Raw genomic sequence first — 64,630 nt, forward strand, 5'->3', positions numbered from 1 at the left:
TGGGCCTGGGTGATACAATGAATTAGATTAGTAATACTATTGCAAATGAATTGTTTTATTATAAATAAAATAAAACAATTGCAAATAAATGCACAGATCATTTGTCTCGATCTGTAGCTTCGAGATCCGCCAAGGAAGAAAAGAGAGGGGAAAACGAAAGTTTAAAAAGTACATTTGTGTTGATTTCTTTCGCTGGTTCAACTTCTGCCTCTTCTGAGTTGGAGCGCATGCATGCAGAAGCAGCGCACGTGCGCGCAAACGCGTGCATGTGCGCTCAAGAGCGAGCTTGCGCAATGCATTATGGGGCAGATTTGCTTCGCTGTGTTTTTGTAGTGACCATCGGATGGTCCCTACAATTCCCGGTGCATTGTGGGATACTTCAGTCCACTACATTAGGGTGCAAAAATGCTCACTACATATTCGGACACTATAACAAAATGGCGGAACCCCAAAGTAGTGCACTATATGTGGCATAGGGAATGAATTCGAACGCAGCATAGTTTGGCTCCCATGAAAGCATCCATGAAGGTGTCATGGCGCAGCCCAGTCACGTGACCTGACCATGTCCTTTCCTTCTCAAAGCTTCCTTGAACCTGACTAGAGGTAATCACTAATCAGCAAGAGTATTGAAAACACCTGTGTAAAACTATATGCCTAAAAGCTAGCTGGTTCTTAATTACTGGAAATCACAAGGGAGAGGAGCACAGTTTGTTTTTTCCCCACACATGAAAGTTGAGCCTGACCTGATCAGACCATGTTGTTTGCACTGTTGCAAGAAGAGAGAGTCATGGGCGTCCTGCTGTCGATCCTGTTTGCTTTGCTGGCCTGTCTACTCGGAGGGTTGTATTATCTAGGGGCATTCCGTCAGCGGCGCCCCGGAGAGCCACCTTTGGCTAGGGGACCTATTCCCTGGCTGGGCCATGCCCTAGAGTTTCACAGGGACATGGCAACTTTTCTGGAGAGGATGAAGCAGGAGTATGGGGACATTTTCACGGTACAGCTGCGAGGGTCTTACTACACGTTTCTCATGGACCCCCTGTCCTTTGGGGCTGTTTTTAAGGAGGCCCGCACAAAACTAGACTTTGAAATATTTATTGGCCGGGAGTTATACAGAATCTTTGGATATGAAGCAACTGAGTATGATCGGACCTTTCACCCCAGCAAGTACATAATGGGGGATGAATTGTTGTTGGTAATCACACAAGCCATGATGAGTATGCAGGACATTGTCTTTAGGGCCGGATACCTTGCTCTGTTTTATGAGTTTCGCAAATATGACCAGCTCTTTCCCAAACTGATCTTTGGCGGGCTGTCACCTTATGAGAAGAGGGAGGAAGAGAGGCTGTTGGAACTGTTCAGGAGTACTCTGTCTGTGCAGAAGCTCGAGGCTAAGGACTATATGAGCGACTGGGTGCGGGTACAGCAACGACGGGGTTTTAAAGAGTTTATGCATGACAGGTACATGGCCGTCCTCTTGTGGTTATCCCAGGTCAACGCAGGACCCAGTGCCTTTTGGCTGCTCCTCTACCTCATGAAGCATCCCGAAGCCATGAAGGCCGTCAAGGCAGAAGTAGAGGAGGTTCTGCGAGAAACTGGGCAAGAAGTAAAGCACGGTGGTCCTCTCATCGACCTGACCCAAGACATGCTGATGAGCACACCAGTCCTGGACAGTGCCGTGGAGGAGACCCTCCGACTGTCTGGTACACCTCTACTACACAGAGCTGTGCTTCAGGACATGACCCTGAAGATGGCGGATGGACGTGAGTACGCCATTCGTGAGGGTGACATAGTGGCTCTTTTCCCTTACACAGCTGTTCAGACAGACCCAGAGGTATACCCCGAGCCCCTTTCATTCAAATATGACCGCTTTCTAAACCGAGATGGGAGCAGGAAAAAATATTTTTACAAAGCAGGGAAGAAGCTGAAGTATTATAACATGCCGTGGGGAGGTGGGGTCAACATGTGTCCTGGGCGATTATTTGCCACCAACGAGCTGAAGCAGTTAATTTTCCTCATGTTGATATACTTTGACTTGGAGCTGGAAAAGCCAGATGAGGAGATGCCTGATATTGACATCAAACATCTGGGTTTTGGAGCCGTTCACCCTAGCAGAGACATTCAGTTCAGGTGCAGGCTCAGATTCTAATCCTATAAATCACAAAAGTGCCATATCTCTCATTGTTCACTTTTGCTTGATAAAATGAATCATGTGAGAATTTCTGTACTGGCTTTTCTTATAACTGTAATCTGTCTTTTGATAAACAACATTGTTTGTACATTTTAATATGAATAAACTTTTCTACTGGAAGCTATAGACTGTGTACCTTCATCATTGTACATGGATTTCTTTTCCTCGAGATCCGAGTGCTTATCCCTCTTGGACTTTATTTCTAATATTTATCGACTCCATTTTTGTACAATGATGTATGTGGATTTATTTTCCTCGAGATGCAAGCGCTTATCCCTCTTGGACTTTATTTATTATTATTTATCAACTCCATTTTTGTTTATACAGTATTATGCTCATTTCCAATATTTATTTGACAGGGACAATTAATGCTCATTAATCAACATGTCAGTTTTCACATCCATGTAAATGTGCCAGAGTTAGCCATAAGCTAATTTACATCTGTAGTCCCTGAGCAGGCTCTTAAAAATGATATAACTATACATACATACTGGAAGGAGTGCCGATGATGAACAGAGCTATTCTCATTTTTGTACGTTTATTTCTATTTTTTTTGTTCAAATAAGTGTCACTGTCAGGCGGAGGGAGGGGGGGGGGGGGGGGGGGAGGCAGGAGGTCGTCCTCTAGGGAAAAACCAAAATGTTTGTACCCCCTAATTTCTATTTTCTGTGTGTGTGTGTGTGTGTGTGTGTGTGTGTGTGTGTGTGTGTGTGTATATAGGTGAGATATTGTATGTTGTGACCAACTGCTGCTGGTATGAACAATAAAAAAACATAAATACAAAAAAGAAAAAAAAAACTATACATACAAAAACGCATACAATACAAGAACAATAAAACATTGCACAGGGGACAGAACAACCACAGAGTAAAGTGAGAAATGACACCAGTGATAAATAGGGCTGATAATTACTCAAGATTACAGATTTGATTTGTTTTTAGCCACCTTCAGGTTGAAGGTCAAATAGTTGGAGGTCTCTCTTACTTCTGTAGGGAGACTGTTCCGGTGATGGGAGGCTCTAACGGAGAAGACTGTTTTACAAAACACACTACGTCTATTTGGCACTTTGCGGTCCCCTCTGGTAGTTGCCCTTGTTGCTCTATCACCACTGTCCCTTCTATCTATGAACTGTTTCAGTGGTGGAGGTGCAAGTCCATTTAAGATCTGAAAAATTAGACAAGCATCTGTTAAATGTTTGAAGCTGTCAAAATTAAATAAGTTGTACTTTTGAACTATATGGCAATGGTGGCAAATAATGGTTGGGCTTTTGGTCAAGTGTTTTTAATGTCTGTGATTCTATGGTTTAAAGTTATGCTGCTCTTTTTCACAGTTATTGCACTTTGCACTTGCCATATACAATCATACAATGCTGTAAATGGTACAAAATAGTTATCATGCTGTTTCATTTATGGTATTCTGTTTTTACAATTCCTAAATCTGTAAATCTGCAACAGTAATCATTCAAGGTTTTGTCATTGGGGTTAGTGCATGTTAACTCTTTTTCTAACTTTTTGTGTATTTTTATTTTTGTGCTTTACAGTGAGTGTGAATGAAGTGTGACTGTGCGCTCGTTTGGTGGCGGTGAAACTATTACATTTCCCCTCACCTCCCTCACTCCCTGGCTTCCTCCTGTGTGGACACCACTGCACCCCTGACTGTACCGGTAATATTATGAAGCTATAGTGACTGATAGTGACATTTTAACCTCGTTTCTGATACATTTTGTAGTCATCGCCTTTAAAATAGGTTGTTCAAATACATTTCTAACCTGATGACCCTTCCTTTTTTAAGTGATTAAAGTATAAGTATTCTACCCTGAGCCTAAATAAAATGTATATTTGTACTGGAAAAACATGTCTCTCCTCCTCTTTATTTAAACCTGTGGCTGGGTATTCAGCTGTATTGTGCATTATATTATATTCTCTGGGTGAAAGTCCCAGGGTGGCGTATAGTCTGGTATTCTGTTTCAGGGCCTAAGTGCCCTGCCGGCTGCTCCCCTGGTCACACAAGCAACACCATAAATCAAGCTTGAGAATCCGGGTTAGATCCAACATACTATATTCAGGGGGTTTTCAACTGGTGATCCCTGGACCACTGGAGGGTAGTCCGGCAGCCAACAGGCTTATTTTGTTTAAAGTGCTTTTTTTTTTTTTTTTTGGCCTAAAATATTGTCTATATACATACATTCATGAATCCACATGCTACTTAAAGCATAAGGAAAGTTTGAAATGTTTTGCCTAATATAGGATGTTAATGGTAGGTTCACACCCCTATAAAAATTTGCTTAATACCAACAGCCGGTCAGCAAGTGGATTCATGAATATGTGTAGACAATATTTAGACCAATAAAAAGACTATACCAAATTTCCCACTCCACAACCCCGACTGCCGGACTATGGTAAAAGTTCAAGTAGGCCACGGGAATGGAATATGTTCATGAAGGAAAATCCTGCACACTGCTATTTTCATGAATCGGTACCACCTAAGGTGACCGTAAAATGTTTGTATTTTTGAGGGGCGCAGGTTTAATGTTTGTCTTTAGTTCAATGTTTGTTTTGTAAACACCTTTGACAACGAAGGGAAAATATATGCCATAATGTGCCTCATTGTCATTGTCTCTTTATTGTTAATGGCGTTTAATGTTTGTGTTGGCACCGTTTGTTTTACATCCCATTACATCACCTATTCAACATGAGTTAGACTTTAATATATTAGCGGCGGCGCCCCTCACTTCACACGGGTGAGATTTTTCTATTCCTACATGTCTAGTTTATATTTTGGGATGATGACTCTTCCAAATCAGCATGTGTCCTGGGCGATTATTTGCCACCAACGAGCTGAAGCAGTTCATTTTCCTCATGTTGATATACTTTGACTTGGAGCTAAAAAAAAAGCCAGGTGAGGAGATGCCTGACAACAAACATCAGGGTTTTGGAGCCGCTCACCCTAGCAGAGACATTCAGTTCAGGCACAGGCTCAGATTCTAATCCTATAAATCACAAAAGTGCCATATCTCTCATTGTTCACTTTTGCTTGATAAAATTAATCATGTGAGAATGATGATCTGTACTGGCTTTTCTTAGAACTGTGATCTGTCTTTTGATAAACAACATTGTTTGTACATTTTAATATTAATAAACTTTTCTACTGGAAGCTATAGACCGTGTACCTTCTTCATCATTGTATGTGGATTTATTTTCCTCGAGATGCAAGCGATTATCCCTCTTGGACTTTATTTATTATTATTTATCAACTCCATTTTTGTTTATACAGTATTATGCTCATTGCCAATATAAATGTATTTATTTCCAAAGCCAAACTATCACGAATTTATCCCAACGTAGCAGATAGCTGTGACAAATGCCACTCCTCACCCTGTAATTTAACACACATGTTTTATTCATGTCCACTTCTGATTAACCTCTGGAAGAATTACTTCGACACAATGTCCAAAATATTCACATTTCCTGTAAACATTTCTCCACACATTGCAATTTTTGGGGTCCCAGAAGACTACGATCTATACACTCCCAGACAGCTGGAGGTTTTGGCTTTTACCTCCCTAATAGTAAGACGCCATCTACTTCTCCAGTGGAAATCTACTAGACCACCCTCTAGTACCCAATGGCTGAGAGAAGTAATGTCCTTTTTGAAATTGGAGAAAATCAGATATTCTACCAGAGGTAATCTCAATACATTCCAAGAGAAATGGGATCCTTTATTGTTATTCTTTAATAGCCAACTAGTCCCTACTCATTGAGTGATCGCCACCCCCCCCCCCCCCCCCTTCTCTCTTTCCCCTCTTTCTATCCTTCCTTCTATACTTTATTCTTCTCTCTGTCTGCTTATGATTATTATTTTTACATGTTTTTAATGTTTATTGTATTCATTTAAAAAATGTGATATATTGTACCATGTTCTTTATGCACTTTTTATTTTATTACTTTCTGATGTCTGTTATGTTTTTTGTGTATGGGTTTTGAAATGAAAAATGGAGTGGGCAAAGCAATTTAATCAGAAGTATTGTAAAAGGTTGTCATTCCATGTGCAGTATGCCTAAACAACTAGTGTATATATGATGTGACTGAAATGACACCATATACTGTTGCCTAACCTCTAATAAAAATATCAATGAAAAAAATAAAAATAAATGTATTTATTTGACAGGGACAATATTGTCCCCTGTGCAATAAAACATTGCACAGGGGACAGAACAACCACAGAGTAAAGTGAGAAATGACACCAGTGATAAATAGGGCTGATAATTACTCAAGATTACAGATTTGATTTGTTTTTAGCCACCTTCAGGTTGAAGGTCAAATAGTTGGAGGTCTCTCTTACTTCTGTAGGGAGACTGTTCCGGTGATGGGAGGCTCTAACGGAGAAGACTGTTTTACAAAACACACTACGTCTATTTGGCACTTTGCGGTCCCCTCTGGTAGTTGCCCTTGTTGCTCTATCACCACTGTCCCTTCTATCTATGAACTGTTTCAGTGGTGGAGGTGCAAGTCCATTTAAGATCTTAAAAATTAGACAAGCATCTGTTAAATGTTTGAAGCTGTCAAAATTAAATAAGTTGTACTTTTGAACTATATGGCAATGGTGGCAAATAATGGTTGGGCTTTTGGTCAAGTGTTTTTAATGTCTGTGATTCTATGGTTTAAAGTTATGCTGCTCTTTTTCACAGTTATTGCACTTTGCACTTGCCATATACAATCATACAATGCTGTAAATGGTACAAAATAGTTATCATGCTGTTTCATTTATGGTATTCTGTTTTTACAATTCCTAAATCTGTAAATCTGCAACAGTAATCATTCAAGGTTTTGTCATTGGGGTTAGTGCATGTTAACTCTTTTTCTAACTTTTTGTGTATTTTTATTTTTGTGCTTTACAGTGAGTGTGAATGAAGTGTGACTGTGCGCTCGTTTGGTGGCGGTGAAACTATTACATTTCCCCTCACCTCCCTCACTCCCTGGCTTCCTCCTGTGTGGACACCACTGCACCCCTGACTGTACCGGTAATATTATGAAGCTATAGTGACTGATAGTGACATTTTAACCTCGTTTCTGATACATTTTGTAGTCATCGCCTTTAAAATAGGTTGTTCAAATACATTTCTAACCTGATGACCCTTCCTTTTTTAAGTGATTAAAGTATAAGTATTCTACCCTGAGCCTAAATAAAATGTATATTTGTACTGGAAAAACATGTCTCTCCTCCTCTTTATTTAAACCTGTGGCTGGGTATTCAGCTGTATTGTGCATTATATTATATTCTCTGGGTGAAAGTCCCAGGGTGGCGTATAGTCTGGTATTCTGTTTCAGGGCCTAAGTGCCCTGCCGGCTGCTCCCCTGGTCACACAAGCAACACCATAAATCAAGCTTGAGAATCCGGGTTAGATCCAACATACTATATTCAGGGGGTTTTCAACTGGTGATCCCTGGACCACTGGAGGGTAGTCCGGCAGCCAACAGGCTTATTTTGTTTAAAGTGCTTTTTTTTTTTTTTTTTGGCCTAAAATATTGTCTATATACATACATTCATGAATCCACATGCTACTTAAAGCATAAGGAAAGTTTGAAATGTTTTGCCTAATATAGGATGTTAATGGTAGGTTCACACCCCTATAAAAATTTGCTTAATACCAACAGCCGGTCAGCAAGTGGATTCATGAATATGTGTAGACAATATTTAGACCAATAAAAAGACTATACCAAATTTCCCACTCCACAACCCCGACTGCCGGACTATGGTAAAAGTTCAAGTAGGCCACGGGAATGGAATATGTTCATGAAGGAAAATCCTGCACACTGCTATTTTCATGAATCGGTACCACCTAAGGTGACCGTAAAATGTTTGTATTTTTGAGGGGCGCAGGTTTAATGTTTGTCTTTAGTTCAATGTTTGTTTTGTAAACACCTTTGACAACGAAGGGAAAATATACGCCATAATGTGCCTCATTGTCATTGTCTCTTTATTGTTAATGGCGTTTAATGTTTGTGTTGGCACCGTTTGTTTTACATCCCATTACATCACCTATTCAACATGAGTTAGACTTTAATATATTAGCGGCGGCGCCCCTCACTTCACACGGGTGAGATTTTTCTATTCCTACATGTCTAGTTTATATTTTGGGATGATGACTCTTCCAAATCAGCATGTGTCCTGGGCGATTATTTGCCACCAACGAGCTGAAGCAGTTCATTTTCCTCATGTTGATATACTTTGACTTGGAGCTAAAAAAAAAGCCAGGTGAGGAGATGCCTGACAACAAACATCAGGGTTTTGGAGCCGCTCACCCTAGCAGAGACATTCAGTTCAGGCACAGGCTCAGATTCTAATCCTATAAATCACAAAAGTGCCATATCTCTCATTGTTCACTTTTGCTTGATAAAATTAATCATGTGAGAATGATGATCTGTACTGGCTTTTCTTAGAACTGTGATCTGTCTTTTGATAAACAACATTGTTTGTACATTTTAATATTAATAAACTTTTCTACTGGAAGCTATAGACCGTGTACCTTCTTCATCATTGTATGTGGATTTATTTTCCTCGAGATGCAAGCGATTATCCCTCTTGGACTTTATTTATTATTATTTATCAACTCCATTTTTGTTTATACAGTATTATGCTCATTGCCAATATAAATGTATTTATTTCCAAAGCCAAACTATCACGAATTTATCCCAACGTAGCAGATAGCTGTGACAAATGCCACTCCTCACCCTGTAATTTAACACACATGTTTTATTCATGTCCACTTCTGATTAACCTCTGGAAGAATTACTTCGACACAATGTCCAAAATATTCACATTTCCTGTAAACATTTCTCCACACATTGCAATTTTTGGGGTCCCAGAAGACTACGATCTATACACTCCCAGACAGCTGGAGGTTTTGGCTTTTACCTCCCTAATAGTAAGACGCCATCTACTTCTCCAGTGGAAATCTACTAGACCACCCTCTAGTACCCAATGGCTGAGAGAAGTAATGTCCTTTTTGAAATTGGAGAAAATCAGATATTCTACCAGAGGTAATCTCAATACATTCCAAGAGGAATGGGATCCTTTATTGTTATTCTTTAATAGCCAACTAGTCCCTACTCATTGAGTGATCGCCCTCCCCCCTTCTCTCTTTCCCCTCTTTCTATCCTTCCTTCTATACTTTATTCTTCTCTCTGTCTGCTTATGATTATTATTTTTACATGTTTTTAATGTTTATTGTATTCATTTAAAAAATGTGATATATTGTACCATGTTCTTTATGCACTTTTTATTTTATTACTTTCTGATGTCTGTTATGTTTTTTGTGTATGGGTTTTGAAATGAAAAATGGAGTGGGCAAAGCAATTTAATCAGAAGTATTGTAAAAGGTTGTCATTCCATGTGCAGGATGCCTAAACAACTAGTGTATATATGATGTGACTGAAATGACACCATATACTGTTGCCTAACCTCTAATAAAAATATCAATGAAAAAAATAAAAATAAATGTATTTATTTGACAGGGACAATATTGTCCCCTGTGCAATAAAACATTGCACAGGGGACAGAACAACCGCAGAGTGAAGTGAGAAATGACACCAGTGATGAATAGGGCTGATAATTACTCATGATTACAGGTTTGATTTGTTTTTAGCCACCTCTTCAGGTTAAATTTGAAGGTCAAATAGTTGGAGGTCTCTCTTACTTCTGTAGGGAGACTGTTCCAGTGATGGGAGGCTCTTACAGAGAAGACTGTTTTACAAAACACACTACGTCTATTTGGCACTTTGCGGTCCCCTCTGGTAGTTGCCCTTGTTGCTCTATCACCACTGTCCCTTCGATCTATGAACTGTTTCAGTGGTGGAGGTGCAAGTCCATTTAAGATCTTAAAAATTAGACAAGCATCTGTTAAATGTTTGAAGCTGTCAAAATTAAATAAGTTGTACTTTTGAACTATATGGCAATGGTGGCAAATAATGGTTGGGCTTTTGGTCAAGTGTTTTTAATGTGATTCTATGGGTTTTAAAGTTATGATGCTCTTCTTTTTACAATTTACAATTTAGGCATTTAGCAGACGCTCTTAATCCAGAGCGACTTACATTAAGCAATAACAAAAGCATGGCATACATCACATATATAAAAAGTAGTTATCATGAATCATAAACTAAGAACGTAACAGTGGAGTATCTATGTTAACTATACATACTATACTATATAATATATTATACATGTGTACTATAAAGTGCTATGACTACATAAAGTGCAATTCTAGAGCTGTTTACGTAACAAGCTATAGGTCTGTTTAAAATACTATCTAAGTCTACATAATGTGCTATCTAAGGGGCTAGGCTAGGGCAAGTGCTACGGGCCATGGTGGAGTCTGAAGAGGTGGGTTTTCAGACTACGGTGGAAGATTGGGAGTGAGGCTGCAGTTCTGACTGTGATGGGAAGTGCATTCCATAGTTTTGGAGCCAGAAGGGAGAAGAGTTTGGGACGTGTGGAGCATTGTCCCGGCGTTTTTAGTGAAGGTACCTCCAGCTTCCCTGCGTTGGCTGATCTGAGTGCGCGGGAGGGTTTGTAGGGTACGATCATACTTGTGAGATATGGGGGGGCCATGCCTTTGGTTGCTTTGAATGCCAGCATCAGAGTTTTGTATTCTGTGCGGGCAGCGACCGGGAGCCAATGGAGGGAGCGGAGAAGGGGGGTGACGTGTGAGAATTTTGGCTGGTTGAAGACCAAGCGGGCTGCGGCATTTTGGATCAGTTGGAGGGGCTTAAGTGCACATGCCGGTAGGCCAGTAAGGAGGGAGTTACAATAGTCAAGTTTTGACAAGACTGTTGTCTGGATTAGGAGCTGGGCTGACTCCTGGGTGAGGAACGGTCTAATTCGTCGTATGTTGTAGAGTGTAAACCTACAGGATCTAGTGACAGCTGTGATGTGTGTTTTGAACGAGAGCTGACTGTCCAGGACAACACCAAGGTTCCTGGCTGTCGGGACAGACTTTACCAGGGCGTTGTCTACGGAGATAGTTAGCTCCCGCATAGGGCAGGACTTAGCTGGGAAGAACAGAAGCTCAGTCTTGTCTGGGTTCAGCTTGAGGTGGTTGGAAGACATCCACTGTGAGATGTCAGCCAGGCATGCAGTGATGCGCTCTTCTACCTGGGTGGCAGAGTGGGGGAAGGATAGAAACAGTTGTGTGTCATCGGCATAGCAGTGATAGGATATATTGTGAGCAGAGATGATGGTGCCAAGGGATTTAGTGTACAGTGAGAAGAGGAGGGGACCAAGTACAGATCCCTGTGGGACCCCAGTTTGGAGGGTGCGGGGGGATGATAGCAAACCTTTCCAAGAAACCTGGTAAGTCCGGTCAGAGAGGTAGGAGGAGAACCGTCCCGCCGATGCCTAGATCAGCTAGGGTGCCTAGGAGCAGCTGGTGGTTCACTGTGTCAAATGCCGCCGATAGGTCTAGGAGAATCAGGACTGCAGAGTGGGAAGCAGCCTGGGCAGCATGTAGTGCTTCTGTGACTGCGAGGAGTGCAGTTTCCGTGGAGTGTGCCTTCTTGAATCCTGACTGGTTGGGATCCAGCAGGTTGTTCTGTGAGAGATGGAGAGAAAGCTGGTTAGAGACAACACGTTCAAGGGTTTTGGAAAGAAAGGAAAGGAGTGATACCGGTCTGTAGTTCTTGACATCTGAGGGGTCAAGAGTTGGTTTTTTGAGGAGTGGTGATACCCTGGCTGACTTGAAGGCAGATGGGACGCAGCCTGAGGTTACTGAGGTGTTGATAATGGAGGTGATGAAGGGGAGCAGGTCAGGTGCGATGGTCTGGAAGATTGGAGACGGGGCGGGGTCGAGAGGACAGGTGGTAAGTCTAGTGGATGTGACTAGTTTCAGGACCTCGTCTGGGGATAGAGGAGAGAAGGAGGACATGCATGGTATGTTATGGTTAGCATTGGTTGAGTCGAGTGCTTCTTTATGGGGGAGGGGGCTAAAGGAGCTACTGATATCATCAACCTTCTTTTCGAAGTAGGTGGCAAAGGCCTCCGCGGTGAGGGTTGAGTGGGGGGAGGGGGTTTAAGGAGGGAGGAGAAAGTGGAGAAGAGTTTCCTTGGGTTAGAGGTGCAGGATTGGATTTTGGTGTGGTAGAAGGAGGTTTTAGCAGTGGTTAGTGAGAGGGAGAAGGCAGAGAGGAGTGAGTGAAAGTGGGAGAGATCATCTGGTAGCTTTGTCTTGTGCCACTTCCTTTCAGCTGCCCTGAGAGGTGTTCGTTCAGATCTGAGGGTTTCAGATAACCAGGGGGCCGGTGGGGATGAGCGAGCTGGCCTGGTCGAGAGAGGGCAGTGTTGGTCAAATGCAGATGAGATAGAGGAGAGGAAGGATGTGGTTGCAGAGTCGGGTGAGAGAGAGAGGAAGGACTCCAGGGAGGGTAGAGAGGAGAGAATAGAGGATGAGAGGGAGGAGGGGTTTAGGGACTTGAGATTGCGTCGGGTGGTGACGGTCGGAGGGTGAGTAGGTTTAGGTGGGAGAGTAGAGAGAGAGAGGGAGAAGGTTATGAAGTGGTGGTCAGACCTAATTAAGGGAGTAACAGAGAGCGTTTTTCACAGTTATTGCACTTTGCACTTGCCATATACAATCATACAATGCTGTAAATGGTACAAAATAGTTATCATGCTGTTTCATTTATGGTATTCTGTTTTTACAACTCCTAAATCTGTAAATCTGCAACAGTAATCATTCAAGGTTTTGTCATTGCGGTTAGTGCATGTTAACTCTTTTTCTAACTTTTTGTGTATTTTTATTTTTGTGCTTTACAGTGAGTGTGAATGAAGTGTGACTGTGCGCTCGTTTGGTGGCGGTGAAATTATTACATTTCCCCTCACTCCCTGGCTTCCTCCTGTGTAGACACCACTGCACCCCGGCCCTGACTGTACCGGTAATATTATGAAGCTATAGTGACTGATGACATTTTAACCTTGTTTCTGATACATTTTGTAGTCATCGCCTTTAAAATAGGTTGTTCAAATACATTTCTAACCTCGACCCTTCCTTTTTTAAGTGATTAAAGTATAAGTATTCTACCCTGAGCCTAAATCAAATATTATATTTTTGTACTGGGAAAAACACGTCTCTGCTCCTCTTTATTTAAACCTGTGGCTGGATATTCAGCTGTATTGTGCATTATATTATATTCTCTGGGTGAAAGTCCCAGGGTGGCGTATAGTCTGGTATTCTGTTTCAGGGCCTAAGTGCCCTGCCGGCTGCTGCCCTGGTCACACAAGCAACACCATAAATCAAGCTTGAGTATCCGGGTTAGATCCAACATACTATATTCAGGGGGTTTTCAACTGGTGATCCCTGGACCACTGGAGGGTAGTCCGGCAGCCAACAGGCTTCTTTTGTTTAAAGTGCAAAATTTTGAATATATACTTTTTTTATTGGCCTAAAATATTGTCTATATACATACATTCATGAATCCACATGCTACTTAAAGCATAAGGAAAGTTTGAATTTTTTTGCCTAATATAGGATGTTAATGGTAGGTTCACACCCCTATAAAAATTTGCTTAATACCAACAGCCGGTCAGCAAGTGGATTCATGAATATGTGTAGGCAATATTTTAGACCAATAAAAAGACTATATACCAAATTTCCCACTCCACAACCCCGACTGCCGGACTATGGTAAAAGTTCAAGTAGGCCACGGGAATGGAATATGTTCATGAAGAAAAATCCTGCACAGTGCTATTTTCATGAATCGGTACCACCTAAGGTGACCGTAAAATGTTTGTATTTTTGAGGGGCGCAGGTTTAATGTTTGTCTTTAGTTCAATGTTTGTTTTGTAAACACCTTTGACAACGAAGGGAAAATATACGCCATAATGTGCCTCATTATGTCATTGTCTCTTTATTGTTAATGGTGTTTAATGTTTGTGTTGGCACCGTTTGTTTTACATCACCATTACATCACCTATTCAACATGAGTTAGACTTTAATATATTAGCGGCGGCGCCCCTCACTTCACACGGGTGAGATTTTTCTATTCCTACATGTCTAGTTTATATTTTGGGATGATGACTCTTCCAAATCAGCATGTGTCCTGGGCGATTATTTGCCACCAACGAGCTGAAGCAGTTCATTTTCCTCATGTTGATATACTTTGACTTGGAGCTGAAAAAGCCAGGTGAGGAGATGCCTGACAACAAACATCAGGGTTTTGGAGCCGCTCACTCTAGCAGAGACATTCAGTTCAGGCACAGGCTCAGATTCTAATCCTATAAATCACAAAAGTGCCATATCTCTCATTGTTCACTTTTGCTTGATAAAATTAATCATGTGAGAATGATGATCTGTACTGGCTTTTCTTATAACTGTGATCTGTCTTTTGATAAGCAACATTGTTTGTACATTTTAATATTAATAAACTTTTCTACTGGAAGCTATAGACCGTGTACCTTCTTCATCATTGTATGTGGATTTATTTTCCTCGAGATGCAAGCGATTATCCCTCTTGGACTTTATTTATTATTATTTATCAACTCCATTTTTGTTTATACAGTATTATGCTCATTGCCAATATAAATGTATTTATTTCCAAAGCCAAACTATCACGAATTTATCCCAACGTAGCAGATAGCTGTGACAAATGCCACTCCTCACCCTGTAATTTAACACACATGTTTTATTCATGTCCACTTCTGATTAACCTCTGGAAGAATTACTTCGACACAATGTCCAAAATATTCACATTTCCTGTAAACATTTCTCCACACATTGCAATTTTTGGGGTCCCAGAAGACTACGATCTATACACTCCCAGACAGCTGGAGGTTTTGGCTTTTACCTCCCTAATAGTAAGACGCCATCTACTTCTCCAGTGGAAATCTACTAGACCACCCTCTAGTACCCAATGGCTGAGAGAAGTAATGTCCTTTTTGAAATTGGAGAAAATCAGATATTCTACCAGAGGTAATCTCAATACATTCCAAGAGAAATGGGATCCTTTATTGTTATTCTTTAATAGCCAACTAGTCCCTACTCATTGAGTGATCGCCACCCCCCCCCCCTTCTCTCTTTCCCCTCTTTCTATCCTTCCTTCTATACTTTATTCTTCTCTCTGTCTGCTTATGATTATTATTTTTACATGTTTTTAATGTTTATTGTATTCATTTAAAAAATGTGATATATTGTACCATGTTCTTTATGCACTTTTTATTTTATTACTTTCTGATGTCTGTTATGTTTGTTTGTGTATGGGTTTTGAAATGAAAAAGGGAGTGGGCAAAGCAATTTAATCAGAAGTATTGTAAAAGGTTGTCATTCCATGTGCAGTATGCCTAAACAACTAGTGTATATATGATGTGACTGAAATGACACCATACACTGTTGCCTAACCTCTAATAAAAATATCAATGAAAAAAATAAATGTATTTATTTGACAGGGACAATATTGTCCCCTGTGCAATAAAACATTGCACAGGGGACAGAACAACCGCAGAGTGAAGTGAGAAATGACACCAGTGATGAATAGGGCTGATAATTACTCATGATTACAGGTTTGATTTGTTTTTAGCCACCTCTTCAGGTTAAATTTGAAGGTCAAATAGTTGGAGGTCTCTCTTACTTCTGTAGGGAGACTGTTCCAGTGATGGGAGGTTCTTACAGAGAAGACTGTTTTACAAAACACACTACGTCTATTTGGCACTTTGCGGTCCCCTCTGGTAGTTGCCCTTGTTGCTCTATCACCACTGTCCCTTCGATCTATGAACTGTTTCAGTGGTGGAGGTGCAAGTCCATTTAAGATCTTAAAAATTAGACAAGCATCTGTTAAATGTTTGAAGCTGTCAAAATTAAATAAGTTGTACTTTTGAACTATATGGCAATGGTGGCAAATAATGGTTGGGCTTTTGGTCAAGTGTTCTTAATGTGATTCTATGGGTTTTAAAGTTACAATGCTCTTCTTTTTCACAGTTATTGCACTTTGCACTTGCCATATACAATCATACAATGCTGTAAATGGAACAAAATAGTTATCATGCTGTTTCATTTATGGTATTCTGTTTTTACAATTCCTAAATCTGTAAATCTGCAACATTAATCATTCAAGGTTTTGTCATTGGGGTTAGTGCATGTTAACTCTTTTTCTAACTTTTTGTGTATTTTTATTTTTGTGCTTTACAGTGAGTGTGAATGAAGTGTGACTGTGCGCTCGTTTGGTGGCGGTGAAATTATTACATTTCCCCTCACCTCCCTCACTCCCTGGCTTCCTCCTGTGTAGACACCACTGCACCCCGGCCCTGACTGTACCGGTAATATTATGAAGCTATAGTGACTGATGACATTTTAACCTTGTTTCTGATACATTTTGTACTCAGGACCTCAAAGTTGAGGTCCGGGGAGGGACTTCCGGCAGTCTTCCGGGTGCTTCAAAACGCCACTGAGCAACTTCCACTGACATGAATAGCTGGGGGGGCGGAGCTTCGCGCCAGTTCAGTCTCTATTATATATATACTCTATGGTGAAAGTCCCAGGGTGGCGTATAGTCTGGTATTCTGTTTCAGGGCCTAAGTGCCCTGCCGGCTGCTGCCCTGGTCACACAAGCAACACCATAAATCAAGCTTGAAAATCCGGGTTAGATCCAACATACTATATTCAGGGGGTTTTCAACTGGTGATCCCTGGACCACTGGAGGGTAGTCCGGCAGCCAACAGGCTTCTTTTGTTTAAAGTGCAACATTTTGAATATAGACTTTTTTTATTGGCCTAAAATATTGTCTATATACATACATTCATGAATCCACATGCTACTTAAAGCATAAGGAAAGTTTGACATTTTTGCCTAATATAGGATGTTAATGGTAGGTTCACACCCCTATAAAAATTTGCTTAATACCAACAGCCGGTCAGCAAGTGGATTCATGAATATGTGTAGACAATATTTTAGGCCAATAAAAAAGACTATATACCAAATTTCCCACTCCACAACCCCGACTGCCGGACTATGGTAAAAGTTCAAGTAGGCCACGGGAATGGAATATGTTCATGAAGAAAAATCCTGCACACTACTATTTTCATGAATCGGTACCACCTAAGGTGACCGTAAAATGTTTGTATTTTTGAGGGGCGCTAGCCCCTCCTATATACAGGTTTATGTTTGTCTTTAGTTCAATGTTTGTTTTGTAAACACCTTTGACAATGAAGGGAAAATATATGCCATAATGTGCCTCCATTATGTCATATTGTCTCTTTATTGTTAATGGCGTTTAATGTTTGTGTTGGCACCGTTTGTTTTACATCACCTAATCAACATGAGTTAGACTTTAATATATTAGCGGCGGCGCCCCTCACTTCACACGGGTGAGATTTTTCTATTCCTACATGTCTAGTTTATATTTTGGGATGATGACTCTTCCAAATCAGTAGCTTAATTAATGCCAGTTACAGTATATGTGACCACACCATAGAAAAAACACACACACACACACACACACACACACACACACACACACACACACACACACACACACACACACACACACACACACACACGTCTCACACACACACACACGGACGGACGAAGTGCAAAACATACTCTCTCCCCATGCCTTAGTTCGGCCTGGTGGAGACAATAATGTGTTACATCATACATGTCTTCTGTTATTTTCCAGAAACGATTACTTTACAAAAGGTCATTCAAAAATAATGTTTGTGGTGGTCACTGAGCTCTCATTGACTGAAATGAAATGAAATGAAATCTATATTTACCCAGGGTATCTGGGCTAAGCTCAAGAACTTGTTTCCAGCCAGGCCCTGCTCATAGAACACATTTCATCGTAGTGGTTGATGCCTTGTTCAAGGGCATTTCAGCGGTGGTAATTTTAACGTGTCGGACGGCTGATTCGAACTGGGAACCTTCCGGTATCTAGACCGCGCCGCTATCCGTTCGGCCACCGCTGCCACCAGTGCCTCCAGTGCATTCTGCAACTTCCGGGTGTAGTTTGGCTCCCATGAAAGCATCCATGAAAGTGTCATGGCGCAGCCCAGTCACGTGACGTGACCATGTCCTTTCCTTCTCAAAGCTTCCTTGAACCTGACTAGAGGTAATCACTAATCAGCAAGAGTATTGAAAACACCTGTGTAAAACTATAAGCCTAAAAGCTAGCTGGTTCTTAATTACTGGAAATCACAAGGGAGAGGAGCACAGTTTGTTTTTTCCCCCACACATGAAAGTTGAGCCTGACCTGATCAGACCCTAGCTGTTTGCACTGTTGCAAGATGAGAGTCATGGGCGTCCTGCTGTCGATCCTGTTTGCTTTGCTGGCCTGTCTACTCGGAGGGTTGTATTATCAAGGGGCATTACGTCAGCGGCGCCCCGGAGAGCCACCTTTGGCTAGGGGACCTATTCCCTGGCTGGGCCATGCCAGGATGAAGCAGGAGTATGGGGACATTTTCACGGTACAGCTGGGAGTGTTTTACTACACGTTTCTCATGGACCCCCTGTCCTTTGGGGCTGTTTTTAAGGAGTCCCGCACAAAACTAGACTTTAAAATATGTATTGGCCGGGAGTTATACAGAATGTTTGGATATGAATCAACTGAGTATGATCAGACCTTTCCTCACAGAGGGTACCTAATCGGGGATGTATTGTTGGTAATCACACAAGCCATGATGAGTATGCAGGACGTTGACTTTAGGGTCGGATATCTTGCTCTGTTTTTTGAGTTTCGTAAATATGACCAGCTCTTTCCCAAACTGCTCTTTGGCGGGCTGTCACCTGGTGAGAAGAGGGAGGCAGAGAGGCTGTTGGAACTGTTCAGGAGTACTCTGTCTGTGCAGAAGCTCAAGACTAAGGACAATATCAGTGGCTGGGTGCGGGAACAGCAACAACTGTGTGAGGAGCATGGGATGAAAGAGTCTATGCATGACCGGTACATGGTCGTCCTCTTGTGGTTATCCCAGGTCAACGCGGGACCCATTGCCTCTTGGCTGTTCCTCTACCTCATGAAGCATCCCGAAGCCATGAAGGCCGTCAAGGCAGAAGTAGAGGAGGTTCTGCGAGAAACTGGGCAAGAAGTAAAGCGCGGTGGTCCTCTCATTGACCTGACCCAAGACATGCTGATGAGAACACCAGTCCTGGACAGTGCCGTGGAGGAGACCCTCCGACTGTCTGGTACACCTCTACTACACAGAGAGGTGGTTCAGGACATGACCCTGAAGATGGCGGATGGACGCGAGTACGCCATTCGTGAGGGTGACATAGTGGCTCTTTTCCCTTACACAGCTGTTCAGACAGACCCAGAGGTATACCCCGAGCCCCTTTCATTCAAATATGACCGCTTTCTAAACCCAGATGGGAGCAGGAAAACATATTTTTACAAAGCAGGGAAGAAGCTGAAGTATTCTAACATGCCGTGGGGAGGTGGGGTCACCATGTGTCCTGGGCGATTATTTGCCACCAACGAGCTGAAGCAGTTCATTTTCCTCATGTTGATATACTTTGACTTGGATTTGAAAAAGCCAGATGAGGAGAAGCCTGATATTGGATCCAGCTTTCACCCTAGCAGAGACATTCAGTTCAGTTACAGGCTCAGATTCTAATCCTATAAATCACAAAAGTGCCATATCTCTCATTGTTCACTTTTGCTTGATAAAATGAATCCTGTGAGAATTTCTGTACTGGCTTTTCTTATAACTGTAGTCTGTCTTTTGATAAACAACATTGTTTGTACATTTTAATATGAATAAACTTTTCTACTGGAAGCTATAGACCGTGTACCTTCATCATTGTACATGGATTTCTTTTCCTCGAGATCCGAGTGCTTATCCCTCTTGGACTTTATTTCTAATATTTATCGACTCCATTTTTGTTTATACAGTATTATGCTCATTTCCAATATTTATTTGACAGGGACAATTAATGCTCATTAATCAACATGTCAGTTTTCACATCCATGTAAATGTGCCAGAGTTAGCCATAAGCTAATTTACATCTGTAGTCCCTGAGCAGGCTCTTAGAAATGATATAACTATACATACATACTGGAAGGAGTGCCGATGATGAACAGAGCTATTCTCATTTTTGTACTTGTATGTTTATTTCTATTTTTTTTGTATTTTATTGTTCCAATAAGTGTCACTGTCAGGGAGGGGGGGGGGGTGGGGGTGGGTGGGAGGTAGGAGGTCGTCCTCTAGGGAAAAAACTAAAAATGTTTGTACCCCCTAATTTCTATTTTCTCCCCGTGTGTGTGTGTGTGTGTGTGTGTGTGTATATAGGTGAGATATTGTATGTTGTGACCAACTGCTGCTGGTATGAACAATAAAAAAACTTAAATACAAAAAAGAAAAAAAATATATACATACAAAAACGCATACAATACAAGAACAATAAAACATTGCACAGGGGACAGAACAACCGCAGAGTAAAGTGAGAAATGACACCAGTGATAAATAGGGCTGATAATTACTCATGATTACAGATTTGATTTGTTTTTAGCCGCCTCTTCAGGTTGAAGTTGAAGGTCAAATAGTTGGAGGTCTCTCTTACTTCTGTAGGGAGACTGTTCCAGTGATGGGAGGCTCTAACAGAGAAGACTGTTTTACCAAACACACTACGTCTATTTGGCACTTCGCTGTCCCCTCTGGTAGTTGCCCTTGTTGCTCTATCACCACTGTCCCTTCATCTATGAACTGTTTCAGTGGTGGAGGTGCAAGTCCATTTAAGATCTTAAAAATGAGACGAGCATCTGCAAAATGTTTGAAGCTGTCAAAATTAAATAAGTTGTACTTTTGAATTATATGGCAATGGTGGTAATGGTTGGGCTTTTGGTCAAGTGTTTTTAATGTCTGTAAAGTGATTCTATGGGTTTTAAAGTTGTCTAATAATGGAATTGGATACAAATAGTCATGCTGGTCTTTGTTTTCAGTTATTGCATTTTGCACTTGCCATATACAATGGTACAAAATAGTTATCATGCCGTTTCATTTATGGTATTATGTTTTTACGATTCCTAAATCTGCAACATTAATCATTCAAGGTTTTGTCATTGGGGTTAGTGCATGTTAACTCCTTTTCCAACTTTGTATTTTTATTGTTGTGCTTTACAGTGAGTGTGAATGAAGTGTGACACTGCGCTCGTTTGGTGGCGGTGAAACTATTACATTTCCCCTCACCTCCCTCACTCCCTGGCTTCCTCCTGTGTGGACACCACTGCACCCCTGACTGTACTGGTAATATTATGAAGCTATAGTGACTGATGACATTTTAAGTTGCATCCATGCGATGTATTTTCGTTCTAAGTATTCTGCCCTGAGCCTAAATAAAATGTATATTTGTACTGGAAAAACACGTCTCTCCTCCTCTTTATTTAAACCTGTGGCTGGGTATTCAGCTGTATTGTGCATTATATTATATTCTCTGGGTGAAAGTGTAGTGTATTGCCATTATTTGTCATATATTGAGTGTCTAGGAAGCACTTTTTACCCTGTTGCATAAATGATTGGAGAGGCCAGGCATGTCCTTATTTCTGTATCATTTTATTAAGGACAAAGCTTAGTTACCAAATTCATGATCAGTCAACTCCAGAGCCATCCTAGAGCAGTCCCATATAGCAGTCCCCGACCTCATCTGGAACCTGGCTACAGATCTCACTCTGACTGACTGGATTCTCGACTGACCTCTCTGACTGGATTCTGTGGATTCTCACTGGATTCTCTGGATCTCCGCACATTTGAGACCCTCTTTATAATTCTCCCCAAATAGTGCATGTAGGGTGTGCACCCCAACGCCCTTGTATGTGTGTACGCATGTGCATGTGCGTCCCCAGACCACCGCATACTAAGTAGATGGTCACTTCTATAGATTATTAACACAATGGTATCCACGGTTCAATACAATAGCCTTTACAATTTCATAGCAGACCTTTTCAACTGATCACATAGGCCCTCCTTGGAATGTGTCTGTGGGCCAGCTAATATCAAGCCTCTCAGAACTTACATGCAGGAACTCAGCTAGTGAAGGTTTGTCCTGCACAACAACATGACATTATACAACATTATATGGATATTTCATCGTAATGTGGCTTTGTAATATACGACAGGTCCTCCCTTGACACATGAGCCAACATGTGTCACAAAACTCATAGGAAGGAGCCACATTAGAATCCTCCCTCTGGCCGATACATGACTTACTTACTGGAACATCAGCAATTCAAAGAAATCACACAATTACAATAGAATCCAAAAATACCCTCAAAAGTTTCCAGCATTCAAATTACATAAAATCATCACCAGTGATCTTCATTACATTTACATCCTCATCATCAGTATGCTTGACTCTCTCTGTGTTTACTTCATTACATTTCATTTCATCTCATTTCATCTCATTTCATTTCATTTCATTTCATTTTAACACAAAAACACAGTAAAAATCGTTTACACCCCAATAACTTCTCTGTAGTATAATCCCTATCACTTTCAACAATCACATAACTCAAACATGAATAATGGCATCAATGATTAGTACACATATCTGACACTTAACACAATACATTGTCGCTTCTCCAACCCCTTTTGCTTTTACTCAAAAGCACTCCAATTATAGATCAATGTGTGTTATAACCTTTCAATCGTGACATCTAAAACACCTAGCTTCAGTTAATGTCATGACTAAATTATAGCTATAATCATCCAATACTATTGACCCTCAAAAGTTTAGTTCTCCTTTAGGACATGCAGAAATTATCCATACATTATTTCAACCCTCCATATTTCCAAGGCCGGGGAAAAACATCAGATAACATCAGATACAACCCCACTATTTTCAACCCAATGAACGATAACGGTACAAATCACATCTGAGTATCAGCATTAATCCCTCACAACATGCAGCTAATTCACAGATCAACTTCCAACACATATACGTCAAAAAACAGAGTAATCTACATAACAATAGATAATTCCACAGTCTTGGCCAAATACCTTCATTGACTTTTCCCCATTCACAAATTTAGTTGAATAACAATACGCCCTTTATCTAATCTTAGGACGGATTACACTTAAGCGTACGGCAGGGCCACTACCTCTCGTCTAACAAAGAGACATCTACTAATATTATTCCGGTACACATTATTATTCATTTTCCCAAATCTAGGCATATTCATCCCCATCAAGTCAATTTCTCTAATTCAAATGCCCTACGACAAAACCATCAACATACATGCCTATTATGTTGAATTAGACAAACACAGACACACATTTGAAATCAGATGTAACGATATTCATCTGATATAAAGATTCTTCTGCAACGTTGCCCCTCTCGTTATCTCACGTCGACTGTTCCTTCAGCCAGCATGGCCAAATGAGGCTGTCCATGCCAACAGGTTGTATGCATGATGCAGTGCCCTGATGCACCGCACAGTTGTTGTCGAGCTGTCCTCTCTCCCAAACTGAACTGACTTCTCCATCTCCCCCCTTTCAGTCATGACAAAATGACTGAAAATGAGAAGTTGACGCTGAGGCACGCAAAGCCACTGCAACTCTCTACAATGTAGGCCACTGCAAGGCAGAAACCCATGCTGCAAAGTGATGCGTTGCTGGGAGCCTGTAGATCTGTTGAATTGAGCCGAGCCTCCTCCTCTCGGTGTCCGTGGCCGATGAACGCCTCCCTTTGAACACTGAATCGCCGAGCCGAGCAGAGTAGAACGGACCCCCCTCACGATCGCTGCTGAAGAGGTGACGCTGGTGGTGCTCGCTGACCCCTGACTGCAGCCCCTCTCTCCGGCCGTCTGCTGCCGTGGTGATGAAAACCATGGTGATGACGACGCACACCACTGCTGAAAGCCGCTGGTTGACCGTAGCCGTAGCAGAGACGATGACGGTCCCCGCCGAGCAGACTGAACTAAACTTAAATCCCCAATTCCAATAATCTGAATCCCTACAAGATGTCATGGCCTTCCAACCACCTAAACAACAAGTTCAAGCACTCCCAGACACACCCCGTGACAAAACAAAGTTCTTTTCCTCAATCCGTCCCCGAGGAGCAGAGACTGCCCCCCGAGCGCGAACAATGAGGCCACGATCTAGCTCGCCATTATTTGTAGTGTATTGCCATTATTTGTCATATATTGAGTGTCTAGGAAGCACTTTTTACCCTGTTGCATAAATGATTGGAGAGGCCAGGCATGTCCTTATTTCTGTATCATTTTATTAAGGACAAAGCTTAGTTACCAAATTCATGATCAGTCAACTCCAGAGCCATCCTAGAGCAGTCCCATATAGCAGTCCCCGACCTCATCTGGAACCTGGCTACAGATCTCACTCTGACTGACTGGATTCTCGACTGACCTCTCTGACTGGATTCTGTGGATTCTCACTGGATTCTCTGGATCTCCGCACATTTGAGACCCTCTTTATAATTCTCCCCAAATAGTGCATGTAGGGTGTGCACCCCAACGCCCTTGTATGTGTGTACGCATGTGCATGTGCGTCCCCAGACCACCGCATACTAAGTAGATGGTCACTTCTATAGATTATTAACACAATGGTATCCACGGTTCAATACAATAGCCTTTACAATTTCATAGCAGACCTTTTCAACTGATCACATAGGCCCTCCTTGGAATGTGTCTGTGGGCCAGCTAATATCAAGCCTCTCAGAACTTACATGCAGGAACTCAGCTAGTGAAGGTTTGTCCTGCACAACAACATGACATTATACAACATTATATGGATATTTCATCGTAATGTGGCTTTGTAATATACGACAAAAGTCCCAGGGTGGCGTATAGTCTGGTATTCTGTTTCAGGGCCTAAGTGCCCTGCTGGCTGCTGCCCTGGTCACACAAGCAACACCATAAATCAAGCTTGAGAATCCGGGTTAGATCCAACATACTATATTCAGGGGGTTTTCAACTGGTGATCCCTGGACCACTGGAGGGTGGTCCGGCAGCCAACAGGCTTATTTTGTTTAAAGTGCAAAATTTTGAATATAGACTTTTATTGGCCTAAAATATTGTCTATATACATACATTCATGAATCCACATGCTACTTAAAGCATAAGGAAAGTTTGAAATGTTTGCCTAATATAGGATGTTAATGGTAGGTTACACCCCTATAAAAAATTGCTTAATACCAACAGCCGGTCAGCAAGTGGATTCATGAATATGTGTAGACAATATTTTAGACCAATAAAAAGACTATATACCAAATTTCCCACTCCACAACCCCGACTGCCGGACTATGGTAAAAGTTCAAGTAGGCCACGGGAATGGAATATGTTCATGAAGAAAAATCCTGCACACTGCTATTTTCATGAATCGGTACCACCTAAGGTGACCGTAAAATGTTTGTATTTTTGAGGGGCGCTAGCCCCTCCTATATACAGGTTTAATGTTTGTCTTTAGTTCAATGTTTGTTTTGTAAACACCTTTGACAATTAAGGGAAAATATACGCCATAATGTGCCTCATTATGTTATATTGTCTCTTTAATGTTAATGGCGTTTAATGTTTGTGTTGGCACCGTTTGTTTTACATCACCATTACATCACCTAATCAACATGAGTTAGACTTTAATATATTAGCGGCGGCGCCCCTCACTTCACACGGGTGAGATCTTTCTATTCCTACATGTCTAGTTTATATTTTGGGATGATGACTCTTCCAAATCAGTAGCTTAATGAATGCCAGTTACAGTATATGTGACCACACCATAGAAAAAAACACACACACACACACACACACACGGACGGACGGAGTGCAAAACATACTCTCTCCCCATGCCTTCGGCCTGGTGGAGACAATGTGTTACATCATACATGTCTTCTGTTATTTTCCAGAAGCGATTACTTTACAAAAAGTCTGTCATTCAAAAATAATGTTTGTGCTGGTCACTGAGCTCATTGACTCCAGTGCATTCTGCAACTTCCGGGTGTAATTTGGCTCCCATGAAAGCATCCATGAAAGTGTCATGGCGCAGCCCAGTCACGTGACGTGACCATGTCCTTTCCTTCTCAAAGCTTCCTTGAACCTGACTAGAGGTAATCACTAATCAGCAAGAGTATTGAAAACACCTGTGTGTAAAACTATAAGCCTAAAAGCTAGCTGGTTCTTAATTACTGGAAATCACAAGGGAGAGGAGCACAGTTTGTTTTTTCCCCACACATGAAAGTTGAGCCTGACCTGATCAGACCATGTTGTTTGCACTGTTGCAAGAGGAGGGAGTCATGGCCGTCCTGCTGTCGATCCCGTTTGCTTTGCTGGCCTGTCTACTCGGAGGGTTGTATTATCTAGGGGTATTCCGTCAGCGGCGCCCCAGAGAGCCACCTTTGGATAGGGGACCCTTCCGGCTGGGCCATGCCCTAGAGTTTCGCAGGGACATGGCAACTTTTCTGGAGAGGATGAAGCAGGAGTATGGGGACATTTTCACGGTACAGCTGGGAGGGTCTTACTACACGTTTATCATGGACCCCCTGTCCTTTGGGGCTGTTTTTAAGGAGGCCCGCACAAAACTAGACTTTAAAATATTTATTGGCCAGGTGTTATACAGAATGTTTGGATATGAATCAACTGAGTATGATCAGACCTTTCCCCACAGCAAGTACCTAATGGGGGATGTATTGTTGGTAATCACACAAGCCATGAGGAGTATGAAGGACCTAATACTGCATAGCCTTGGTGATGAGCAAAAGGACTGGGTGGAGGATGGACTATCTATGTACAGCTATAACATCGTCTTTAGGGTCGGATATCTTGCTCTGTTTTATGAGTTTCGCGAATATGACCAGCTCTTTCCCAAACTGATCTTTGGTGGGCTGTCACCTGGTGAGAAGAGGGAGGCAGAGAGGCTGTTAGAACTGTTCAGGAGTACTCTGTCTGTGCAGAAGCTCAAGGCTAAGGACAATATCAGCGGCTGGGTGCGGGAACAGCAACAACTGTGTGAGGAGCATGGGATGAAAGAGTCTATGCAAGACCGGTACATGGTCGTCCTCTTGTGGTTATCCCAGGTCAACGCAGGACCCTGTGCCTTTTGGCTGCTCCTCTACCTCATGAAGCATCCCGAAGCCATGAAGGCCGTCAAGGCAGAAGTAGAGGAGGTTCTGCGAGAAACTGGGCAAGAAGTAAAGCGCGGTGGTCCTCTCATCGACCTGACCCAAGACATGCTGATGAGAACACCAGTCTTGGACAGTGCCGTGGAGGAGACCCTCCGAATGTCTGGCACACCAATACTACACAGAGCTGTGCTTCAGGACATGACCCTGGAGATGGCGGATGGATGCGAGTACGCCATTCGTAAGGGTGACATAGTGGCTCTTTTCCCTTACACAGCTGTTCAGACAGACCCAGAGGTATACCCCGAGCCCCTTTCATTCAAATATGACCGCTTTCTAAACCTAGATGGGAGCAGGAAAACAGATTTTTACAAAGCAGGGAAGAAGCTGAAGTATTATAACATGCCGTGGGGAGCTGGGGTCACCATGTGTCCTGGGCGATTATTTGCCACCAACGAGCTGAAGCAGTTAATTTTCCTCATGTTGATATACTTTGACTTGGAGCTGAAAAGGCCAGATGAGGAGATGCATGATATTGGCATCAAACATCTGGGTTTTGGAGCCAATCACCTTATCAGAGACATTCAGTTCAGGTACAGGCTCAGATTCTAATCCTATAAATCACAAAAGTGCCATATCTCCCATTGTTTACTTTTGCTTGATAAAATGAATCGTGTGAGAATGATTTCTGTACTGGCTTTTCTTATAACTGTAATCTGTCTTTTGATAAACAACATTGTTTGTACATTTTAATATGAATAAACTTTTCTACTGGAAGCTATAGACCGTGTACCTTCTTCATCATTGTACGTGGATTTATTTTCCTCGAGATGCAAGTGCTTATCCCTCTTGGACTTTATTATTATTTATCAACTCCATTTTTGTTTATACAGAATTATGCTCATTTCCAATATTTATTTGACAGGGACAATTAATGCTCAATCAACATGTCAGTTTTCACATCCATGTAAATGTGCCAGAGTTAGCCATAAGCTAATTTACATCTGTAGTCCCTGAGCAGGCTCTTAAAAATGATAACTATACATACATACTGGAAGGAGTGCCGATGATGAACAGAGCTATTCTCATTTTGTACTTTGTACTGTCAGGTGGAGGGAGGGGGGTGTGGGCGGCAGGCAGGAGGTCGTCCGCTAGGGGAAAAACAAAATGTTTGTACCCCCTAATTTCTATTTTCTCCGTGTGTGTGTGTGTGTGTGTGTGTGTGTGTGTGTGTGTGTGTGTGTGTGTATATAGGTGAGATATTGTATGTTGTGACCAACTGCTGCTGGTATGAACAATAAAAAAACATAAATACAAAAAAATAATAACATACAAAAACACATACAATACAAGAACAATAAAACATTGCACAGGGGACAGAACAACCGCAGAGTAAAGTGAGAAATGACACCAGTGATAAATAGGGATGATAATTATTAATTACTCATGATTACACACTACGTCTATTTGGCACTTCGCTGTCCCCTCTGGTAGTTGCCCTTGTTGCTCTGTCACCACTGTCCCTTCGATCTATGAACTGTTTCAGTGGTGGAGGTGCAAGTCCATTTAAGATCTTAAAAATGAGACGAGCATCTACAACATGTTTGAAGTTGTACTTTGAAACTATAGCAATGGTGGTAATGGTTGGGCTTTTGGTCAAGTGTTTTTAATGTCTGTAAAGTGATTCTATGCAGGGTTTTAAAGTTGTCTAATGGAATTGGATACAAATAGTCATGCTGGTCTTTGTTTTCACAGTTATTGCATTTTGCACTTGCCATATACAATCATACAATGCTGTAAATGGTACAAAATAGTTATCATGCTGTTTCATTTATGGTATTATGTTTTTACGATTCCTAAATCTGTAAATCTGCAACAGTAATCATTCAAGGTTTTCTCATTGGGGTTAGTGCATGTTAGTGCAACTCCTTTTCTAACTTTGTGTATTTTTATTTTTGTGCTTTACAGTGAGTGTGAATGAAGTGTGACACTGCGCTCGTTTGGTGGCGGTGAAACTATTACATTTCCCCTCACCTCCCTCACTCCCTGGCTTCCTCCTGTGTAGACACCACTGCACCCCTGACTGTACTGGTACTATTATGAAGCTATAGTGACTGATGACATTTTAAGTTGCATCCATGCGATGTATTTTCGCTCTAAGTATTCTGCCCTGAGCCTAAATAAAATATATATTTGTACTGGAAAAACACGTCTCTGCTCCTCTTTATTTAAACCTGTGGCTGGGTATTCAGCTGTATTGTGCATTATATTATATTCTCTGGGTGAAAGTCCCAGGGTGGCGTATAGTCTGGTATTCTGTTTCAGGGCCTAAGTGCCCTGCCGGCTGCCGCCCTGGTCACACAAGCAACACCATAAATCAAGCTTGAGATTCCGGGTTAGATCCAACATACTATATTCAGGGGGTTTTCAACTGGTGATCCCTGGACCACTGGAGGGTAGTCCGGCAGCCAACAGGCTTCTTTTGTTTAAAGTACAACATTTTGAATATAGACTTTTTTTTATTGGCCTAAAATATTGTCTATATACATACATTCATGAATCCACATGCTACTTAAAGCATAAGGAAAGTTTGACATTTTTGCCTAATATAGGATGTTAATGGTAGGTTCACACCCTTATAAAGATTTTGATTAATACCAACAGCTGGTCAGCAAGTGGATTCATTAATGTGTGTAGAAAATATTTTAGGCCAATAAAAACAGACTATATACCAAATTTCCCAAGTTCAAGTAGGCCACGGGAATGGAATATGTTCATGAAGAAAAATCCTGCACACTGCTATTTTCATGAATCGGTACCACCTAAGGTGACCGTAAAGATTTGTCCTTGACTGCCCATATTTGACCCACCACTGTACCTTGTACGAAAACCTCAACTTACCATCTCCCACCTCAAGAAGACACCAGCACTGGCTGCAGTTCATCTTTAAATGCATTTATTTCAATTATCCACAGTATTTAAAACAGCTTATGATACCATACACTTCTACACATCAACTTAGACATTGCTCACAGATTTACTTTAACATACCCACATCAGTTGGCAAAAAATCATTCATGTTCAAAGCTCCTTATGACTGGAACAATCTACCTGTCCATATATACGTTCAATAACATCTTTTCATTTGTTTAAAACTATGCTGTCCTCTCATCTTGAGACTACCTGTTCATGTTTTCACTAATCATCACTGTAATAGATCCATGATGCAATGATCCATGTGTTATGTCTACGTTATGTCCATGTTATGTGAAATGTTGTTTTGTTTTTGTTTTTTGTTTTTCCTGTTTGTTTATTTATGAATTGTATTGTTTTGTCTTGTCTTGTTTTTGTCTGGTTGTCTGTAAAAAGTGTCTTTATGTATGAAGTGTACTTTGTGAATCGCGGACCCCCTTGAAAACGAGATGGTTCATCTCAAGGGATTGTTCCTAATAAAGAAATTTCAGACGAAAATGTTTATATTTTTGAGGGGCGCTAGCCCTCCTATATACAGGTTTAATGTTTGTCTTTAGTTCAATGTTTGTTTTGTAAGCGCCAATGACAATGAAGGGAAAATATACGCCATAATGTGCCTCATTATGTCATATTGTCTCTTTATTGTTAATGGAGTTTAATGTTTGTTGGCACCGTTTGTTTTACATTACCATTACATCATCTAATCAACATGAGTTAGACTTTAATATATTAGCGCCCCTCACTTCACACGGGTGATATTTTTGTATTCCTACATGTCTCTTATATTTTGGGATGATGACTCTTCCAAATCAGTAGCTTAATGCCAGTTACAGTATATGTGACCACACCATAGAAAACCTATATAAGGCAACATTTTCTAAATTTCATTATGCTTTTAAGTAGCATGTGACATGCCAAACTAGGGGGTTTTCATGATTCTGAATCCATTCCAAGCATTAGTTTTGCACGAAAAACACGTGCAATCGGCCATATAGCCGTCATCACAAATGTGATGACTTCATCACATTTGGGCAAGTGCCTATGGCCGAATTTAGGCCAAGGAGTGTTCTTCGTGCAAAACTAATGCTTGGAATGGATTCAGAATCATGAAAAACCCCTAGTTTCTTGCAATAGTGATTGATTGATTGATTGATTGAAGAATTTATTAACAGTTTGCAGAATTACAGTACATTTCAAGCACAAACTCAATACAAAGGCTGTTAACTGTGAGTGGACGACCCAATTAAGCATTACACTTGTTTCCAACAGGGTCCACCATGTTCAAATCATCAAAACATTTAGAGACGTACAAATAGACACTTCTATAGACAGAACAGGAATTCATCACAAAAGAATTCATCAAGTGCACAAACTATGCTTTGATTGTTGCACAGTGAAGGCAATTTAAAATGCAAATAATACATCATCTGACACAAGACTGGAATTACCATCAATCAATTAATAAATATAATTTATATAGTGCTGACTGCTGACTAAATCACAGTAAGTTGTCTCAAGACACTACACGAAAAGCAGATCCGGATCTCTACCGAGACCCAACATTCCCCCAAACGCTTGGCAACGGTGGCAAGAATAAGAAAAACCTTTTACGGGAGAAACCTCAAATGATGTGCTCTTGAACACACACACACACACACACACACACACACACACACACACACACACACACACACACACACACACACACAAGCATCTGTCCCTCTTTTATGTAAAAAAAAAAAAAAAAAAAGATAATTGAACAAACTAAAAATCTAATAAAACATAAATGAGCAGAATCAGCTTTTCTATAACTCTAAAGGTGCAGTAAGTGATGTTTGTTTTGTTAAAATGAGAGTTAAATAGCGCTATATTATGATAATAATCATAATAGTAATAGCTATAGAGTGTTCAATAACAGGGATCCCCCTGTCTCACCAGCTCTTTATAATAAGCAAGCAGGGAGTGTGTGTGCAAAGTTTGGCATCGACTGGGTTAACGGTGCCGGAGATTAGCTGGTAACGGACGGACAGATGGATGGACGGACACACACACACACACACACACACACGGATGGACGGACAGACAGACAGACAGACAGACAGACAGACAAACAGACAGACAGACAGACAGACAGACAGACAGAGTGCAAACCATACTCTCTCCCCATGCCTTCGACCTGGTGGAGACAATAATTATGATGCACAATGACCCACCTCAATAACAACTCCCCACCAGTAGGTGCCAGGTGGTGGCATAAGTCCAACACTGACACCACACCACACACACGCACGCACGCACGCACGCACGCACGCACGCACGCACGCACGCACGCACGCACACACACACACACACACACACACACACACACACACACACACACACACACACAGCTTCAACCTGACCTGAACCTGACCAAGGAAGCTTTGAGAAGGAAAGGCAATGGTCACGTGAGTGGGCTGCGCCATGACACTTTCATGGACACTTTCAGGGAGCCAAAACTCACACTGGACTCATACATGGCAGTGAATATAATTTGTTCAGGAATATATAAAAGAAGACATATCACAGGTTGTTTTCTAATCATTTTCGATTTGCACAGAATGCACAATATATAATTTTATTTGAGGATCTAAACAGCAGCAGGTAGCGTTTCTGGCTCGGAGGTATCGCGAGATTTGACTGACGGACAGGAAACGGTGAGAAGTCTCGCGATACTTGGTACGTTCAAAAAGGTGCTTTGTGCTCTTTAGATACCATACCTCTATAAAATTACACAGTGTACACATCGAAAAGCAACACAGCAGACAACTAGAAAAAGTCGCCTCGGCCGGGGCACAGGTCTCCACCAGAGCAGGTCAGGTTGTGGCCTCCTGGTGGCGCTATAATAGGCCAATGTGAAAAGGGTGACATTTCTTCTTACGCCTTGGATGGCAATTGGATGATTTGAGGCATTTTGTTCTAAAAATGTGTTTTGTAAAAATCCACCTGTTGGTGGTGCCATAACAGGCCAATGTGAAAAGGGTGGGATATATTCCTCAGCCTATTAGGAAAGTCTGTGAAAGATTTCACGTAAATTGCACGCTCCGTTCATGATTTGAGGATTTTTGTTCAAAACGTGCCAATCCTGCAAACTTTGAAAGCCAATGTTAGCCAATTAGGATGGAATCGGAAATATCGGACTGATCCGTCTTGAACACATGACTATAGAGATAGCTAGTGTGTAACGATTTGCAGGGTTTTTGGACAGAATCTGGAGGAGTAATATAAAAAAAAAAGTTTTTCCAAAGTCAGCCTCCTGGTGGCGCTATAACAGGCCGTTCTGGAAAGTTTGGGGCAGAGGTTAATAGTTGGCATCCAGGGAGTGTGTGTGCAAAATTTGGCATCGACCGGGTTAACGGTGACGGAGATTAGCTGTTAACAGACGGACGGACAAACGTGCGCGCACACACACACACACACACACACACACACACACACACACACACACGGACGGAGTGCAAAACATATTCTCTCCCCATGCCTTCGGCTTCGGCCTGGTGGAGACAATAATGTGTTACATCATACATGTCTTCTGTTATTTTCCAGAAGCGATTACTTTACAAAAGGTCTCAGTCATTCAGAAATAGTGTTTGTTCATGAGCTGGTCACTTAAGCAATATTACACGAGAGGGTGTGGGTTAACGTGATTATTGCCACGACAGGGATGCGGTGAGGAACGAGACGAAGTGGAGTTCCGCAAGCATCACTGAAGTGGCAATAATCACGTTAACCCACACCCTCGAGTGTAATATTGCAATTATACAACAGTTACCCTTAAAACTAAGAAAATCGCTGAAAGAATATATTTTTTTAATGACAGATGTAGTCACTACGACCACAAATGTCCCAAGAAACTAGCTAGCCTAGCCACCGAGTTTGCTAGCGCTCTGGGAGAACAGAGCAGCTGAATTCTTTGTTTTGATTAGGTGGTGAATGGTGCTGGTTTAACCCACGGCTAGAAGGCTGTTTCAACCAATCAGATTGCTTCCTCGAAACGACCTGTGGTATAATGAGCTCTCATTGACGCCAGTGCATTCTGCAACTTCCGGGTGTAGTTTGGCTCCCATGAAAGCATCCATGAAAGTGTCATGGCGCAGCCCAGTCACGTGACCATGTCCTTTCCTTCTCAAAGCTTCCTTGAACCTGACTAGAGGTGTAATCACTAATCAGCAAGAGTATTGCAAACACCTGTGTAAACTAAGCCTAAAAGCTAGCTGGTTCTTAATTACTGGAAATCACAAGGGAGTGATTTTGTGGAGTGACTCGCACAGTTTGTTTTTTCCCCACACATGAAAGTTGAGCCTGACCTGATCAGACCCTATAGCTGTTTGCACTGTTGCAAGAAGAGAGAGTCATGGGCGTCCTTCTGTCGATCCTGTTTGCTTTGCTGGTCTGTCTACTCGGAGGGTTGAATTATCTAGGGGCATTCCGTGAGCGGCGCCCCGGAGAGCCACCTTTGGCTAGGGGACCTATCCCCTGGCTGGGCCATGCTCTAGAGTTTCGCAGGAACATGGCAACGTTTCTGGAGAGGATGAAGCAGGAGTATGGGGACGTTTTCACGGTACAGCTGGGAGGGTCTTACTACACGTTTATCATGGAACCCCTGTCCTTTGGGGCTGTTTTTAAGGAGGCCCGCACAAAACTAGACTTTAAAATATTTATTGGCCATGTGTTATACAGAATGTTTGGATATGAATCAACTGAGTATCAGCAGACCTTTCACCCCAGCAAGTACCTCATGGGGGATGGATTGTCGGTAATGGCACAAGCCATGATGAATAATATGCAGGACCTAATGCTGCATAGCCTTGGTGATGAGCAAAAGGACTGGTTGGAGGATGGACTATTTATGTACAGCTATAACATCGTCTTTAGGGCCGGATACCTTGCTCTGTTTGGCAGCGAGACCCCCCAGGGGTCAGTCTTGGAGAAAGCCAAAGAGATAGACAGACTCGAATCCAATGCTCTGTTTTATGAGTTTCGCAAATATGACCAGCTCTTTCCCAAACTGATCTTCGGGCTGTCACCTGGTGAGAAGAGGGAGGCAGAGAAGCTGTTGGAACTGTTCAGCAGTACTCTGTCTGTGCAGAAGCTCAAGGCTAAGGACAATATCAGCGGCTGGATGCGGGAACAGCAACAACTGAGTGAGGAGCATGGGATGAAAGAGTCTATGCAAGACCGGTACATGGTCGTCCTCTTGTGGTTATCCCAGGTCAACGCAGGACCCAGTGCCTTTTGGCTGCTCCTCTACCTCATGAAGCATCCCGAAGCCATGAAGGCCGTCAAGGCAGAAGTAGAGGAGGTTCTGCGAGAAACTGGGCAAGAAGGAAAGCACGGTGGTCCTCTCATCGACCTGACCCAAGACATGCTGATGAGAACACCAGTCCTGGACAGTGCCGTGGAGGAGACCCTCCGACTGTCTGGTACACCTCTACTGCACAGAGCTGTGCTTCAGGACATGACCCTGAAGATGGCGGATGGACGTGAGTACGCCATTCGTGAGGGTGACATAGTGGCTCTTTTCCCTTACACAGCTGTTCAGACAGACCCAGAGCTATACCCCGAGCCCCTTTCATTCAAATATGACCGCTTTCTAAACCCAGATGGGAGCAGGAAAACACATTTTTACAAAGCAGGGAAGAAGCTGAAGTCTTATGACATGCCGTGGGGAGGTGGGGTCACCATGTGTCCTGGGCGATTATTTGCCACCAACGAGCTGAAGCAGTTCATTTTCCTCATGTTGATATACTTTGACTTGGAGCTGAAAAAGCCAGATGAGGAGATGCCTGACAACAAACATCAGGGTTTTGGAGCCGCTCACCCTAGCAGAGACATTCAGTTCAGGCACAGGCTCAGATTCTAATCCTATAAATCACAAAAGTGCCATATCTCTCATTGTTCACTTTTGCTTGATAAAATGAATCATGTGAGAATGATTATCTGTACTGGCCTTTCTTATAACTGTAATCTGTCTTTTGATAAACAACATTGTTTGTACATTTTAATATTAATAAACTGTTCTACTGGAAGCTATAGACCGTGTACCTTCTTCATCATTGTATGTGGATTTATTTTCCTTGAGATGCAAGCGCTTATCCCTCTTGGACTTTATTTATATTATTATTATTTATAAAAAAAAATTATACAGTATTATGCTCATTGCCAATATAAATGTATTTATTTGACAGGGACAATTGTCCCCTGTGCAATAAAACATTGCATAGGGGACAGAACAACTGCAGAGTGAAGTGAGAAATGACACCAGTGATGAATAGGGCTGATAATTACTCATGATTACAGGTTTGATTTGTTTTTAGCCACCTCTTCAGGTTAAATTTGAAGGTCAAATAGTTGGAGGTCTCTCTTACTTCTGTAGGGAGACTGTTCCAGTGATGGGAGGCTCTTACAGAGAAGACTGTTTTACAAAACACACTACGTCTATTTGGCACTTTGCGGTCCCCTCTGATAGTTGCCCTTGTTGCTCTATCACCACTGTCCCTTCGATCTATGAACTGTTTCAGTGGTGGAGGTGCAAGTCCATTTAAGATCTTAAAAATTAGACAAGCATCTGTTAAATGTTTGAAGCTGTCAAAATTAAATAAGTTGTACTTTTGAACTATATGGCAATGGTGGCAAATAATGGTTGGGCTTTTGGTCAAGTGTTTTTAATGTGATTCTATGGGTTTTAAAGTTATGATGCTCTTTTTCACAGTTATTGCACTTGCCATATACAATCATACAATGCTGTAAATGGTACAAAATAGTTATCATGCTGTTTCATTTATGGTATTCTGTTTTTACAATTCCTAACAGTGAGTGTGAATGAAGTGTGACTGTGCGCTCGTTTGGTGGCGGTGAAACTATTACATTTCCCCTCACCTCCCTCACTCCCTGGCTTCCTCCTGTGTAGACACCACTGCACCCCTGACTGTACCGGTAATATTATGAAGCTATAGTGACTGATGACATTTTAACCTTGTTTCTGATACATTTTGTAGTCATCGCCTTTAAAATAGGTTGTTCAAATACATTTCTAACCTGATGACCCTTCCTTTTTTAAGTGATTAAAGTATAAGTATTCTACCCTGAGCCTAAATCAAATATTATATTTTTGTACTGGGAAAAACACGTCTCTGCTCCTCTTTATTTAAACCTGTGGCTGGGTATTCAGCTGTATTGTGCATTATATTATATTCTCTGGGTGAAAGTCCCAGGGTGGCGTATAGTCTGGTATTCTGTTTCAGGGCCTAAGTGCCCTGCCGGCTGCTCCCCTGGTCACACAAGCAACACCATAAATCAAGCTTGAGAATCCGGGTTAGATCCAACATACTATATTCAGGGGGTTTTCAACTGGTGATCCCTGGACCACTGGAGGGTAGTCCGGCAGCCAACAGGCTTCTTTTGTTTTAAGTGCAACATTTTGAATATAGACTTTTTTTATTGGCCTAAAATATTGTCTATATACATACATTCATGAATCCACATGCTACTTAAAGCATAAGGAAAGTTTGACATTTTTGCCTAATATAGGATGTTAATGGTAGGTTCACACCCTTATAAAGATTTTGATTAATACCAACAGCCGGTCAGCAAGTGGATTCATTAATGTGTGTAGAAAATATTTTAGGCCAATAAAAAAGACTATATACCAAATTTCCCACTCCACAACCCCGACTGCCGGACTATGGTAAAAGTTCAAGTAGGCCACGGGAATGGAATATGTTCATGAAGAAAAATCCTGCACAGTGCTATTTTCATGAATCGGTACCACCTAAGGTGACCGTAAAATGTTTGTATTTTTGAGGGGCGCTAGCCCCTCCTATATACAGGTTTAATGTTTGTCTTTAGTTCAATGTTTGTTTTGTAAACACCTTTGACAATGAAGGGAAAATATACGCCATAATGTGCCTCCATTATGTCATATTGTCTCTTTATTGTTAATGGCGTTTAATGTTTGTGTTGGCACCGTTTGTTTTACATCACCTAATCAACATGAGTTAGACTTTAATATATTAGCGGCGGCGCCCCTCACTTCACACGGGTGAGATTTTTCTATTCCTACATGTCTAGTTTATATTTTGGGATGATGACTCTTCCAAATCAGTAGCTTAATTAATGCCAGTTACAGTATATGTGACCACACCATAGAAAAAACACACACACACACACTCACACACACACACACACACACACACACACACACACACAGTACACACACACACACACACACACACGGACGGACGAAGTGCAAAACATACTCTCTCCCCATGCCTTAGTTCGGCCTGGTGGAGACAATAATGTGTTACATCATACATGTCTTCTGTTATTTTCCAGAAACGATTACTTTACAAAAGGTCATTCAAAAATAATGTTTGTGCTGGTCACTGAGCTCTCATTGACTCCAGTGCATTCTGCAACTTCCGGGTGTAGTTTGGCTCCCATGAAAGCATCCATGAAAGTGTCATGGCGCAGCCCAGTCACGTGACGTGACCATGTCCTTTCCTTCTCAAAGCTTCCTTGAACCTGACTAGAGGTAATCACTAATCAGCAAGAGTATTGAAAACACCTGTGTAAAACTATAAGCCTAAAAGCTAGCTGGTTCTTAATTACTGGAAATCACAAGGGAGAGGCCGGAGCACAGTTTGTTTTTTCCCCACACATGAAAGTTGAGCCTGACCTGATCAGACCCTAGCTGTTTGCACTGTTGCAAGAAGAGAGTCATGGGCGACCTGCTGTCGATCCTGTTTGCTTTGCTGGCCTGTCTACTCGGAGTGTTGTATTATCTAGGGCTATTCCGTCAGCGGCGCCCCAGCGAGCCACCTTTGGATAGGGGACCCTTCCGGCTGGGCCATACCCTAGAGTTTCACAGGGACATGGCAACTTTTCTGGAGAGGATGAAGCAGGAGTATGGGGACATTTTCACGGTACAGCTGGGAGTGTCTTACTACACGTTTCTCATGGACCCCCTGTCCTTTGGGGCTGTTTTTAAGGAGGCCCGCACAAAACTAGACTTTAAAATATGTATTGGCCAGGTGTTATACAGAATGTTTGGATATGAATCAACTGAGTATGATCAGACCTTTCCCCACAGCAAGTACATCGGGGATGTATTGTTGGTTATCACACAAGCCATGATGAGTATGCAGGACATTGACTTTAGGGTCGGATCTCTTGCTCTGTTTTATGAGTTTCGTGAATATGACCAGCTCTTTTCCAAACTTCTCTTTGGCGGGCTGTCACCTGCTGAGAAGAGGGAGGCAGAGAGGCTGTTGGAACTGTTCAGGAGTACTCTGTCTGTGCAGAAGCTCAAGGCTAAGGACAATATCAGTGGCTGGGTGCGGGAACAGCAACAACTGTGTGAGGAGCATGGGATGAAAGAGTCTATGCATGACCGGTACATGGTCGTCCTCTTGTGGTTATCCCAGGTCAACGCAGGACCCATTGCCTCTTGGCTGTTCCTCTACCTCATGACGCATCCCGACGCCATGAAGGCCGTCAAGGCAGAAGTAGATGAGGTTCTGCGAGAAACTGGGCAAGAAGTAAAGCACGGTGGCCCTCTCATCGACCTGACCCAAGACATGCTGATGAGAACACCAGTCCTGGACAGTGCCGTGGAGGAGACCCTCCGACTGTCTGGTACACCTCTACTACACAGAGCTGTGCTTCAGGACATGACCCTGAAGATGGCGGATGGACGCGAGTACGCCATTCGTGAGGGTGACATAGTGGCTCTTTTCCCTTACACAGCTGTTCAGACAGACCCAGAGGTATACCCCGAGCCCCTTTCATTCAAATATGACCGCTTTCTAAACCTAGATGGGAGCAGGAAAACAGATTTTTACAAAGCAGGGAAGAAGCTGAAGTATTATAACATGCCGTGGGGAGGTGGGGTCACCATGTGTCCTGGGCGATTATTTGCCACCAACGAGCTGAAGCAGTTAATTTTCCTCGTGTTGATATACTTTGACTTGGAGCTGAAAAAGCCAGATGAGGAGATGCCTGATATTGACATCAAACATCTGGTTTTTGGAGACTCTCACCTTATCAGAGACATTCAGTTCAGGTACAGGCTCGGATTCTAATCCTATAAATCACAAAAGTGCCATATCTCTCATTGTTCACTTTTGCTTGATAAAATTAATCATGTGAATTTCTGTACTGGCTTTTCTTATAACTGTAATCTGTCTTTTGATAAACAACATTGTTTGTACATTTTAATATGAATAAACTTTTCTACTGGAAGCTATAGACCGTGTACCTTCATTGTACATGGATTTTCTTCCCTCGAGATCCGAGTGCTTATCCCTCTTGGACTTTATTTCTAATATTTATCGACTCCATTTTTGTTTATACAGTATTATGCTCATTTCCAATATTTATTTGACAGGGACAATTAATGATCATTAATCAACATGTCAGTTTTCACATCCATGTAAATGTGCCAGAGTTAGCCATAAGCTAATTTACATCTGTAGTCCCTGAGCAAAATTAAACTTAAAAATGATATAACTATACATACAAAAACACATACAATACAAGAACAATAAAACAGGGGACAGAACAACCGCAGAGTAAAATGAGAAATGACACCAGTGATAAATAGGGATGATAATTACTCATGATTACAGATTTGATTTGTTTTTAGCCACCTCTTCAGGTTGAAGGTCAAATAGTTGGAGGTTTCTCTTACTTCTGTAGGGAGACTGTTCCAGTGATGGGAGGCTCTAACAGAGAAGACTGTTTTACCAAACACACTGTCTATTTGGCACTTCGCGGTCCCCTCTGGTAGTTGCCCTTGTTGCTCTGTCACCACTGTCCCTTCTATCTATGAACTGTTTCAGTGGTGGAGGTGCAAGTCCATTTAAGATCTTAAAAATGAGACGAGCATCTACAACATGTTTGAAGTTGTACTTTTGAACTATAGCAATGGTGGTAATGGTTGGGCTTTTGGTCAAGTGTTTTTAATGTCTGTAAAGTGATTCTATGGGTTTTAAAGTTGTCTAATAATGGAATTGGATACAAATAGTCATGCTGGTCTTTGTTTTCACAGTTATTGCATTTTGCACTTGCCATATACAATCATACAATGCTGTAAATGGTACAAAATAGTTAACATGCTGTTTCATTTATGGTATTCTGTTTTTACAATTCCTAAATCTGCAACAGTAATCATTCAAGGTTTTGTCATTGGGGTTAGTGCATGTTAACTCTTTTTCTAACTTTTTGTGTATTTTTATTTTTGTGCTTTACAGTGAGTGTGAATGAAGTGTGACTGTAAGCTCGTTTGGTGGCGGTGAAACTATTACATTTCCCCTCACCTCCCTCACTCCCTGGCTTCCTCCTGTGTAGACACCACTGCACCCCTGACTGTACCGGTAATATTATGAAGCTATAGTGACTGATGACATTTTAACCTTGTTTCTGATACATTTTGTAGTCATCGCCTTTAAAATAGGTTGTTCAAATACATTTCTAACCTGATGACCCTTCCTTTTTTAAGTGATTAAAGTATAAGTATTCTACCCTGAGCCTAAATACAATATTATATTTTTGTACTGGGAAAAACGCGTCTCTGCTCCTCTTTATTTAAACCTGTGGCTGGGTATTCAGCTGTATTGTGCATTATATTACATTCTCTGGGTGAAAGTCCCAGGGTGGCGTATAGTCTGGTATTCTGTTTCAGGGCCTAAGTGCCCTGCCGGCTGCTGCCCTGGTCACACAAGCAACACCATAAATCAAGCTTGAGATTCCGGGTTAGATCCAACATACTATATTCAGGGGGTTTTCAACTGGTGATCCCTGGACCACTGGAGGGTAGTCCGGCAGCCAACAGGCTTCTTTTGTTTAAAGTACAACATTTTGAATATAGACTTTTTTTTATTGGCCTAAAATATTGTCTATATACACACATTCATGAATCCACATGCTACTTAAAGCATAAGGAAAGTTTGAAATTTTTGCCTAATATAGGATGTTAATGGTAGGTTCACATCCCTATAAAATTTCCCACTCCACAACCCCGACTGCCGGGCTATGGTAAAAGTTCAAGTAGGCCACGGGAATGGAATATGTTCATGAAGAAAAATCCTGCACACTGCTATTTTCATGAATTGGTACCACCTAAGGTGACCGTAAAATGTTTATATTTTTGAGGGGCGCTAGTTTAATGTTTGTCTTTAGTTCAATGCTTGTTTTGTAAACGCCATTGACAATGAAGGGAAAATATACACCATAATGTGCCTCATTATGTCATATTGTCTCTTTATTGTTAATGGAGTTTAATGTTTGTGTTGGCACCGTTTGTTTTACATCACCATTACATCACCTAATCAACATGAGTTAGACTTTAATATATTAGCGCCCCTCACTTCACACGGGTGATATTTTTGTATTCCTACATGTCTCTTATATTTTGGGATGATGACTCTTCCAAATCAGTAGCTTAATGCCAGTTACAGTATATGTGACCACACCATAGAAAACCTATATAAGGCAACATTTTCCAAATTTCATTATGCTTTTAAGTAGCATGTGACATGCCAAACTAGGGGGTTTTCATGATTCTGAATCCATTCCAAGCATTAGTTTTGCACGAAAAACACTCCTTGGGCTAAAAACGGCCAATCGGCCATAGCCGTCATCACAAATGTGATGACTTCATCACATTTGGGCAAGTGCCTATGGCCGAACAAGGAGTGTTTTTCGTGCAAAACTAATGTTTGGAATGGATTCAGAATCATGAAAACCCCCTAGGTTCTTGCAATAGTGCACAAACTATGCTTTGATTGTTGCACAGTGAAGGGTTAGGGTAATGCAAATAATGCATCATCTTGACACAAGACGGGAATTACCATCAATCAATTAATAAATATAATTTATATAGTGCTGACCAAATCACAGTAAGTTGTCTCAAGACACTACACGAAAAGCAGATCCGGATCTCTACCGAGACCCAACATTCCCCCAAACGCTTGGCAACGGTGGCAAGAATAAGAAAAACCTTTTACGGGAGAAACCTCAAATGATGTGCTCTTGTACTACACACACACACACACACACACACACACACACACACACACACACACACACATACGGTCAACAGATGTGGTCTGGTGATAATGACAAGCATCTGCCCGTTTATGTAAAAAAAAAACTAATAAAACAAATAATTGAACAAACTAAAAATCTAATAAAACATAAATGAGCAGAATCAACTTTTCTATGACTCTAAAGGTGCAGTAAGTGATATTTGGTTTGTTAAAATAAGAATTAAATAGCGCTATATTATGATAATAGTAATTATTGTAATTATTAATTATTGTTAACAGTGCCGGAGATTAGCTGGTAACGGACGGATGGACGGACACACACACACACACACACACACACACACACACACACACACACACAAAAACACAAAAACACACACGCATACGGTCAACAGATGTGGTCTGGTGATAATGACAAGCATCTGTCCGTTTATGTAAAAAAAAACCTAATAAAACAAATAATTGAACAAACTAAAAATCTAATAAAACATAAATGAGCAGAATCAACTTTTCTATGACTCTAAAGGTGCAGTAAGTGATATTTGTGTTTGTTAAAATAAGAATTAAATAGCGCTATATTATGATAATAGTAATTATTGTAATTATTAATTATTGTTAAAGGGTAAGACCACTTCTGTAGAGGTTTGGGTTGTGTAGTTACCTTGCCATGATGTAACTCCAAATGTGGACAAGAAATCAAAAATAATTTCTCCAGTGATTAGAAATTGATAATTCAAAATATGCTCCTCATTGACTTACATTGTACGCTGAAACAGCTCTCAAAGTCACTCTTTTAGTACGTAAACAAACACAAACAAAGTTGTTTCAGACAATATAGAGCAACACCAAAACTCATGTGGTTTTATTTCTTCATAAAAATGGTAACTTCCTGTTGATTTTACTATATGAAGATCTGGATCCGGATCCATGGATCCAGTCCGGGTTTTCTTCTGAATAAAAATGGACAAATCAACAGGAAGTTAACATTTTTATGAAAAAATAAAACCACATGAGTTTTGGTGTTGCTCCATATTGTCTGAAACAACTTTGTTTGTGTTTGTTTACGTACTAAAAGAGTGACTTTGAGAGCTGTTTCAGCGTACAATGTAAGTCAATGAGGAGCATATTTTGAATTATCAATTTCTAATCACTGGAGAAATTATTTTTGATTTCTTGTCCACATTTGGAGTTACATCATGGCAAGGTAACTACACAACACAAACCTCTACAAAAGTGGTCTTACCCTTTAACAGTGCCGGAGATTAGCTGGTAACGGACGGATGGACACACACACACACACACACACACACACACACACACACACACACACACACACACACACACACACACACACACACACACACACACACACACACACACGGATGGACGGACGGACACACGGATGGACACACGGATGGACGGACAGACAGAGTGCAAAACATACTCTCTCCCCATGCCTTCGACCTGGTGGAGACAATAATTATGATGCACAATGACACACCTCAATAACAACTCCCCACCAGTAGGTGCGGTTGTGCCATAAGTCCAACACTGACACCACACGTAAATTGCACGCTCCGTTCATGATTTGAGGATTTTTGTTCAAAACGTGCCAATCCTGCAAACTTTGAAAGCCAATGTTAGCCAATTAGGATGGAATCTGAAATATCGGACAGAACCGACTTGAACACATGACTATAGAGATAGTGTGTAACGATGTGCGGGGTTTTTGGACAGAATCTGGAGGAGTAATATCAAGAAATGTGTTTTTCCAAAGTCAGCCTCCTGGTGGCGCTATAACAGGCCGTTCTGGAAAATTTGGGGCATAGGTTCATCGTTGGTATCCAGGGAGTGTGTGTGCAAAATTTGGCATCGACCGGATTAACGGTGCCGGAGATTAGCTGTTAACAGTCGGACGGACGGACACACACACACACACTCACACATACACACACATACACACACACACGGACGGAGTGCAAAACATACTCTCTCCCCATGCCTTCGGCTTCGGCCTGGTGGAGACAATAATGTGTTACATCATACATGTCTTCTGTTATTTTCCAGAAGCGATTACTTTACAAAAGATCTCAGTCATTCAGAAATAGTTTGTTCATGAGCTGGTCACTGAGCTCTCATTGACTCCAGTGCATTCTGCAACTTCCGGGTGTAGTTTGGCTCCCATGAAAGCATCCATGAAAGTGTCATGGCGCAGCCCAGTCACGTGACCATGTCCTTTCCTTCTCAAAGCTTCCTTGAACCTGACTAGAGGTGTAATCACTAATCAGCAAGATTATTGAAAACACCTGTGTAAAACTAAGCCTAAAAGCTAGGTGGTTCTTAATTACTGAAAATCACAAGGGAGATAGGAGCACAGTTTTAGTTTTTAGCCCACACATGAAAGTTGAGCCTGACCTGATCAGATCATGTTGTTTGCACTGTTGCAAGAGGAGGGAGTCATGGGCATCCTGCTGTCGATCCTGTGTGCTTTGCTGGCCTGTCTACTCGGAGGGTTGTATTATCTAGGGTGGCTCTCCGGGGCGCCGCTGACGGAATGCCCCTAGAATCTAGGGGCATTCCGTCAGCGGCTCCCCGGAGAGCCACCTTTGGCTAGGGGACCCATCCCCTGGCTGGGCCATGTCCTAGAGTATGGGGACATTTTCACGGTACAGCTGGGAGGGTTTTACTACACGTTTCTCATGAACCCCCTGTCCTTTGGGGCTGTTTTTAAGGAGGCCCGCACAAAACTAGACTTATATTAGCCAGAAGTTCTACAGAATGCTTGGATATGAATCAACTGAGTATGAGCAGACCTTTCCCCACAGCAAGTACCTAATGGGGGATGGATTGTCGGTAATCACACAAGCCATGATGAGTAATATGCAGGACCTAATAGTCCAGTAATAATGTAATTTGACCTCTAACTAATTGCAAAAAAACCAAACTCAACTGATTTTGCATCTTCAATATATCCTGAATAACAGAAAGAAAGTTGCCTGGAATTGTCTGAGGGGAAAGTGTTGAAAATGGCCTGTACAGTCTGGCCACCATTGACATCCTATTATAAGGCAATATTTTCTAAATTTCCTTATGCTTTAAGTAGCATGTGACATATCAAACTAGGTTGTTGTCATGATGTTGAAGCCATTCCAAGCATTAGTTTTGCATAAAAACACTCATTGGGCTAAATTTGGCCATAGCAACTTGCCAAAATGTAATGAGGTCAGCACATTTGGGCAAGTTGCTATGCCCAAATTTAGCCCAATGAATCAACACTTTCCCCTCAGACAATTCCAGGCAACTTTCTTTCTGTTATTCAGGATATATTGAAGATACAAAATCAGCTGAGTTCGGTTTTTTTGCAATTAGTTAGAGGTTGATCCTGTATTTTACATAGATTTCCTGTACTATAATGCTGCATAGCCTTGGTGATGAGCAAAAGGACTGGGTGGAGGATGGACTATTTATGTACAGCTATAACATCGTCTTTAGGGCCGGATACCTTGCTCTGTTTGGCAACGAGACCCCCCAGGGGTCAGGGGGCTTGGAGAAAGCCAAAGAGATAGACAGACTCAAATCCAATGCTCTGTTTTATGAGTTTTGCAAATATGACCAGCTCTTTCCCAAACTTCTCTATGGCGGGCTGTCACCTGGTGAGAAGAGGGAGGCAGAGAAGCTGTTGGAACTGTTCAGGAGTACTCTGTCTGTGCAGAAGCTCAAGGCTAAGGACAATATCAGCGGCTGGGTGCGGAAACAGCAACAACTGAGGGAGGAGCATGGGATGAAGGAATCTATGCAAGACCGGTACATGGTCGTCCTCTTGTTATCCCAGATCAACACAGGACCCAGTGCCTTTTGGCTGCTCCTCTACCTCATGAAGCATCCAGAGGCCATGAAGGCCATCAAGGCAGAGGTAGAGGAGGTTCTGCGGAAAACTGGGCAAGAAGTAAAGCGCGGTGGCCCTCTCATCGACCTGACCAAAGACATGCTGATGAGAACACCAGTCCTGGATAGTGCCGTGGAGGAGACCCTCCGACTGTCTGGTACACCTCTACTACACAGAGCTGTGCTTCAGGACATGACGCTGAAGATGGCGGATGGACGCGAGTATGCCATTCGTGAGGGTGACATAGTGGCTCTTTTCCCTTACACAGCTGTTCAGACAGACCCAGATGTATACCCCAAGCCCCTTTCATTTAAATACGACCGCTTTATAAACCCAGATGGGAGCAGGAAAACAGAAAGCAGGGAAGAAGCTGAAGTATTATAACATGCCGTGGGGAGGTGGTGTCACCATGTGTCCTGGGCGATTATTTGCCACCAACGAGCTGAAGCAGTTCATTTTCCTCATGTTGATATACTTTGACTTGGAGCTGAAAAAGCCAGATGAGGAGATGCCTGACAACAAACATCAGGGTTTTGGAGCCGCTCACCCTAGCAGAGACATTCAGTTCAGGCACAGGCTCAGATTCTAATCCTATAAATCACAAAAGTGCCATATCTCTCTCTTTTGCTTGATAAAATGAATCATGTGAGAATGATGATCTGTACTGGCCTTTCTTATAACTGTAATCTGTCTTTTGATAAACAACATTGTTTGTACATTTTGATATTAATAAACTTTTCTACTGGAAGCTATAGACCGTGTACCTTCTTCATCATTGTACGTGGATTTATTTTCCTCGAGATGCAAGTGCTTATCCCTTTGGACTTTATTTATTATTATTTATCAACTCTATTTTTGTTTATACTATATTATGCTCATTGCCAATATAAATTAATTTATTTGACAGGGACCTCCCTCACTCCCTGGCTTCCTCCTGTGTGGACACCACTGCACCCCTGACTGTACCGGTAATATTATAATAATAATAATAATAACTTTATTTATATAGCACCTTTCCAAAAACAAGTTTACAAAGTGCTTTACAGATAATAATAGCAGTAAAATAATACAATAAGAATAAAACAAAATAAACACAATTTAAAACATTTCATAAAAAGGCTGTGCAATAAAGGTGAGTTTTTAACCGCGATTTAAAAGAGGATACGGAGTTTGCCAGCCTGAGATCCTCAGGCAGTGAGTTCCACAGCCGAGGGGCCCGTACAGCAAAGGCCCGGTCGCCTTTTGTGATAAGGCGAGATTTTGGAACCTTTAATAGGGTTAAGCTGGATGATCTCAGGCAGCGGCCAGGCTTGTAGGGAGTTAAAAGATTTCGGATGTAAGCAGGTGCCAGACCATTTAGAGCTTTAAAAACAAGTAATAAAATCTTAAAATCTATTCTAAAACGTACAGGTAACCAATGAAGAGCCGCAAGGACAGGTGTAATGTGCTCACCTGCCAATTGTGTGACCCAAACTTTTGTGTTTCCCTTGTCAATTGGTGATGACGTCTAAAATCAGTTCATCGATCATTCCAGTCCCCCCCTCGCCCGGAGAGAAAGACGTCCGTGTGAATCTCTTGAAAAAGTGGAGATAATTGACTAAATACACGTTTTGTGCCAGAACTTTCACATGGATATAAAACTAGAGGACCATATTTCATTCCACGTTTTTGGAATTATTTAATGGGTGAGTACAAACGGAGCATTTATCACATTCAGGCCACACACAATTGAATTCAACCAGGGACAGTAGCGACCGTTCTATGCCTATGATACATGAAAATTTACGAAGTTAATTAAATGATCACAGGCATTCTAGGTCTAGCGCTGGGCCTGGGTGATACAATGAATTAGATTTAAATAGTAATACTATTGCAAATGAATTGTTTTATTATAAATAAAATAAAACAATTGCAAATAAATGCACAGATCATTTGTCTCGATCTGTAGCTTTGAGATCCGCCAAGGAAGAAAAGAGAGGGGGAAACGAAAGTTTAAAAAGTACACACCTTTGACAATGAAGGGAAAATATACGCCATAATGTGCCTCATTATGTCATATTGTCTCTTTATTGTTAATGGCGTTTAATGTTTGTGTTGGCACCGTTTGTTTTACATCACCTAATCAACATGAGTTAGACTTTAATATATTAGCGGCGGCGCCCCTCACTTCACACGGGTGAGATTTCTAGTTGTCTAGTTTATATTTTGGGATGATGACTCTTCCAAATCAGTAGCTTAATTAATGCCAGTTACAGTATATGTGACCACACCATAGAAAACACACACACACACACACACACACACACACACACACACACACACACGCACGTGACACACACACGTCTCACACACACACACACACACGGACGGACGGAGTGCAAAACATACTCTCTCCCCATGCCTTCGGCCTGGTGGAGACAATAATGTGTTACATCATACATGTCTTCTGTTATTTTCCAGAAGCGATTACTTTACAAAAGGTCTCAGTCATTAAAAAAATAATGTTTGTGCTGGTCACTGAGCTCTCATTGACTCCAGTGCATTCTGCAACTTCCGGCTGCGTTCGAATTGCTAGGGTTGTTCTCACCGACTCTGACGTCAATATCGGTAGAGGGCGCTATAGGTCTGCGGGTTCATGTACTTTTTATTTGCATTGTAATCCCCATAGGGTTTTTTCAGATCGCCTCAAAAAGAACTGTATGAAAAATAAACAAATCATCCCGGCCGTTTCACTCATTTGGATATGAAGAATCAACTGACTACAAGAAACCAGTCAAAACACTGCTGCTGAATTTTTGCTAGGAACAGACAGTCAGTGACTGCAGGCTGTCACCTCCCTGCAAGGACAGTTTGTTAAATTATTTTTAAATTTATGGATGAATAAAGAAAAAAATAGGTTAATGAAAATATGTTTGCAGGCATTTAGGCCTATATGTCTATGATAAAAAGGTTATTCTTTTAAAATAACATAGGCCTATGATTATTATCAATAAATTAATATTATATCCATTATCCAGCAATATGAAAACAGTGCACCACAGGGGGGGGGGAGATACGGCAAAAATAGCCGATCTATAAGCAACGCGACGTCCGTGTTGTGAGCTTGTAGATCGGGTACTTTTGGTAAAGAATTACCAAAAGTAGCCTATCTACAAGCTCTGCTCACAATATGGACGTTAACAGAATTGATTGAAATATGTATTAACAGTTTGCAGAATTACAGTACATTTCAAGCACAAACTCAATACAGAAACAGCAACAGCAGTCCAATAAATTACTGCCTACATAATGAGGTTTTAATGTATTTATCGCAATTCAATGAAATAATGTTAGATAACATATATTCCCTACAATTCCCGGTGCATTGTGGGATACTTCAGTCCACTACATTAGGGTGCAAAAATGCTCACTACATATTCGGACAACAACATGGCGGAACCCCAAAGTAGTGCACTATATGGGGCATAGGGAATGAATTCGAACGCAGCGTAGTTTGGCTCCCATGAAAGCATCCATGAAAGTGTCATGGCGCAGCCCAGTCACGTGACCTGACCATGTCCTTTCCTTCTCAAAGCTTCCTTGAACCTGACTAGAGGTAATCACTAATCAGCAAGAGTATTGAAAACACCTGTGTAAAACTATAAGCCTAAAAGCTAGCTGGTTCTTAATTACTGGAAATCACAAGGGAGAGGAGCACAGTTTGTTTTTCCCCCACACATGAAAGTTGAGCCTGACCTGATCAGACCATGTTGTTTGCACTGTTGCAAGAGGAGGGAGTCCTGCTGTCGATCCTGTTTGCTTTGCTGGCCTGTCTACTCGGAGCCGGAGGGTTGTATTATCTAGGCGGGGTATTCCGTCAGCGGCGCCCCAGAGAGCCACCTTTGGATAGGGGACCCATGTGGCTGGGCCATGCCCTAGAGTTTCGCAATGACATGGCAACTTTTCTGAAGAGGATGAAGCAGGAGTATGGGGACATTTTCACGGTACAGCTGGGAGGGTCTTACTACACGTTTCTCATGGACCCCCTGTCCTTTGGGGCTGTTTTTAAGGAGGCCCGCACAAAACTAGACTTTAAAATATTTATTGGCCAGGTGTTATACAGAATGTTTGGATATGAATCAACTGAGTATGATCAGACCTTTCCCCACAGCAAGTACCTAATGGGGGATGTATTGTTGGTAATCACACAAGCCATGATGAGTATGAAGGACCTAATACTGCATAGCCTTGGTGATGAGCAAAAGGACTTGGTGGAGGATGGACTATTTATGTACAGCTATAACATCGTCTTTAGGGTCGGATATCTTGCTCTGTTTTATGAGTTTCGCGAATATGACCAGCTCTTTCCCAAACTGATCTTTGGTGGGCTGTCACCTGGTGAGAAGAGGGAGGCAGAGAGGCTGTTAGAACTGTTCAGGAGTACTCTGTCTGTGCAGAAGCTCAAGGCTAAGGACAATATCAGCGGCTGGGTGCGGGAACAGCAACAACTGTGTGAGGAGCATGGGATGAAAGAGTCTATGCAAGACCGGTACATGGTCGTCCTCTTGTGGTTATCCCAGGTCAACGCAGGACCCTGTGCCTTTTGGCTGCTCCTCTACCTCATGAAGCATCCCGACGCCATGAAGGCCGTCAAGGCAGAAGTAGAGGAGGTTCTGCGAGAAACTGGGCAAGAAGTAAAGCACGGTGGTCCTCTCATCGACCTGACCCAAGACATGCTGATGAGAACACCAGTCCTGGACAGTGCCGTGGAGGAGACCCTCCGAATGTCTGGCACACCAATACTACACAGAGCTGTGCTTCAGGACATGACCCTGACGATGGCGGATGGACGCGAGTACGCCATTCGTAAGGGTGACATAGTGGCTCTTTTCCCTTACACAGCTGTTCAGACAGACCCAGAGGTATACCCCGAGCCCCTTTCATTCAAATACGACCGCTTTCTAAACCTAGATGGGAGCAGGAAAACAGATTTTTACAAAGCAGGGAAGAAGCTGAAGTATTCTAACATGCCGTGGGGAGGTGGGGTCACCATGTGTCCTGGGCGATTATTTGCCACCAACGAGCTGAAGCAGTTAATTTTCCTCATGTTGATATACTTTGACTTGGAGCTGAAAAGGCCAGATGAGGAGATGCATGATATTGGCATCAAACATCTGGGTTTTGGAGCCAATCACCTTATCAGAGACATTCAGTTCAGGTACAGGCTCAGATTCTAATCCTATAAATCACAAAAGTGCCATATCTCCCATTGTTCACTTTTGCTTGATAAAATGAATCGTGTGAGAATGATTTCTGTACTGGCTTTTCTTATAACTGTAATCTGTCTTTTGATAAACAACATTGTTTGTACATTTTAATATGAATAAACTTTTCTACTGGAAGCTATAGACCGTGTACCTTCTTCATCATTGTACGTGGATGTGGATTTATTTTCCTCGAGATGCAAGTGCTTATCCCTCTTGGACTTTATTTATTATTATTTATCAACTCCATTTTTGTTTATGCAGAATTATGCTCATTTCCAATATTTATTTGACAGGGACAATTAATGCTCAATCAACATGTCAGTTTTCACATCCATGTAAATGTGCCAGAGTTAGCCATAAGCTAATTTACATCTGTAGTCCCTGAGCAGGCTCTTAAAAATGATAACTATACATACATACTGGGTGCCGATGATGAACAGAGCTATTCTCATTTTGTACTGTCAGGTGGAGGGAGGGGGGGTGGGCGGCAGGCAGGAGGTCGTCCGCTAGGGGAAAAACAAAATGTTTGTACCCCCTAATTTCTCTTTTCTCCCTGTGTGTGTATATAGGTGAGATATTGTATGTTGTGACCAACTGCTGCTGGTATGAACAATAAAAAACCATAAATACAAAAAAATAATAACATACAAAAACACATACAATAAAACATTGCACAGGGGACAGAACAACCGCAGAGTAAAGTGAGAAATGACACCAGTGATAAATAGGGATGATAATTATTAATTACTCATGATTACACACTACGTCTATTTGACACTTTGCGGTCCCCTCTGGTAGTTGCCCTTGTTGCTCTATCACCACTGTCCCTTCGATCTATGAACTGTTTCAGTGGTGGAGGTGCAAGTCCATTTAAGATCTTAAAAATGAGACGAGCATCTACAACATGTTTGAAGTTGTACTTTGAAACTATAGCAATGGTGGTAATGGTTGGGCTTTTGGTCAAGTGTTTTTAATGTCTGTAAAGTGATTCTATGCAGGGTTTTAAAGTTGTCTAATAATGGAATTGGATACAAATAGTCATGCTGGTCTTTGTTTTCACAGTTATTGCATTTTGCACTTGCCATATACAATCATACAATGCTGTAAATGGTACAAAATAGTTATCATGCTGTTTCATTTATGGTATTATGTTTTTACGATTCCTAAATCTGTAAATCTGCAACAGTAATCATTCAAGGTTTTGTCATTGGGGTTAGTGCATGTTAGTGCAACTCCTTTTCTAACTTTTTGTATTTTTATTTTTGTGCTTTACAATGAGTGTGAATGAAGTGTGACACTGCGCTCGTTTGGTGGCGGTGAAACTATTACATTTCCCCTCACCTCCCTCACTCCCTGGCTTCCTCCTGTGTGGACACCACTGCACCCCTGACTGTACTGGTACTATTATGAAGCTATAGTGACTGATGACATTTTAAGTTGCATCCATGCGATGTATTTTCGTTCTAAGTATTCTGCCCTGAGCCTAAATAAAATATATATTTGTACTGGAAAAACGCGTCTCTGCTCCTCTTTATTTAAACCTGTGGCTGGGTATTCAGCTGTATTGTGCATTATATTATATTCTCTGGGTGAAAGTCCCAGGGTGGCGTATAGTCTGGTATTCTGTTTCAGGGCCTAAGTGCCCTGCCGGCTGCTGCCCTGGTCACACAAGCAACACCATAAATCAAGCTTGAGAATCCGGGTTAGATCCAACATACTATATTCAGGGGGTTTTCAACTGGTGATCCCTGGACCACTGGAGGGTAGTCCGGCAGCCAACAGGCTTCTTTTGTTTAAAGTACAACATTTTGAATATAGACTTTTTTTATTGGCCTAAAATATTGTCTATATACACACATTCATGAATCCACATGCTACTTAAAGCATAAGGAAAGTTTGACATTTTTGCCTAATATAGGATGTTAATGGTAGGTTCACACCCTTATAAAGATTTTGATTAATACCAACAGCCGGTCAGCAAGTGGATTCATTAATGTGTGTAGAAAATATTTTAGGCCAATAAAAACAGACTATATACCAAATTTCCCAAGTTCAAGTAGGCCACGGGAATGGAATATGTTCATGAAGAAAAATCCTGCACACTGTTATTTTCATGAATCGGTACCACCTAAGGTGACCGTAAAGATTTGTCCTTGACTGCCCATATTTGACCCACCACTGTACCTTGTACGAAAACCTCAACTTACCATCTCCCACCTCAAGAAGACACCAGCACTGGCTGCAGTTCATCTTTAAATGCATTTATTTCAATTATCCACAGTATTTAAAACAGCTTATGATACCATACACTTCTACACATCAACTTAGACATTGCTCACAGATTTACTTTAACATACCCACATCAGTTGGCAAAAAATCATTCATGTTCAAAGCTCCTTGTGACTGGAACAATCTACCTGTCCATATACGTTCAATAACATCTTTTCATTTGTTTAAAACTATGCTGTCCTCTCATCTTGAGACTACCTGTTCATGTTTTCCCTAATCATCACTGTAATAGATCCATGATGCAATGATCCATGTGTTATGTCTACGTTATGTGAAATTTTGTTTTGTTTTTGTTTTTTGTTTTTCCTGTTTGTTTATTTATGAATTGTATTGTTTTGTCTTGTCTTGTTTTTGTCTGGTTGAATTGTCTGTAAAAAGTGTCTTTATGTATGAAGTGTACTTTGTGAATCGCGGACCCCCTTGAAAACGAGATGGTTCATCTCAAGGGATTGTTCCTAATAAAGAAATTTCAGACGAAAATGTTTATATTTTTGAGGGGCGCTAGCCCCTCCTATATACAGGTTTAATGTTTGTCTTTAGTTCAATGTTTGTTTTGTAAACGCCAATGACAATGAAGGGAAAATATACGCCATAATGTGCCTCATTATGTCATATTGTCTCTTTATTGTTAATGGAGTTTAATGTTTGTTGGCACCGTTTGTTTTACATCACCATTACATCATCTAATCAACATGAGTTAGACTTTAATATATTAGCGCCCCTCACTTCACACGGGTGATATTTTTGTATTCCTACATGTCTCTTATATTTTGGGATGATGACTCTTCCAAATCAGTAGCTTAATGCCAGTTACAGTATATGTGACCACACCATAGAAAACCTATATAAGGCAACATTTTCCAAATTTCATTATGCTTTTAAGTAGCATGTGACATGCCAAACTAGGGGGTTTTCATGATTCTGAATCCATTCCAAGCATTAGTTTTGCACGAAAAACACGTGCAATCGGCCATATAGCCGTCATCACAAATGTGATGACTTCATCACATTTGGGCAAGTGCCTATGGCCGAATTTAGGCCAAGGAGTGTTCTTCGTGCAAAACTAATGCTTGGAATGGATTCAGAATCATGAAAAACCCCTAGTTTCTTGCAATAGTGCACAAACTATGCTTTGATTGTTGCACAGTGAAGGCAATTTAAAATGCAAATAATACATCATCTGACACAAGACTGGAATTACCATCAATCAATTAATAAATATAATTTATATAGTGCTGACTGCTGACTAAATCACAGTAAGTTGTCTCAAGACACTACACGAAAAGCAGATCCGGATCTCAACCGAGACCCAACATTCCCCCAAACGCTTGGCAACGGTGGCAAGAATAAGAAAAACCTTTTACGGGAGAAACCTCAAATTATGTGCTCTTGAACACACACACACACACACACACACACACACACACACACACACACACACACACACACACACACACACACACACCCACACACACACACACACACACACACACACACGGTCAACAGATGTGGTCTGGTGATAATGACAAGCATCTGTCCCTCTTTTATGTAAAAAAAAAAAAAAAAAAACCTAATAAAACAGATAATTGAACAAACTAAAAATCTAATAAAACATAAATGAGCAGAATCAGCTTTTCTATAACTCTGAAGGTGCAGTAAGTGATGTTTGTTTTGTTAAAATGAGAGTTAAATAGCGCTATATATGATACTAGTAATAGCTATAGAGTGTTCAATAACAGGGATCCCCCTGTCTCACCAGCTCTTTATAATAAGCAAGCAGGGAGTGTGTGTGCAAAGTTTGGCATCGACTGGGTTAACGGTGCCGGAGATTAGCTGGTAACGGACGGACAGATGAATGGACGGACACACACACACACACACACACACACACACACGGATGGACGGACAGACAGACAGACAGACAGACAGACAGACAGACAGACAGACAGACAGACAGAGTGCAAACCATACTCTCTCCCCATGCCTTCGACCTGGTGGAGACAATAATTATGATGCACAATGACCCACCTCAATAACAACTCCCCACCAGTAGGTGGTGGCATAAGTCCAACACTGACACCACACCACACACGCACGCACGCACGCACGCACACACACACACACACACACACACACACACACACACACACACACACACACGCACACACAGCTTCAACCTGACCTGAACCTGACCAAGGAAGCTTTGAGAAGGAAAGGCAATGGTCACGTGAGTGGGCTGCGCCATGACACTTTCATGGACACTTTCAGGGAGCCAAAACTCACACTGGACTCATACATGGCATAATTTGTTCAGGAATATATAAAAGAAGACATATCACAGGTTGTTTTCTAATCACTTGCTTTTCGATTTGCACAGAATGCACAATATATAATTTTATTTGAGGATCTAAACAGCAGCAGGTATCGTTTCTGGCTCGGAGGTATCGCGAGATTTGACTGACGGACAGGAAACGGTGAGAAGTCTCGCGATACTTGGTACGTTCAAAAAGGTGCTTTGTGCTCTTTAGATACCATACCTCTATAAAATTACACAGTGTACACATCGAAAAGCAACACAGCAGACAACTAGAAAAAGTCGCCTCGGCCGGGGCACAGGTCTCCACCAGAGCAGGTCAGGTTGTGGCCTCCTGGTGGCGCTATAATAGGCCAATGTGAAAAGGGTGACATTTCTTCTTACGCCTTGGATGGCAATTGGATGATTTGAGGCATTTTGTTCTAAAAATGTGTTTTGTAAAAATCCACCTGTTGGTGGTGCCATAACAGGCCAATGTGAAAAGGGTGGGATATATTCCTCAGCCTATTAGGAAAGTCTGTGAAAGATTTCACGTAAATTGCACGCTCCGTTCATGATTTGAGGATTTTTGTTCAAAACGTGCCAATCCTGCAAACTTTGAAAGCCAATGTTAGCCAATTAGGATGGAATCGGAAATATCGGACTGATCCGTCTTGAACACATGACTATAGAGATAGCTAGTGTGTAACGATTTTCAGGGTTTTTGGACAGAATCTGGAGGAGTAATATAAAAAAAAAAGTTTTTCCAAAGTCAGCCTCCCGGTGGCGCTATAACAGGCCGTTCTGGAAAATGTGGGGCAGAGGTTAATAGTTGGCATCCAGGGAGTGTGTGTGCAAAATTTGGCATCGACCGGGTTAACGGTGACGGAGATTAGCTGTTAACAGACGGACGGACAAACGTGCGCGCACACACACACACACACACACACACGGACGGCAAAACATATTCTCTCCCCATGCCTTCGGCTTCGGCCTGGTGGAGACAATAATGTGTTACATCATACATGTCTTCTGTTATTTTCCAGAAGCGATTACTTTACAAAAGGTCTCAGTCATTCAGAAATAGTGTTTGTTCATGAGCTGGTCACTGAGCTCTCATTGACGCCAGTGCATTCTGCAACTTCCGGGTGTAGTTTGGCTCCCATGAAAGCATCCATGAAAGTGTCATGGCGCAGCCCAGTCACGTGACCATGTCCTTTCCTTCTCAAAGCTTCCTTGAACCTGACTAGAGGTGTAATCACTAATCAGCAAGAGTATTGCAAACACCTGTGTAAAACTAAGCCTAATTACTGGAAATCACAAGGGAGCTATTTTGTGGAGTGACTCGCACAGTTTGTTTTTTCCCCACACATGAAAGTTGAGCCTGACCTGATCAGACCCTAGCTGTTTGCACTGTTGCAAGAAGAGAGAGTCATGGGCGTCCTTCTGTGGATCCTGTTTACTTTGCTGGTCTGTCTACTCGGAGGGTTGGAATATCTAGGGGCATTCCGTCAGCGGCGCCCCGGAGAGCCACCTTTGGCTAGGGGACCTATCCCCTGGCTGGGCCATGCTCTAGAGTTTCGCAGGAACATGGCAACGTTTCTGGAGAGGATGAAGCAGGAGTATGGGAACGTTTTCACGGTACAGCTGGGAGGGTCTTACTACACGTTTATCATGGACCCCCTGTCCTTTGGGGCTGTTTTTAAGGAGGCCCGCACAAAACTAGACTTTAAAATATTTATTGGCCATGTGTTATACAGAATGTTTGGATATGAATCAACTGAGTATGAGCAGACCTTTCCCCACAGCAAGTACCTCATGGGGGATGGATTGTCGGTAATGGCACAAGCCATGATGAATAATATGCAGGACCTAATGCTGCATAGCCTTGGTGATGAGCAAAAGGACTGGGTGGAGGATGGACTATTTATGTACAGCTATAACATCGTCTTTAGGGCCGGATACCTTGCTCTGTTTGGCAGCGAGACCCCCCAGGGGTCAGGCTTGGAGAAAGCCAAAGAGATAGACAGACTCGAATCCAATGCTCTGTTTTATCAGTTTCGCAAATATGACCAGCTCTTTCCCAAACTGATCTTTGGCGGGCTGTCACCTGGTGAGAAGAGGGAGGCAGAGAAGATGTTGGAACTGTTCAGCAGTACTCTGTCTGTGCAGAATCTCAAGGCCAAGGACAATATCAGCGGCTGGATGCGGGAACAGCAACAACTGAGTGAGGAGCATGGGATGAAAGACTCTATGCAAGACCGGTACATGGTCGTCCTCTTGTGGTTATCCCAGGTCAACGCAGGACCCAGTGCCTTTTGGCTGCTCCTCTACCTCATGAAGCATCCCGAAGCCATGAAGGCCGTCAAGGCAGAAGTAGAGGTGGTTCTGCGAGAAACTGGGCAAGAAGTAAAGCGCGGTGGCCCTCTCATCGACCTGACCCAAGACATGCTGATGAGAACACCAGTCCTGGACAGTGCCGTGGAGGAGACCCTCCGACTGTCTGGTGCACCTCTACTAGGAGCTGTGCTTCAGGACATGACCCTGGAGATGGATGGATGTGTGTACGCCTTTCGTGAGGGTGACATAGTGGCTCCTTTCCCTTACACAGCTGTTCAGACAGACCCAGAGGTATACCCCGAGCCCCTTTCATTCAAATATGACCGCTTTCTAAACTCAGATGGGAGCAGGAAAACAGATTTTTACAAAGCAGGGAAGAAGCTGTATTATAACATGCCGTATTATAACATGCCGTGGGGAGCTGACGTGGGGGTCATGTGTCCCGGGCGATTATTTGCCACCAACGAGCTGAAGCAGTTAATTTTCCTCATGTTGATGTACTTTGACTTGGAGCTGAAAAAGCCAGATGAGGAGATGCCTGATAATGACATCGAATATTGGGGTTTTGGAGCCGGTCACCCTAGCCGAGACATTCAGTTCAGGTACAGGCTCAGATTCTAATCCTATAAATCACAAAAGTGCCATCTTCTCATTGTTCACTTTTGCTTGATAAAATTAATCATGTGAGAATGATTTCTGTACTGGCTTTTCTTATAACTGTAATCTGTCTTTTGATAAACAACATTGTTTGTACATTTTAATATGAATAAACTTTTCTACTGGAAGCTATAGACAGTGTACCTTCATCATTGTACATGGATTGTTTTCCCTCGAGATCCGAGTGCTTATCCCTCTTGGACTTTATTTATAATATTTATCGACTCCATTTTTGTTTATACAGTATGCTCATTTCCAATATTTATTAATTTATTTGACAGGGACAATTAATGCTCATTAATCAACATGTCAGTTTTCACATCCATGTAAATGTGCCAGAGTTAGCCATAAGCTAATTTACATCTGTAGTCCCTGAGCAGGCTCTTAAAAATGATAAAACTATACATACAAAAACACATACAATACAAGAACAATAAAACATTGCACAGGGGACAGAACAACCGCAGAGTGAAGTGTGAAATTACACCAGTGATAAATATGGCTGATAATTACTCATGATTACAGATTTGATTTGTTTTAGCCATCTCTTCAGGTTGAATTTGAAGGTCAAATAGTTGGAGGTCTCTCTTACTTCTGTAGGGAGACTGTTCCAGTGATGGGAGGCTCTAACAGAGAAGACTATTTTACGTGTTTTTAATGTCTGTAAAGTGATTCTATGGGTTTTAAAGTTGTCTAATAATGGAATTGGATACAAATAGTCATGCTGGTCTTTGTTTTCACAGTTATTGCATTTTGCACTTGCCATATGGTACAATGCTGTAAATGGTACAAAATAGTTATCATGCTGTTTCATTTATGGTATTATGTTTTTACCATTCCTAAATCTGGTTTTGTCATTGGGGTTAGTGCATGTTGACTTAGTGCGTGTTAACCTTAGAGGTGTTAACTCTTTCTAACTTTTTGTGTATTTTTATTTTTGTGCTTTACAGTGAGTGTGAATGAAGTGTGACTGTGCGCTCGTTTGGTGGCGGTGAAACTATTACATTTCCCCTCACCTCCCTCACTCCCTGGCTTCCTCCTTTTCATTTTCCTCATGTTGATGTACTTTGAGCTGAAAAAGCCTGATGAGGAGATGCCTGATATTGACATCAAACATCTGGGTTTTGGAGTATCTCACCCTAGCAGAGACATTCAGTTCAGGTACAGGCTCGGATTCTAATCCTATAAATCACAAAAGTGCCATCTCTCATTGTTCCCTTTTGCTTGATAAAATGAATCATGTGAGATTGATTGCTGTACTGGATTTTTGTATAACTGTAATCTGTCTTTTGATAAGACAGTTTTTGGTTTAGACTAGTCATTGGTTAGACCAATCATTAGTCAACTACAACCTATCTCAAACCCTCACCCTAACCCTAACCTCCCACGGGGCAGCACACCTAAACCTAACCTTAACCCATGTCTAACCAATGACTAGTCTAAACTAAGTTTGCACCCCAGGGAAAATTTACGTCATATTGTCCCTCATTACGTCATATTGTCTCTTTATTGTTAATGGCATTTAATGTTTGTGTTGGCACCGTTTGTTTTACATAGCCATAATTACATCACCTAATCAACATGAGTTAGACTTTAATATGTTAGCGCCCCTCACTTCACATGGGTGTGATTATTACTTTCTTTTTCCTCGAGATGCGAGTGCTTATCCCTCTTGGACATTATTTATCAACTCTATTTTTGTTTATACAGTATTATGCTCATTGACAATATAATAATGGAATAGGATACAAACAGTCATGGTGCTCTTTTTTTCAGTTATTGCGCTTTGCACTTGCCAATTGCCATATACAATCATACAATGCTGTAAAGTGTAAATGGTACAAAATAGTTATCATGCTGTTTCATTTATGGTATTATGTTTTTAGTTTTTACGATTCCTAAATCTGCAACAATGAACAGATTGAACCTTGAATGATTATTCAAGGTTTTGTCATTACCATATTTTTGTGCTTTACAGTGACTGTGCGAGTGTGACTGTGCACTCGTTTGGTGGCGGTGAAACTATTACATTTCCCCTCACCTCCCTCACTCCCTGGCTTCCTCCTGTGTAGACACCACTGCACCCCTGACTGTACCGGTAATATTATGAAGCTATAGTGATGATATTTTAACCTCGTTTCTGATACATTTTGTAGTCATCCCCTTTAAAATAGGTTGTTCAAATACATTTCTAACCTGATGACTCTTCCTTTTTTAAGTGATTGAAGTAAGTATTCTGCCCTGAGCCTAAATAAAATATTATATTTCTGTACTGGAAAAACACATCTCTGCTCCTCTTTATTTAAACCTGTGGCTGGATATTCAGGTGCATTGTATTAAATTGTAGGTGAAAGTCCCAAGGTTATCCGGGCCAAAGGCCCCATTTACACTGGCAGACAAATCTAGCCTGAATCAGATCTGTGCCACATCAAGATTGAAATCTGATTTAAATGGTCACATGACTCATTTAAACAAATCATATTCCAACACCTAAGTGTCCTGGTCACACAAGCAACACTATAAATTAAGCTTGAGAATCCAGGTTAGATCCAACATACTATATTCAGGGGGTTTTCAACTGGTGATCCCTGGACCACCAGTGGTAAAAGTTAAAGGTTTGGATAAATTACAGGAATGGAATATGTTCTTGTAACACCAATTCTTCATTTAGACCTTTAGGAAATACAGTATTTAAGAAATGGATCCAAAATGCTTCGAAAGAACTGTCTAATCAGTCTATAGTTATCCATATAAAGAACTGTCTAATGATCAGTCTATAGTTATCCATATAAAGAACTGTCTAATGATCAGTCTATAGTTATCCGTAGAGCCGATAAAGGCGGTGCTATATTCTACAGGACAAAGAATCCTATACACGGTTGAAATAAAAAGACAACTTGGCAATCAGATTATTATACCATATGTTGACCCTACTATTAAATTCTCGAATGAAATTAAAAGTACATTAGATAAAGCTTTGTCTGATCAACTTATATCTAAAGATGAGTACAAATTCATGGTATGTGAAAAACACCCTGTCTACTTTACACTCTACCTAAAATTCACAACAGTTGTACAATACCTGTTCCAGGGCGCCCCATAGTGGCGGGTAACGGTGTCGATTTTCATATGAACCCATTTCGGCCTGAGGACAATTCTACAAATGTAAAAAAAAACCTATGTTTCTATGTCAGTGGTTTTCAAAGATTTTCATGTCAATCAAGCAATCAAGCAAACATTGCTTGATTGGTGTTTGGTACGAATGAGGCCTGACAGTGTGCGGATCCTATTCTTTTTCTTCAGAGATCCCCTTTTAGTTAATTAATATAGCATCAAAATTAGTTTTAACAATCAGAAATTAGAATATATATTTTTTAATCTTGAAAACAAACATTTTAACATCACAAAGTTTGTATGTGGTCAACACACTTGGTCCGTATAGCCAAATACCGGTACATATTAATTTGGGGGTCCTTGACATGAGAGAGTGTGAGAAACACTGAGTTATGCACAGATGAACAAACACTTTCTGAACCTTGACTCAGGTCCACGTCTGTCTCAGACTTTACTTTACAATATTTGACTTTCTGAAGAGAAAAGAATGAACTCTAACACAGTATTTTAATATTAAAAGGCATTTGTTGTCTCCTGCAATAGTGCACAAACTATGCTTTGAATGTTGCACAGTGAAGGCAATTTAAAATGCAAATAATCCATCTGACACAAGACTGGAATTACCATCAATCAATCAAGTAATAAATGCCATTTATATAGTGCTGACTGCTGACCAAATCAAGTTGTCTCAAGACACTTTACACGTAAAGCAGGTCCGGATCTCTACCGAGACCCAACATTCCCCCAAGCGCTTGGCAACGGTGGCAAGAAAAAGAAAACCCTTTTACGGGAAGAAACCTCGAATTAGCTGGAAAACGAATGGAAAAATCCACACAACCAACAAATCCTGCATGTGCTCTTGCGCACACACACACACACACACACACACGCGCACACACACACACACACACACACACACACACACACAAACGGTCAACAGATGTGGTCTGGTGATAATGACAAGCATCTGTCCCTCTTTTATGTAAGAGGTCAAACTTGAGCATGAGGCAACAAAAGCACAGCAAGAGCAAGAATGAAAATGTGCTTCTCTAATCTCGAAAGCTGCCTTTGGCTTCAATAGCTGGAAAAATAATATATACTGTAGCAAATGTACTAGGCCTACATGATATATATTCAAGATTCAGAAGAAAAAAACCTAATAAAACAAGTAAATAAACAAAAAAAACAACCTAATAAAACAAATCTATGACTCTAAAGGTGCAGTAAGTGATTTGTTTTGTTAAAATAAAGTTAAATAGTGCTATATTGTGATAATAGTAATTGCTATAGAGTGTTCAATAACAGGGATCCCCCTGCCTCACCAGCTCTTTATAAGCATACAATACATTTTCAGGTCGGGATACCAATTTGATCCAATCAGGAGAGAGAACAGGATAACCAAATACAATTGGAAGTGATGACACAAACAAGTGCCCTGTCAAATTTGAAACTGGAACACTTTACAATTGAAGCTGATAAATGGATACCTCCTGAAAGAGTACACAAGGACCCCAATGGAAACAAGC

At 41.5% G+C, this 64,630-nt stretch overlaps 6 protein-coding genes and 1 pseudogene across 7 annotated transcripts; all 7 read left to right on the forward strand.

Moving 5' to 3' along the window:
• The first annotated feature begins 658 nt into the window (after window positions 1-658).
• LOC306912525 (7-alpha-hydroxycholest-4-en-3-one 12-alpha-hydroxylase-like) lies at window positions 659-2,314 on the forward strand. Its single transcript, XM_079488816.1, has one exon. It carries the CDS (start codon window positions 755-757, stop codon window positions 2,144-2,146), a length of 1,392 nt encoding a protein of 463 aa, XP_079344942.1. The 5' UTR covers window positions 659-754; the 3' UTR covers window positions 2,147-2,314.
• Window positions 2,315-18,333: 16,019 nt separating this feature from the next.
• LOC306912527 (7-alpha-hydroxycholest-4-en-3-one 12-alpha-hydroxylase-like) lies at window positions 18,334-19,954 on the forward strand. The gene has a single exon (XM_079488818.1). It carries the CDS (start codon window positions 18,449-18,451, stop codon window positions 19,769-19,771), a length of 1,323 nt encoding a protein of 440 aa, XP_079344944.1. The 5' UTR covers window positions 18,334-18,448; the 3' UTR covers window positions 19,772-19,954.
• A 6,312-nt stretch (window positions 19,955-26,266) lies between these two features.
• LOC306912523 (7-alpha-hydroxycholest-4-en-3-one 12-alpha-hydroxylase-like) lies at window positions 26,267-27,999 on the forward strand. The gene has a single exon (XM_079488814.1). It carries the CDS (start codon window positions 26,361-26,363, stop codon window positions 27,828-27,830), a length of 1,470 nt encoding a protein of 489 aa, XP_079344940.1. The 5' UTR covers window positions 26,267-26,360; the 3' UTR covers window positions 27,831-27,999.
• Window positions 28,000-34,460: 6,461 nt separating this feature from the next.
• Window positions 34,461-47,889, forward strand: LOC306943838 (5-beta-cholestane-3-alpha,7-alpha-diol 12-alpha-hydroxylase-like; annotated as a pseudogene). Its single transcript has 2 exons — window positions 34,461-36,087; window positions 46,677-47,889. The product of its transcript is annotated as a 5-beta-cholestane-3-alpha,7-alpha-diol 12-alpha-hydroxylase-like (transcript).
• Window positions 38,829-40,476, forward strand: LOC306912526 (7-alpha-hydroxycholest-4-en-3-one 12-alpha-hydroxylase-like). Its single transcript, XM_079488817.1, has one exon. The coding sequence runs from the start codon at window positions 38,951-38,953 to the stop codon at window positions 40,310-40,312; it is 1,362 nt and encodes a 453-aa protein (XP_079344943.1). The 5' UTR covers window positions 38,829-38,950; the 3' UTR covers window positions 40,313-40,476.
• Window positions 47,890-50,812: 2,923 nt separating the features above from the next.
• Window positions 50,813-52,550, forward strand: LOC306912524 (7-alpha-hydroxycholest-4-en-3-one 12-alpha-hydroxylase-like). Its single transcript, XM_079488815.1, has one exon. The coding sequence runs from the start codon at window positions 50,912-50,914 to the stop codon at window positions 52,379-52,381; it is 1,470 nt and encodes a 489-aa protein (XP_079344941.1). The 5' UTR covers window positions 50,813-50,911; the 3' UTR covers window positions 52,382-52,550.
• Window positions 52,551-58,309: 5,759 nt separating this feature from the next.
• LOC306943246 (7-alpha-hydroxycholest-4-en-3-one 12-alpha-hydroxylase-like) lies at window positions 58,310-60,124 on the forward strand. Its single transcript, XM_079529466.1, has one exon. It carries the CDS (start codon window positions 58,428-58,430, stop codon window positions 59,952-59,954), a length of 1,527 nt encoding a protein of 508 aa, XP_079385592.1. The 5' UTR covers window positions 58,310-58,427; the 3' UTR covers window positions 59,955-60,124.
• The last annotated feature ends 4,506 nt before the right edge of the window (window positions 60,125-64,630 follow it).

Source organism: Electrona antarctica, assembly GCF_951216825.1.
Source record: "Electrona antarctica genome assembly, chromosome: 19".
Classification (NCBI taxonomy): Eukaryota; Metazoa; Chordata; class Actinopteri; order Myctophiformes; family Myctophidae; genus Electrona; species Electrona antarctica.

Coding starts and splice junctions, on each gene's coding strand:
- LOC306912523 (XM_079488814.1), top strand. CDS start 26,361: ATGTTGTTTGCACTGTTGCAAGAGGAGGGAGTCATGGCCGTCCTGCTG.
- LOC306912527 (XM_079488818.1), top strand. CDS start 18,449: ATGAGAGTCATGGGCGTCCTGCTGTCGATCCTGTTTGCTTTGCTGGCC.
- LOC306912525 (XM_079488816.1), top strand. CDS start 755: ATGTTGTTTGCACTGTTGCAAGAAGAGAGAGTCATGGGCGTCCTGCTG.
- LOC306912526 (XM_079488817.1), top strand. CDS start 38,951: ATGGGCGACCTGCTGTCGATCCTGTTTGCTTTGCTGGCCTGTCTACTC.
- LOC306912524 (XM_079488815.1), top strand. CDS start 50,912: ATGTTGTTTGCACTGTTGCAAGAGGAGGGAGTCCTGCTGTCGATCCTG.
- LOC306943246 (XM_079529466.1), top strand. CDS start 58,428: ATGGGCGTCCTTCTGTGGATCCTGTTTACTTTGCTGGTCTGTCTACTC.